The 72,089-nt window shown below is 40.0% G+C and overlaps 2 protein-coding genes across 3 annotated transcripts; both read right to left on the reverse strand.

Moving 5' to 3' along the window:
- Nucleotides 1-8,931: 8,931 nt before the first annotated feature.
- crppa (CDP-L-ribitol pyrophosphorylase A) lies at nt 8,932-55,629 on the reverse strand. Of its 2 annotated transcripts, XM_084557150.1 has the most exons (11): nt 55,298-55,629; nt 51,090-51,372; nt 45,960-46,109; nt 45,537-45,560; nt 40,193-40,297; nt 38,966-39,011; nt 36,825-36,922; nt 32,644-32,721; nt 32,454-32,546; nt 29,988-30,122; nt 8,932-10,848 (listed from the first exon to the last, which is right to left on the reverse strand). In XM_084557150.1, the coding sequence occupies exons 1-11, from the start codon at nt 55,525-55,527 to the stop codon at nt 10,744-10,746; spliced, it is 1,347 nt and encodes a 448-aa protein (XP_084413276.1). In that variant the 5' UTR covers nt 55,528-55,629; the 3' UTR covers nt 8,932-10,743. The 2 variants fall into 2 exon arrangements, with proteins under 2 accessions (XP_084413276.1, XP_084413277.1); XM_084557151.1 differs by lacking the exon at nt 45,537-45,560.
- Nucleotides 55,630-56,656: 1,027 nt separating this feature from the next.
- On the reverse strand, nt 56,657-59,359 carry sostdc1a (sclerostin domain containing 1a). Its single transcript, XM_084556472.1, has 2 exons — nt 58,875-59,359; nt 56,657-57,648 (listed from the first exon to the last, which is right to left on the reverse strand). The coding sequence occupies exons 1-2, from the start codon at nt 59,083-59,085 to the stop codon at nt 57,203-57,205; spliced, it is 657 nt and encodes a 218-aa protein (XP_084412598.1). The 5' UTR covers nt 59,086-59,359; the 3' UTR covers nt 56,657-57,202.
- Nucleotides 59,360-72,089: the final 12,730 nt, after the last annotated feature.

Genomic DNA, 72,089 nt, shown 5'->3' on the forward strand with positions numbered 1-72,089 from the left:
CAATTTCTTAAAAGAATTTGAGTCTGGTAACACATTTGGATTTCATTATGGGCCATGTTTCCACCGATGAGGTGTGTGATTATGGTGCAGTTATTTGCAAAGCCGACCCAATAGATCGGCTTTACGCATATCTTTGGTGGAGCATAATCAGTTCCTAACAGAGAGACTCCAGATCAAAGAGGAAGTTCTTCGGGCTTACAGGCTACAATTTTTGGAGATGAGTCTGATCAGAGGCTCCAGCTTAACTGTTTACATGGAGGCTAGATAAAATGCTCACGTAAGATATATGTATTTACATGCCCGAAAACATCATTCACAATAGAATTAGTTTGACCTGAGTCAGGCAAAAGAGAACCAGATTAACAATAAAAAATAAATTATCTGACCGGGATAAAATAAGTTATGGAAAGCTTGAAAATCAAGCAAAGTGCACAAAGGCAAAATGGTGGGCAGTGAGTAAATCGGCAGTAAACTGGGGGAACTAATGAGAGAAGGGGATGCAGGTGAAGAGAGAGGTGGAAAAGATCAGATTCTAATTGCAGTAATGGTCATAACTGTTTCCCCCTGCTTTTATTAAAACACAAGAAAAGGCAAGTGTGATCCCTCTCAGTGAGATGAGAAATTGGCAATCTTTGAAGTGTTAAGATAGCTGGATGGGAAAGGTCTCATTGTATTCCAGCGTCCCTGGTATAAGATCACTGTTTACGTCAATGCACATCAAAAGTGAAGTAAGCGAAACTGTCTGGAGTTCTACTGCAATAAACACCATTTTGATTCACAAGTGCAGAGTGCAAGACTGTTTTGCTATCACAGTCCTCAATGCCCCGTTCTTGCAAATCATCTCGTGATTCGTCATAATTTCAAATTTCAAGATATCCGAAAATTAGCAGCGTGTCGGAACTGTCATTTATTGTTATTACCACCAGTGTTCTGTTTATGAACAACATGATATGTTCGATCAAGCATACATCATACATACGACGCCTCGTAGCCTCTCAGCCAATTATCAGGATAATAAACTCCGAGCCCAGTGTCAGGTTTATGTAAAAACCATATATACTTAAATACTTTAAGTATTTATGGTAACATAACTTCCTTTGCTCTCGACATAATTACTATACCCACACGGGGACAGTGTACATGAACATAACATAATTTGTTTGGGCCGCATTTGCTTAATTTCTAAATTACTTTTTCACAGAACCACTAAAAGTCACTCAATAATAAAGGGTAAGTATGGTTCACAATAATCTGCTTGTACAGTTATTACTTTGTGTTATAAATGAGGGCCAGTCTGGTCAACATGTGACAACTCAGACCAATGTGTGTTCATATGTCTATGTATGTGGGTGTAATCTGGAATGGATGGATGTCTTGTCCCGCTTACTGGAGGTGGGCTTGATTGAATGGCGTCGGAGGAATTAAGGGGCAAAGAAAGCAGCCGGGAGATGGATGCAGAGAGGAGACGCTGAGCCCTGCTGGTAATTCATCGTCTGAATCATGAACAGAGCTCCAACATGGCTATCAGCATGATGTTGAGCTCGGAGCAGCAACGGTCAAACACACAGCTGCTTCCAACTAACACGGCTCTCCTTCACGTTCAGCTCAATTCGCTGAATTTTATTGGCATCAAAGTAAAAATAAATATTTCTTAATTTAAGTCAAGACATCTTTCTGGTTAACTCATTTTAATGTTCTATCAACAAGTGGTTACTTCTTTTGCTTTTATTTTTTCCTCCTTTCATTTTGTCTTTTTGTCCCTCCGTTTTGTCATTGTCTTCTATTCCCTCATCTTTCTTTTTTCTGTTCTTTAGTTGGTTGCTCCATTAAAACCTCAAACTTTTTTCCATTGTTTATCACCCTCCTCTTCTTTCCATTTCTGTTTTCTTTCTCTTTTCTTTTTGTTTTTTTTCTTCCTTTTCTTTATATTTTTGCATTACACTTTCTTTTTACATATATTTGCTTCCTAACATTTTTTCTTTTGTGAGCAAAGAACTATTTTGTCTTTTTCTTATTTCACATCTTCCGTCCTCTCTCTTTGTTCCATCCTCACCCCTTGCCTCACTTGAATGAATCCCTCCTCCGTTCTCCCATGTCTGTTTTCACTGCATTTACTGGAAATAAACCTTTTTTTACATTTCACCTGCTCGCCATTTTCGACATCCTCGTTTACAACATTTATACACATCCACAGAACATGACTCATTCCATCCTGTTCTCCACCTCTGACCATTAACCCACAGCACCGAGCTGCCTCCAAACACAAATAATCAGCACTGATGTGCCATCTCGTTCCTCCCACTGGCCATAATTGTACAGAATTGTAATTGGTGGACCTAATTTGGACCAATTCAGCCTATTGCTAAAGTCTCTTACATCTAAACCTTTTTGGCATTGGTAATGTAGACAGCATTTGAATGTCCTGCTGTCTGATAACACTGAACCAGAAATACTAGAAACGAAGCTTTATTCAGGTTGTCTTGTTGTACTTGTCTTTGATATTAATAGTGACTCAAGTAACTATCAGTATGTGCAATGGAAATGGGGTTAGCAAACAGAAATGCATATAATGACCGCTACTAAGGAACATTTTAGCCTATTTTCACTCATTGTTTTGAATTTATTATTTATTTACAGTTTTTTGTTCAGGCTTAGTAGTCTTATCATCATAAATTCCTGTGGTCAAGCATTGGTAGGCTCACTGTGTGTTACTGTATAGGTGTATCATCCTACTAATGAGGCAGACTTTTCCCTCAGAGCTGGTGGAGACCAATAACAGAGCAAAAAGGAGAGGAGTTATATAAGTGTGTGATAATGTTGCTCTCAGCTTTTGTGGCATATTTCTGTCCTCTAGTGGTCAGAGAATGTGTGTAATACATCTTTAAGTACAGACTTGAGGTACAGTTTCATTTCAGTATTTCCATTTTGAGAGACTTTCTGCTGCACTTTTCCTGCAGCACATGCTAAAGAAAATGTTTCACTCATTTATCATATTCTGACTAATTTACAGATTAGGATTTTACATTCATAACAAAAACCCTAACCCTAACCCTAACCTGTACATTTTTGCCAATATCTTCTTTTGATTTTATTGTTTCTTTTAATTCAGTTCACTTTTATTTATATAGCATCAATGACGATACAAATCGTCTCAAGACGCTTTACAAAACCCGGCCTGAAACCCCCAGAGCAAGCCTGAAGGCGACGGTGGCAAGGAAAAACTCCCTTTTAACAGGAAGAAACCTTGAGCAGAACCCAGCTCATATGGAGGGACCCATCTGCCTAAGGCCAGACGGGTTAGAAGTAAACTAGTCCTATTCCATTTTGACATTCCTACATGTATTTATGTACAGGCTTTAAGTGATTTCTCTTTCTTTGCTGTATTGGATCTGACTTTGGCTGCTGCTTACAGGCATTACCTCTGTGGGGAAGAAAAATCTTGATTTTAGGCTACTGAATAAAATCCTTTATCCGCAATGAGCTGTGGCAGATCTTCACAACATTGCCACTCAGCACCAGGTTGCTCACCGCAAAATTGTCGCTCACCACAGCCCCACCATGGGGCCCCAGGGCCTGCACACACTTGCACACCGTGGGCAGCTGGTCTAGGCAGAGCATCAGTTGAAGCCTCACACCAACTGCCTGAATCTCCATTTGTTGCAGACGAAGCTGTCAGCGACTGCATGGAGAAGTGACAGCTCAGAGGGGGAGAAATATGGAATTCATTTTGCTCTCAGGAGCAGTCAGCACAGAGGGATGCAGGGAAATATGGTGGGTACAGGGGCCAGAGCAGAAAGCACAATAAAAGATATACAGCAGAGTTGAATCTGCCAATTTCTACCGTTGTAGTGTAATTGCACACCAACACGTGATAGTGAATACATTCCCCTAGAGTGTTGAGCCCTGTCATCAGTTTTTAATAATGCAGCGTTGGCCCGGTTATTTTCCAACATGATAGTTTGTATGTTGTTGTCTGTGGTAAATCACATATTTATGATCCACATCAAAAATACAGTGCTGCTTAAAAGTGTTTGCACCCCCTAAATTTCTGCGAAAATTGAAAGATCAGCAGAATTTCACACAAGTCCTGAAAGTAGACAAAGAGAATTTAATAAAAAAAAAAGAAACAGAAATATTATTCTTGTGCATTTGTTTATTTAGGAAAATAAACCGATATCACAAATCTGTGAGGTACAAAAGTAAGTGCACTTTTACAAGTTCATTTTAAATATCATCTGTTCAGAAGTGTTTCCAAACAATGTAATGACACTTGGGGTCATTTGGTTTTTTGTGTTGTGAAGATCGACCTTTTTAACAAAAATGGGGATCTTCACAACACATGTTTGTAGAAGTGTATGATGGCACGGACAAAGGAGATTTCGGAGGACCTCAGTTGCTGTTGCTCATCAGGCTGGAAAAGGTTACAAAACCATCTCTAAAGTGAGGAGATTTAAGATGACTGTTACCCTCCACAGGAGTGGTCGACCAATGTAGTAATAGTAGAATAGAATATAGTAATAATTTCTGTTTTGGTAAATATTTCTAGACCAGTTTCAACAAAGCTCCTGACTATTATAGCCTTCGCAAAGGTAATATTTTGTTATATTTAATAGTTAAATTTTAGCTAGCTACAAAGTGGGTACACAAGTACAGGTAATTTGCACACAATCTAATATAGCCTGATAATTAAATTTGCATGCAGTGTTTAATTGTTTCTGAGCACACAGCGGGATGCTGAGGATCACTTGAAGGCAGCATTAAAACTCATAAACTATAATCAGTAAACTCATCCGTTCATCACAGAGCTCTGAGGTTCGGTACTATTTCCTGTACTTTAGGTTCTTCTCTCATCAAATTGTTTAATGCCTAGTAAGAGAAGCATGAATTTCTCACTTTTGGATTTTCCCTAGATGGCTCTGTGATCTCTTTAAACCTCCTCCAGACCACCAAAATCACGACTTAACCCTGCAATTTCTGTATAAACTAATTTCTCTGCAGGCCAACATCACTCCAGACATGTTTACATTGCAGCTTCTTGACACTGTGCTTGTTTAAACAGTCATCTCTTACTGTGGCTTAATGACTCTTTAAGAGAAACCTAATCTGAATTTTATGGCACTTTCTATTGCAGTAATTGTGGTTGTATGTGAGACAGCAAACTTGCATACAGTTGCTTAGATTCTGTGGTTATATTTCTGCGTATATGTTTCAGGAGCCAAAATGAAATTACAAAGTAATCTCCACCAGATGGCACTATTGCCCGCAGATGTTCCTCAGTTCAGGTGCTCTAATCTAAAGTGACTTCAAATGCTACAAACATTAAGTTGCGTTTACATCGTTAGAACTGGCAGGAAGATATCAAAGCCAAAGCCATGATTTTTAATGACGGCAACACAAACAGACACAGAATCCAAATGATGTCCAACAAATCGGAATGAGTTTCATACTCCAGGATATCAGATGCTGTAGTTTAGCAGTGACTTTACAAGGTTAAATTCCTTTGCCTCCTGTGTTCATGCCTACATTATTGTAGTTGACATCCCAACCTAATGAGGCTTCCTGACAAGTCCAAGCCTCTCATATTCTTAGTCTGCTCGTTTGTCCCCCTCGCTCTGTTTGTTTCTTAGTCTCCAGGAAGAAGAGCTTTTTTGTGGTTTCATTCAGTGCGCCTTGCATTAGGGCGTTGCAGCCCTGGAGCTAAAGCTTTTATTGTGATCCAGTTTTGGGAATCTTTTGGCCAGGATGAACTCAGACGCTTGGAACCTGAAATTAGGGTTGCCGCATTCATTGTCAAACACTGGAAGACATGTACACAAAACCTGTAGTTAATGTGCTCATACAACACACATAGGTCTATAAAATACCAAGGTTGTAATCAGAGCTGTGGTTGGTTGGTCTGGGCGACAGCATGGCCCACAGACCTAGAGACAGTCAATCTGTGGAATCTGGCTTTGGTCTTCCTCTCTGCTATCTAAATAGCATCAGCCAAGGTCCATGGCTCTGTTTAAACTCACGACTCGGCTCGCACAATGCATTACAGCAGCTACGATGAGCTGGACTGAACCATCTGGCAGCAAATACAACCACGGCATTACATAGAGATTCTTCTCAGCTTTAAAATAGAATTATTCCTTCATTATCTAAGTTGGAGCTTATTCCGGCTGTCACTAGGCAAGAAGCGCCGTACAATATGGCCAATTTAGAATCACGTCTTTGGACTTTGAGCGGAAGATGCACCATCCAGAGAGAACCCAGGCAGCCACACAGAGGACACGCAAACGTTCTAGCTTGTTAGGTATTGTACTGACCACTGCACCTCCATGTTGTGTTGTGATGTCTTTCCTTTAAAAATTGAAATGTTTGTCTACAAAGAAGGACCATCTCAGGTTTGTTTTCTTAGGCATTTAGAGAGATGTCTTTCTCTCTTTGGAAAACAACTTCACAAGGTTTAGTTGGAAAAGCTGCATTACAAAAGGACATAAATAAACCAATCAACGCAAAACACCACTGAGATTTAGTTTATTCCCTGTTAAAATGGAACTCTGTGATTTTTTTCCCTCGTTTACAGCCTTATATTTATATACATACACTTGTATTATATTTGACTGTATTGACACGGACAGCTACCTGACATCACTTCCAGGAGAACTACTTAATCAGAGATGATGATGATAAATCGCCAGAAAAAAATAATTGTAACCGAGCCTTAAAATGTTTAATTTCCATCCAATGTTAAAAAGTAAGCCTCAATTCAAAATATAATCACATATCTTGTGAAACTCATGTCACACATACTAAAACAGTACACATCCACCTAGCGAACAGCGCCACAACATAATACAGAAATGCATATGTTAATAGTTTGGACCCGAGAAATCATCTGTAGACTAACCCTAACCCCTAACCCATAACCCTAACCCTTTCCTGTATATCATAAAAGCAGAATAAAATCGTTTTATAGCAGTTTAACCTAAGCATGCTGTTCAGAACTCCTCAAACAAGCAGGTCCACTTGCACAGTGTTTGAGGCCGGATAACTAAATCTAATATGGCCCCCTAGCGAAGGAAGAATATCTTGGCATCCACACTGAAACAAAGTAAACCAGTCTGTCCACCAGGTGTCACCATATTCAAAGGAATTAAGGATGTACGCCTCTTCTGAAAGTCTTTCTTTACAACTCGTTGTACTTCCTGTGACCCCGTCTTTCACAGCAACCTGAAAACCCTTCCTTTCCAGAGTTGAAGTCCTACTCATTGCACATGGATCAATTGGACCTCCCTCATATTTTCCTACTGCGGTTTTCCTGTTTGTAGAGGAGAAACATCCACATCTGTTGTTGCCAAGACAACAGCCAAAGATGAGACATGCGGGACAACATAAATGTATCATGTCTATGTGTATGAAAGGGAAGACTGTTTAACATTACTTTGGGTATTATTAGGAGCTTGCAACCCTCATTGCTCATCACAGCAGGTCACAATCTCCATTGAAATCCCTGAAATATACACCGATCAGACATAACATTATGACCACCTTCCTTATACTGTGTAGATATCCCTTGTGCCTCTAAAACAGTTGTGACTCATCAGAGAATGGACATGGGCCTTCTGAGGGTGTCCTGTCTGTAACATTCTGTTACCAGACACCACACCAGGCCCTTCCCCTCAACCCTATCATCCCACAGATACTTGATCAGTTTGGGATCTAGTGAAATTGGAGGCCAGGTCAACACCTTGTGCTGTTCTTCATGTTTTTTTGAGTTTTTGTCTGTGTGCGCCTGTGTCAGGCTGCATCATGCTGGGGATGGCTGCTGCCATCAAGGAGTGTCATTGCTATGGGGTGGGGGTGCCTGGTCTGGTCTTGGTGGGTGCTACATGTCTAAGTAACATCCACATGAATGCCAGGTCCAAAGGTTTCCCAGCAGAACACTGAATTGCCACAAGATGGTCAATGTTATTTATTTCTCCTGTCAGTGGTTTTAATGTTGTGCCTAATTGGTGTAAATGTATGTTTTGAGGAGTTCATCACAGGAATCTGAACATGAAGAAGGAGCTCCTCTCGCTTCAGGGAACTCTCTATCAACAGCTGGAATTCCACCGAGCTGTAGAGGACAGAGAAATACGGGAAACCGGAGATGTCCCGGAAGTGAGAGGTATACGACAAGGCCTTGGTGATGATCTCAGGAATGTTTCGGCATCAACACTTTTAGAAACTCTTTGATGTCCAAGGCTGTTTTTCCTCCTCACAACTCCTGTGGTAATTACGTGAGCTTAAGGACGTCTGCATTCACATATAAGAACACACACATAAAGTCAAATGAGTCTAAACTATAACTTTGACATCTTGCTATCCAGAATTTGAAGGTTTTATGCAATTTACTCCAGACTTTCTTCTTTGGTCCAGCTTATCACTCAACTGATCTTTCCAACAGCTCTTATTCTTCAAATTATTGTTTTACAATCAGCATAATATTAATTAAATTCAGTTCAATTTTATATATTCTGTAACGCTGAAGACGCTTTTGCTTTACAGAACCCAGCCTGAAATCCCCACAGCAAGTGCTAATGCCTCCAGAGTTCATTTCAAGTGGATTTAAACTAAAACAAAACAGAAAACAGAACAAAATCCAGAAAGATGTTTACCCAGACAGGTACTGGAACAGCATGAATGCTGCAGTGCTACAACAGCTTGGCACTACAAGGCAAACAATCTGGCCAAGATGGATGGAACAATGCCTTCTGTTTACATGCAGAGAGACTGGGGAAATCAGACCAGACTGAAGTTCCCTCACTACAATTTTGTGAACGGGGGGGGGGGGGACTTCTGGTTGGCTTGCAGGCTAGAGGAGTACTGAATTATATAAAAAGAACATAAGAACATCAAGTGTTTACATGGTTATTTGTAGCAGATTATCAAAAGATTATACCTCCTCTCTTAATGTGATTGACAACTCCTTCCAGTTGGGCCAGTCTGCTCGACTGAATGAAACTTTATCTGAAATGAGCACAAGTACAGCAGAATATGAAAAGGTTATTTATTATTTAACTTGTTTCAGTAGAAAAATATAAGCAGCCTCATATTCATGTTGCAGCCATGAACAGCTTCCTCCAATGGTAAAAGCAGTGGTTTTGACATTCAGTTTTCTGGCATACATGCCAAATTTCCTCAGTAATACGTCAGTGTGATGTGACCTGTTGATGCAGGTCTGGGACAAACATGGCAATAATCACCTTTAAAACTATTACTGATTAAATGATGAAAATTGAAACGAAAGAATCGCCTGTGCATCCAGTGCTTGACATATGTTATTTGTCAGTGCTGCAGAGCTCTCTACTGTGTTCGTCCAGCTGCTATTAAAAACACATCAGTGATTCTCATAGTTTTGCTGGGTGATGAAATGTTCCTTCATTACCCTGAACACACACACACACACACACACACACACTGTAGTTTATTTTTATTCACTCCCACACACACTAGCCCTGCCACTGTAAATACACACAAAGATGTGTTTTAATCAGCTGCTGAAAATAGTCATTTTAAACATCTTCATTAGAAGCAAATGGATTTAGGCCTCTGTGCCACAGACAAGGTACACACTAAAACACTGTTGGTGCATGTTTTTTCTTTCTAGTGAATCTGACAGTCGCTGTGAAATCATTAACAGCTATTGTATTCCACATATTTTGTGCTTCCTGTAAAAAACGGAGCAAAGAGGAGGCGTTCCGAAAAGCCCAGTCTGCATCGACTGGTCATTTACCAAAGGCCTGAGAAGGCATCATCCAAACATGCTCAAGCTTACGGCTGACCGTGTTTCATTGGATGGAAAACTAGTATACGCCTCAGAGTGCAGCACGAGTCATCAACATTTTAAAATGGAAAAACTCTACAATACCCACAAAATGACTTCAAGGTTAATGTTGGGCAACATACTGGTGACAGATAGTTCAAGACATATACCAAAGCACATTGCCATTTTGAAAGTATAAGGAGTATTTATGATAAAGGCCTATGTTGCCAAGTCTATGGAATAAGAATACACTGTAAAAAATACTCATTACTGGTATCCTCAAGCAGGTGTTACTTAATTTTTTTAGATATTTTTCCCCTCTTTCTCTTGTGTTTTACAGATGATGACAATCATACTGGGAGTTATTTTTTACTGGGAGTTTTAGATTGTTCAACAGTGTCTCTTTAGTCCAGCAGTTATCATTTTCCTTTTTTTTTTTTTTTTTTTTTTTTTAAAAGTATTTTAAAGCCCTCTGTATGTTCTAGACGTTTTGCTGACAGTACTGAGTGAAATTAATTGTAAGACTAAACTAGAGACTGGCTTCAGCTTTTTTTTTCATCACTGTGATTTGAAATACTTTTTGAGAGAACTGTAGTTTGACATCTAACAATTTCGTGGCCAACGACAAAAGATATACGGACTTAGCATGCAGGGAGAATCCAACAAAAGTTGCCACGAAGGAGTATTTATGGGATACGTAGGACTCTTGCACATACGTAGTCACAATGTCATTCCCAGTGCTGTTTTGAGTTAGACAGTTCTTCTTTTGCACCCTTCTTCAGAAAGCCTCCGATACTTGATTGTGGGAATTTCTTTTTAGCCTTGTAGTAACTCATGCAAGTTCAAAGAGAGTTTTAAGAAGTTTTGAAAACTAAATAACTGTGTCAAACCGTGTTGTCCCAGCAGTATTTATGAATCATAGTTTGGGGACTTTCTGGTAGTGCTGCTTCCCTTCATGCCTGCAGGAGTTGTCCCACCAGGACAGGGTTCCGCTCTCGGATCAAGGCTGACGCAATTTCAGCAACCCTCAACACTGACCTCTGCCAATGGTTGGTGTCCTGAGAGAAAAAGGGGGAGGGGGGGGGGGGGGGGAGTCATTGGTTAGAGAACATAAAATTCACAGACGCAAATAAATTCTTTAGTTGTTCCATTTCTAATATTTGCAACAGTAAGAAAAAGACCTGTTAGTTACACTCTGGCTTCACTTTGCACAAACACATGAGACAGCACACTGACAAAATGTAATGTCTTAAACGTAAATTTACTCTTGCCACAAGGATGCTCCCGATGACAGAAACATCCCGGTTTGTGTCAACAGAACAATCAGTTAAACACAGCATGAGTTGAATAGCAATGTGATCTCACCTCATTAAATTGGATTGGAAGAATCACATATTCTACTGGAGGATTTTCCTGACTCCCGCGTTATTTTATAGATTGTTTACTCTGCAGACGGAAGCAATTTTCCAAAGGCTTTAGACTTGAACTTAAACTGTGACTTTTTTTTTTCCACAAATGTGAGTTCATTTTAAGTCATCTGAAGTTTATGAAGAAATATGGGCTACTTTGACACATATGGTGCATTCCTTATACTGACTCAGTACTTTGATTTAATGATGAGGCCTAAGAGCAGGTTTCCAGTTTTTCAAAGGCAGTTTAAGGAGCTTTACTTTGCTCACTTTGCTTTAGAATTAGAACCTGAGAAAACAGCGTTATCTACACATTTGACGGCAACTTATAGAATTCAATATTGTGCAAAAGGCTAAAGCTAACAGGTAATGGAAAAAAACGTCTGTAAAGAAGACATCATAGTCATTCGGGGGGGGGGGTACAACAGTGTAATATGGAATTGTCCTTTACAGCAGGACTGAGCTGACTTGCATTATGTCACAAGAAGAACATCAACCAGTTCTAGCTCTGCAGCTGTTATCAGCCAACTCTCAGAAGGCAGGTTTTCTTGGAGCTTTTCACAAAGCTTTTATTGTTATAACGTTAATAGAGTAGCACGTAAATATATATAAAAATTATATCCAACAAATTGACAAAATATCTGTGATATGTGAACATCAACATCAAATTTAACACATTCCTGGCTTCCAAATGAATAATGCGCAACAGCTTGGAGTCAGAAGTTTAACACATCTGGAGCCGAAAATAAACTTTCTTCCACTCTGTTCTTTCTCAACCTTAAAGCCTAACTCCACAGCCCGCCTCCTCACAGCCCGTGCACGAATTGGATGGGAACATGACGAGGTGTGAGAGCAATGAGTGTGGAATCGGGCCTGACCGTGGTTAATGGGAGCAAGCGACCCAGGATCCAGAACCCTTGGAGCACTTGTCCCTAATCAGAACCAGCGGAGGGGGAATCAGATGACACTGATTTTCCACCCACACCAACAGACTGAAGGAGAGGAGGCGAGGGGGGTGGGGTAATCAGTGTCATCAGCACTACAGGCTCATTGATTAGAGCAAAGATGGAATAAAAATATGATGGCATTGAATGGACTCCAGAGCATATACAATTATTTCTTAGACTGTTTTTAGATTGAGCAGACCTTTGTAAGTTCAAAGCAGTTCCAAGTTCCTGTTTTTCTTTATCATGAACCCAAGTAATTGTTGTATGTTTTAATCACTGGCAATAAGGAGATGAGCCAGTACATCTGCAAGCAGTCAACAGAATGCAGTTGATAGCACAGAATTGTCCACATATTCTCAGAAATTCTCAGTGATCAGTCAGGAGCGAGAAAACAAAGCATTCAAGTAAATCTGATTGGATATTTTCATTGTTTATCAGATGAAAGCATTCCTTCGGTTGTTATCTAAAAGCAATTACATCTTCACACGGAACGTTTTTGAGATCTGACATGTGTTTGGAGGAGCTAAAAGGCCGTGGGGAATGATAAATGTGATGGGCACGATCATTGGATGATTACCACCCAAGTGCATTGATGAGGACCGTGGGAAAGTCACGAGAACTTGGGGTGTCTGTAGCCATCAAACCACAGCTAATGATTCTATTACAGAGGTCTGTCTTATTATAGTCAGAATACAAAAAACTTAGATTTGCAATCTATATGAGAAATAGCAATTCAAGATCACCAAGGAGGATCAAAGTCTAAGGCCAAGCGCTGAAGTATTTCCACTCCAGATATGTGGCCTTTGAAATATGAATCATGCTTCATAAAACAGCATGATTAAATCAAGTAGTTGCTTGCACAGTGGAACACCGATATGACTTGTGGCACAGCTTTAAGTAGTCACAACTGCCAATCAGGCTTCAACTGTGGTTGAGAAAAACGCACGACAAAAGTGTAGAATTACTTCACAACAACAAACTCTGAAGCCTCAGAGACATTTACATATCAAACTGCTTTTAGGCTGAAATCTATATGATTGCTCGTCGCTCAGGAAAGAGGCACCGTTAACTTTGGTAAGTAGATGGACTTGACAGACGAGAGTTGGCACCTCTCGTGACCTGGGCTTAACTGCGTTCAGCTCGTGTCTCCTCTTTCCTCTGAGGACCATCCAGGAAGAATAAAGCAGATCTATAATGAGCAGCTCGTTTCCTCATTGTTGTGGGCACGCAAACATTAACGAGATTGAATACTATTGGGGGGACTCACGAAAGAGAAAGAAGGAGAACACATGCACACACTGTGCAGACACTGTAAGCCTTTGCATGCACCCACAAACAAAGTGTTTACAATGTGGAATTAATCCTCATGTGTTCCAATAACAGACATTTCTCATGTGCCTGAGTCTAAGTGCAGTCAGTGGGAGTATTTCATTTTATTTTAAAAGGGCCAGCTTTTACAAGATTCACTTCACTATTATTAGGCTTAGGGGAACCTCACTTTCCACTTGATAATGATTAACTGCCACAAATCCTTACTTAAAGGATTTTCCCAGCCAAAATATCATCATTTATTCACATTAGTGGAAGGACGATCACTAGGAGACTACGCCATATTAAATGGGAAAACGACACATTTAAATTTTGAAACACATTTTTTCCAGTGACAGCACAGAGCCTGCAACATCCATTACCAGCGCATCCAATCCCTTGGTGGCCTATGTGGCATTTATGTAGGCTCTCTTGACAGATTTTATAGTCAAAAATAGAGACTGACAGAAAACAATATATGAACTGGTATTAAAATACCACAGGGTACAAGTCACAAATGGAGAGAGTTCTGGAGACTTCACGGGTGTTAGTTGAATTTTTTTGTATGTGTAATTTGTGGAGCAAAACTCGGAATTTCAGTCCAAGAGAGAAGTCGTTTTACAGACTTAAGTGGCAGTATTGGTGGAGGAGAGCGTCAGGGAACCACACAATAAGCAATCCTCAGACTCTCTACTTTTAAATGCCACAGATGCAATTAACCTTTTTTTGCAATTAACCTAAGAGGCTGGCACAGCAGCAGCAGAAGAGGGGCTGGCTTTGAAGCTGAAAGGTTTCAGGCAATTAGGACCTTTAGCAGTGACAATTTACTAGCCTCTGTCATCCTCAAGAGATTCCCAACTCTGAAGACTGCTGCTGCTGTTGAGAACTTCTACTTTGATGAAATGTCAAGCACAGGGTCCGAATAGAAAAACAGCTTATGGAAAATCTTGGCACAGTGCCCGAGGCAAGAGTACTGGAAAGAGTTGTTAGAGTCACACCAGCTACCATAACTAAAGTGGCCAAGAACGCTTAGAGAGTTTTTATCACCCCTTTTCATCATCCTAAAATTTTACTGTCACTGTATTTTTTTCCTGTGTCTCAAATAATGGTTGTAGCATCCACTTGAGGGCAGTATCATCAATAGCATTAAGGCCAGACAGCATTCTCTATTCTGGGAGGCATAAAAGCTTCAAACCGCCTAACAAGGAATTTCACTGAGCATTACTCTGACATCTGCGCTTCAATAGATGAAGTAATTCTTCAGAAAAACTCTCCCCAAATTACCTGCATGCTACATCCCGGAGATACAACACCGCCAAAAACACCCAATGCTTTTGGTCTGAGGGAGGATAGTGTTTCAGGACTTCTGACAGCTTGTCCCTGAGTGGGTATTGTGGTTCTTCTGCCCTCCCTTCCCTCCTTGTATCACTCAAGATAGGCAGTAGCTAGGGGCTAAAGTGAAGAGAGAGAAGACGATAACAGGTTCAATTACCGGCTAGTCCAAGAGTCTGATTAGGACCCTGAATTTTACACCACCAGAGACTCATTTGCTATACTCAATTGTAGGTAGAATGCAGTGGAAAAATACAAGTAGAGTTCCCAATCTTAACACCCTTCACACCAAGTAGCTATCAATATTTCATTTCTCCTCATGCAGTTTAAAGGTTGTCTTGAGCATCAGTTGACATATTTACTACTTTTGGAAACTGGGATCTTCGTGAGAATTGTTTAATGTTTTGGAGCATATTATGTCCTTGTAATAACCGAACCAACGGGTAGGTAAATGAGATTAAAATGTATAAGTAACATTCCTGGCAACACTTCTTTTTCCTTGGATATGGGATTTTCTTGGTTTTAGATCAGTGCAAGAAAGAATGAGGTCAACAACAGAAATACGCCTGTTTCCCAAAGAGTAATTCCTTTCTTTAAAGCATTAAAAGTACTTTTATAACTAAATATCAATATTAAAACATAGTTTGCTGATGAGTGAAATGTTTGTTTGTAATCTCATTTTAGAGACATTGACATTTTAATTGCTTGTTTTGTTTGATCCACCCAACTCAAGATGTTGACACCAACCCCCCCAAAAAAAGCTTAAATTTAGTGTCATCATTGACATCTTGTGTTTAAAAATCCAAATTCTGCTGATTGACCAACTAATGAAATGGAAAGCCTTTACTACCATCGTATACAAGACACAACAGAATTACGAGTACACATAAAGAAGAACAAATACAAACATACATAAAATACTCTACAAAACGCGATCATAAACAATCATATTCACAGACCAAATATTATAATTAATATATATATATTGCACAGAATTGTAAATATGAAGAATGGACTGGATGGCTTTGTGTAAGAAACTATTTATCTGCCTGGTGGTGTGAGTTTTTATGGACCTGTATCTCCCTCTAGAGGGCAGGAGGTCGATCAGATGCTGGCTGCAGTGGGATGAGCATTATTTTTTGCTTTTGAGAGGTAGCAGGCGTCTTAAGGACGCTACGGCATGTGCCGAGGATCAAACTGCTAACTCTCGGGTTCGCGGACAACCTACTGAGCCACAGCCGTCCCCAATACAGGTTTCATTGCAAAGCATTACTTTCTACTGGGCTTTTATGAGTGACAACATTGCCGACTAGTTGGCGTCAACACGACTTTCACCCATATTAGTCGACTTTAAAAAAATGCAACTCCTATTGTGGACTGCATTCATTGTTTCATTCTGTTGTTTCAATCATTTCTTGATGTTGGTTTGATATGCATTAAGAGAAAATGGATGGAAGGAATGGAGGAAAGAAAAAGAAAAGTTATTAGGAAACATCTACTTTCGACCCATGATAATGGTCTGTAACAGTATGAGGCAAATGAACAGGAAATATATATTTGATTTGCTGAGATGGAATGAAACAAAGATGAACAATCCTTGTGCCAAACATTAAGCTACATTAAGGCCTCGTCCACACGTACGAAAACAATCTTTTCCCCCTCCATTTTCCCTGGCATCGTTTCAAGAATATCTGCGTCCACACGGATCCGTTTCAACACGACTGAAAACGCTACTTCATATTTCAGGCCTATAGGTGGCGCTGTTTCAGTTTCAGAAATTCACCAAAAACGGAGAAGAAGAGGCGGAGCATGCGCATAAAGCTTGAGCGCTGTTTACAAATCGGCTTTAGAAGAAACCAAACTCAAGGAGAAATTATATTTTGCCCTGGTAACCCTAATAGGCTCAATATCTTCTCCAGCAGGAAAACTAGCATGTAGTCCGCCATTGTTGTTGATGTTGTTATGAGACGTCTCGCGGGATGTAAGAGGTGGAAGGCTGCTTTTTGCCGTCCACACGAAAACGAAAGAGGTCCGTTTGCGAATTTTTCCACCCTGGGACCAGGTTTCAGAAAAGTGCGTTTTAGGGCAATGTGTTTACAGGATTCATGTGGACGATCGACCAAAAAGCGTCTCCGTGTGGACGGGCCCTAAAGTTCAGTTGAATCCAAACTGTTTTATTATTTACTGCTAAGCTTCAGGTCTAAACAAGCTTCAGAGCATACATGAGGCATTCACTGAAAGGACACTCATAAATATGAAAACTGCTTGCGATTCTGAGACCTCAAGCCAACGGAGATGACAGCGACATAAGCAATATTTCCTATGTCTTAGAGATTAAATTTCTCAGAGGAATGTGTTTTATTGAACTGTGCCGAGGTATTTAGTGTTGTTGCCTCTGTGTCTGAGTTGTTCCGACTCTGCCTCACCATCATCTGAAAGGGACTGTAATGTAGGAAAATGAATAAGTCTCTTTCCCACCCTACTTTGGTGGGACTATTGGAAAGTCTAAGGCAGTTGCACATAGCTCACAGCTTTCATAAAAAGAAACATTTGTATTGATAACTGCTTTTCAGAGCCCTTTGAAAAAAACAACTGCTGCCACACAACCCTTTCACGGTACACTGGTAAAGCTGTTTCAACAGAGGTCTCCAAAATATCCTGTCTAGGGCCATCCATCGGGCAAACAAAGCAGTTTGTTAGTCCTGTCTAATGTACGACTTCTCTTTCTGTAAAACCTCTTCAGAGAGGGCTGCTAAGAATGGGACACTGAGGGGGTCTGTATTTCCACAGGATCCCTTCATTGAGAACTTTTTCAACAAGCTCTGCTGAGAGATGACTTTGTTTGAATTTAGCTCACCGAAAGACATACCTCAAAACAGTGCGCAGCACAATGGCTCCTTAGTTGAAGAGGTATGAAAGCATGAAGGCATGGGTGGGATTTATGAACGGGGACATGAAATCCTACATGTGGTGAAAGAGAGCCACAAACACACAGTCTCTGCAGATGCCTCATTTACTTATCACACTGTATCACTTACAGAAACCCAGAGAAGCCAAATACACTGTATCGGAGGCCATCTGAGGTCAGCTGCAGGTGCAGGAACATTTTACAAAACAAGACATTTATTACTACCTGGGCTTTCAGCAGCATCCGTCCTTGCCAAGGCTTAGTGCCTTCACTTCCAGCCCTAATGCAAGCATGAGACTGTAATCACAGAAGCCAAAAATACAAACATAGGTGCAACACTGTGTTTTTGTACTGATGTCAAAATACTGGGGTGCTGCAGACTAAACAGAGATAACAAAAGCCATGTGGCTTGACAGAGTGTGAGAACAAGAAAGGACTGCTGTTAAGGAAAATTAATGAGACACTTAATGAGAAAAGATCCCAGAACTATGAGACTTAAGTTCTCAAGTCCAACCTTTGACTGCATATCCAGTTAGGGTCCCTACCAGAGAAAGACAATTTTAACGTAGTAAAAATCTAATGACTCACCAGCAGTGTTTTCCCAATTACCAGCCATTAATATTTCAGCTGTTACAGGGTATACTTCTAGAAACCTTGTTCAGTCATCACTAGGGATGTCCCGATTGGTATCAAGGCTGGTCCAGGCATTTTTACAATGACAGGATCAAATTGGAGTCCGGCTTCAGCCAAGTCCAGTCTTTTGTTATTTTAGCTGTGCTATGTCCCTGTAGCGTCAAAACATCTTCTGCGTCTTCTGTTTTAATGGCAGCTGGCAAGCATCAAAGTTGCCAAAAATATAAGAAGAAGAATAGCCAAAATCACGTGACTAAACATGTCTGCTGGGTGGAAGAACTTGGAAAATGAAGTCAGACAGAGACGAATTTGAAAATGAGCAAAGTGGATGTTTGGCGAGGGGGTAGTAGGAGATCTTCACCTACAAAAAAAGAACTGAAATACACTGAAACAATAACAAACACTGAAAGAACATAAGTTTCCTCAAGACAGCATCAAGGCAAAAAAATTAAAAATATTAAGAGAGGGTTATGGAGTTTGTGGTGTTAGACGAGCAGCCAATTTCTGTAGTAGAGCACAAAGGTTTTCACCGTAGGACTCACCGCTTCTGGAGCCATGGTACGAACTACCTTCTCCTTGCTACATTAACTACGACAGCACTATTTATTGGACTTAATACAGACATGTGAGGAGAGAATACAAGGAAGATAAGAAAAGCCTTTATAAACCTCCAAGGGAGGACATTTTGTTAATTGGAGAATCGATCAAGACTCGGATTGGCAGATACTGAATATTAAAAGATCGGGTCCATATCGGTAGTTTGGTTTCGTCCTGTTCACTTTCCTAACTTTTGTGGCACTTTTGTTGAGCCAAGTAGTAAGTTATTGTAGCAGATGTAGTCATACTACAGTCTAGCTAGAGTATAGCTATGCCATTCATACAGAAAGCCCAGCAAGAGGTTCCTTAGTTCAAGCCCTAGCAGCAAGCATATTTTGGCACATAACATATTTTAGGTTCTAAAAAAGTGATTCTATTGTTTTTGAATGTAACCAAAATGTGTGCAGATATGTATGTAGAAGTATAGGAAAATTTCATTGAACTCATCCCAAGTCATGACAGCACTGTGGATAAAGATGCAGTTTTAATATTTCTATTTTGGCAAAAGTGCGAGTGAAGGATCAAAACACTTGGTCTGATTTTACTGTGTGCTATTCTGCAGTTTCCACCACACCCAACAAGAAATGCATGTGTACAGAGAGGTCCCTGCAAATAAAGGCACTTGCAGAGCAGGAAGGTGAGTGGTACATAAACAATCTCTGATGAAGCTTGTTAAACGAAAGTATAATCCGTGCACAGCCGTGCTTCCCTGCAACATAACAAGAAGGAAACCCGAACCAGCACCAACTGTGGGTGGTCAGAAACAACTCGAAACCAAGTGGCAAAACAAACACACACATATGTTTTGCCCTTACTCAGTATGATTGCCTGTTTACAAACTAATTCTCCATAAGAACATACCGTCTGTTTAAAACAGACAGTATGTTCTCCCTTGTCATTTCCAAATTGACTCCAGAGTGTGAGTCAAGTCACATCAACACAACCAGAGCACTTGCAGGTCTTTTTAATCTATGAAATCAAAGCCGAGTAAACAGCACTGGTATGTCTAATTCGTTGAGCCTAACTCTAGTGGTCAAGTTTCACACATACATCTGGAGCACTCTCAGCATTGAAGGCTTGACATCTTGCACATGTCAAGTCAGCACGAGTCTTTCCCAAGTGTCTGACCCTAACACAAATACACCGCAAAGGATGGGAGTGATCCCAGGGCTTCAGTTTGTAGGTAGCTGTCAGGATTCCACCAAGGGAGCCAAGCACACTCATCCCTTTTCCAGGGGGATCTTAGATAAAGTTTAAAGACATAATTGTGGGAACAAAGATGAGGCAAACAAAGCGGGAAAACTGTGTGAATGGGCATTTAGGATACTGGACTTTTACACAGATACACAGGAAAACTTGCCAAATCTGTCTTGCTGACATTGTTGTGGTAACCAAACATCTCTGTGACATGCCATGTCATTTCTTATCTGTGTTGTTTTCTACAGTGTTTTGATTAACTTATTTATGTTTCTTCAGTGTTTTTTTAGTTCTCAATTTCTCCCCAGCTATAAATTGATTTAGACAATTTTAGTAATCACATGTGTTTATAATGGAGATAACTTCTCATTTTTACAAACTAGAAAGCACATTAAAGTCTACGACGCCCATTCATTATGGAAAATATAACACCAGTCACTTGTTCATCTGAGGACAACTGCTGGATTTTCTAAGAGAAAGGTTGGGAGTGTGCTGAGACAGCGGAGACAGCAGGCCCTCCCTGATCTCCCTTGACCCCGCCAGGATACAAATACAAAGGTGTCACAGAACTTCATTTGCCTGTGTAGAGTTTCATCTGTCTGCCTCATTGGACCTCAGCAGGATTAGCCAAGAGTCTTGGCTGAGAGATACAGAGTGCAAATAAGTGTGGACAAAGACCTCTGTAGAAATCATTTTCCCATGGTTGCTCAATGTAATTAATGAGTGCAAACTTAGGGATCAAATTACAGTAAGGAAAGTTTGCACTGAAACCTTATTGTTTGTGACATTAAAAACTATTTCTAGGCATGCTAACTAGAGGTATGCCAATCAGTTGGATGGTAAGTCTCAACGACTTCTGCATGTATTACAATGCAATATGGTGCAAGAAATTGGAGCTCGAAGTGGATAAATCCTAATTTCTAGTGATCCTCTGTCTTCTCCACCAGTGCCACCAGCACCACTACCATATCCAAGTCTTTTTGTGGCGCGACCATAAAGATGACATTTGTAGTTTTGAGTAAAATGTGTTGACAACTATTGAACTGGTTACCATGACACTTCCATGGCAGTCATTTTGACCCTTGGAACCCTTGGATGGAGGACCTTTAAAGTACTCATTTGTGACACGACTTGAAAAGTTTGCTCTCTTTTAGGCAATATTCTGCCTCACTATTAAAGACCACTCGTCTATTAGGAAGACGAGAACTGTTGGATTTGGGTTGAGGAAAGTCAGGAGTGTGCTGAAACCACAGAGCCAAAAGCCTTCCCTGATCTCCCTTGACCCCGGTGAGGGTCCAAATCCAAGGGTGTCACAGCAAGATCTTCACTGGGCCGTGTACAGTTTCACCTGTCTGTCTTTCAGACCTAGATCTGAACAGGTAGAGGAGAATAGGCCTATAGATTCCTCTCTTTTTCCTCCTCCTTCCCCTCCCTCTTCTCCTTTCTCTTCCTCTCTTTTCTTCCCGGCTGGCTAATCTCTTCTCAGGTTTAGGATTGCAGGTCCGGGCTCTTTGAGGAGGAGGAAATATGGGGTTGGGTAAACATCAGGGCTCTCACTGTGGGGATTACAACACCCATATATCACTGTGACAACTCCCTTTTCAGCGGATGACAAGTCGCCAGGACTCTGTGCGTGAAGGGATCCAATGACACTTCCTATCGCCACACCAGACACTGATAGCATATACCATCACCGTTTTCACAACATCGTGTCAGTTTATGAGTATCCAGTGTCTGAGTGCTCTCAGCCAACGTCTTTAGATCGGTTTGAGGTTTTAACACATTGCCACACCTGATGTTTGGCTTGTAGGCACCTTCAGAGAGGCAACAACGTTAACGGAAAATTACTCTAGAGAAGTGCTTTGATCACATGCCCTTCAGACAGATTGCTGTTCATTGCCCATGACTCCATTTCACTCTCTCCTCTTGACAAAGCAAAGTGGCATGCAAGGGGACGCACTGCTGGATGCACTGTGCCTCAGTGGCTGGGTGTCACTCCAAAAATGTGAAACCACAGTCAAGACTCATTTAAGAAAATCCAGTTTTTATCCAGAAAGACGTCGCTTAGAGGTCAGTGAGGTGGAACATTTTCCCAACTTCTCTGAGACGCACACAGTTCCATGTGCTCATGCTATTTAACTGTCAAAAGGTTAAAAATCAATTAGCAAAATGGGTTTTCTTTTCCAAAGTGGTGGCTGCGTCCAATAATTCCTCAGAGTTATCCATAATAAGAAACAAGAGACACTTAAATGTCCTAGCCGGTTGTTCTGTTCATGGCTGTGCAATTGACTTCAACTATGTGATGTCAGAGCAGAGGGTGAAATCATTTAGGGAGGAACAAAAGGCACTCAGAATTTTAGGAGGACTATCTAAAAATCCAGAAAGTATACTACTGATTTTTTTCCTATGTGTTCTTACTATCCACAGAAAGCTTAAATGGCAGAAATTCATCAGCTTCTTCTGTGTTTTTGATTTTTGACTTTTGTAAATTGTTGTTCTTGATTTAAAATATTTCTAGTATCTGTTCTTGCAACATGGTAAGCATCGTATACTGGGGACGTATTGATCAATCCTACTCTGAGCTTTGCACAAATATTATTCTCTGTTAAAACTTCACTGATGCCAGGTTAAAATTGAATCCATTTCAACCCATTATAATATTTACTCTGTTGAGTTTTTCTACGAAGGTCGTCAGATAGTTTCCCAATAAATGTTTTAATCAATGTCAGCACCTGCACTTAGAAACAGTGATTATATTAAATGAGATACTCTGAGGTCCCCATTTAAAGTTATTTCAGCAGTAAAATGCAGAGGACTTTGTCGTTGACCATGACCAATCCTTTCTAATGTTAACCAAGGGATTTAAATTGATTAATCTTAGAGGAACTTTTCGACATTCATAGGAAAATTTGATTGAATTAATGAAGTGAAGTAAATCCACAAGTTGTAGCTGTACATTTCGGTTTGGGTATGGATTTAACAAACTACAGTCACACGGTGTTATTTGGTGAAATGCAAAAATTTCAGCTCTAGAGGTTAGGTTTACTTCTAAGCTAAGTTTATCACCTTCTGGCTCTTGCTTCTTTGCATAAGACACAGACATGAGCATGGTTTCAAGGTCGGTTTGTTTGGGCTGTTGTGAACACAGTAATCGCACTCTATACGTAACAATTGTGGTCAGAGAGGGTGTCAAGTCAAGACAAGACAAAGTTTATTTCTAATGCACATTCTAAAACAACCTCAGTTGAACCAAAGTGCTTTACAAGCAGAACAATATAAATAAATCAACAATCCCCGTTAAATATATAAAACATCAAATAAAACACAAGTAAAACTGTCAATTAAAAACTGTCAGTTCAGCCCAATTGCAATCTCTCTCTGGATTGATTTGTTTGCTGTGTGAGCACAAGTTACCCACAGATCGATACGACAAACTATTTAAAAACTTACAATTATATAACCAGGCAATTTACCTGAAACTGAAACAGGTCATTGTATGCCTCCCCTTTGGAGGAACCAGGCCTAGGTGTTTGATCAAATTGAACATGTTGTTCATACACAGATCTTGAACCACAGAACAACAACAAATTCCATTTGATCATGTTCTAATTTCCTGAAATCCAAAACTCAAAATTTTAACCAGTCACAAAACTGTGACTGCTTGCACATAGTGTTGAGGGCATGTCAGAATGTCTCAACTGCACTGTGAACATGAGCCGAAGCAAGATTAATTGCAGCATTGTAACATTTGTATCATATTACTGCTGTAGCCAGACCATAGACTTTATAAAGATGGACGACAGAACAGCACTTTAGGTCATAAGCTCCATCTCCTTCATGTTAGTGGATGGGACTTGGGCCAAAGTAAAGCACTACAGTACACGTCAAATAAATTTTCATGGATGACTTCTGTCATTTTCATTAGTTAATATAATGTTGATGCATGTTCAAGTGGCCATTTTTTCATTGAAATAAGTAATAAGTGTGTATAATCCAACATTTCTTTAACTGGTGAACCGCTCTGTGCAGGCTAACTCGCAAAATGGTGCTGCCATATGTCTATAAGCCAGACTAATTTCTTACCAGAATAAGAAATAGCTCTGTATGGAATTGGATAGTCCTACAACCAATTAAAGCCATTTTGCTGTAAACAAATTTAAGTCCAAGGCACTCTGATGATGTGTATGACTAAAATGCTCCTTTATTGTGCCCAAACATTTTGATTGCTGGAGCCTAATCAGTATGCAACGGAGTGATTCCAGACTTACTTTCCTGGCTACCAGGCTATCATGACATATAGGTGTAAAGGAACGTGCAAACATACAGTTGCCACATTCTGAGTAAATTTGCTCCACACATCCACACTGTGGAAACAATAAATACAGGACCAATACAGTCCCAGTCTGATGGCGATTAGGAGTTGTACAGAACAGTCGACTAGTTGGTTGTTCGTATATATATGTCATGTGTATATGTGATTTCACGCATTTGAAGTATGTGAGAAAGCGTTTGGCGCGTGTTTGTGACAGCTTGACATGTTTATAGAGTGTTGAGTTCGACATGTGTATAAGACAGCGTTTCACATGTGTATATGAGAGCTTTTGACATGTATGTGTGAGAGTGTTTCACATGTGTATGAGTATGTTGCATGTCTGTATGAGAGTTGTTGCATTCCATATGTGTATATGAGAATGTTGGAAATGTACATATGAGAGTGCTGAGTTCGACATGTGTATATGAGAGTGTTGCATTTGACATGTGTATACCTGAGCGTATGAGAGCTTTTGATGTGTATTTGAAAGTGTTGTATTTGACATATGAATGTGCAGGCTGTTTGACATGTGTATATGAGAGCGTTGGGTCCGACGTGTATATGAGAGCTGAGACATATTTGTGAGAGCATTTCACATACAGTATGTATGTGAGTGTTACATTTGACATGTCTGTATGAGAGTATTGTATTTCATAAGACGGTTTGACATTGGTATGTGAGAGGCTGATTCTGAATAATGTCCATAACGGCCCCTCATACCATATTACTGCGAATTGCAAAATAAAGTCAGTCCCTGCAATGTTCATCTGAAAAGGCATTCGCTAACGGTCCAAACCTCTCAACAGCAGTCAATTAACGACTTCACCAAACGCCCTGTGGTAACAGAGAGAAGGAGGCCGCAAATCAACAATTTGCTTGTGAATTTCGTTGTTAAAGTTATTAGACCGTTAGCTGCAATAGCATAGCTGAAGGCTTCAGAGAAATACTGCATTTATTTTGCCCACCTACACTATCCCATCTTACAGCATGCTGTGGAGTACTATTAAATGCTATTGACTGTGCCTATCTATAAAGGCAATATCTGCAGTGCACAGTATGTAGCACATGAACAATTCTCAGCATATGTATTTAGGCCAAGAATACAGACTTCATTGTTGCAAAGCATTGCTTTCTATTGTGTTTTATTAGTGTGTTTTTATTAGCGGAGCTGAAAATAGCAAAATACTAATTATACAAGCAAACAAACAATGTTTAATAGTACCAAATGAACTGTCACGTGCCTCTGGAAAGATCAACATAACTAAATGGTTTCATTCTGTACTGGATTCCCTCCCAGAGATACTTTGAGATTTCTAAACTTGACCTTTCTTTGCTAGGAACACAAAATATGATCCAGACTGTTATGTCATGGAAAAATATCAGCTTTCACTTGGCCAAGCTGAAAATATCATAATACACTGAGTGCGAAATGCAAATCACAAAGAAATGCAAAGATACTGCACCGCATGACTGTATTCACGTGTGCCTGCTGTGTTGTTGTATGTAAATACAGCTCCATCTTAGATTCTTCAATTTATTATGTTTTTATGAATAAAATTAAGCTAATGCATCTGAGGATCTTTCAGAACAGTCAGAACATGAAAACATTACTTCCTGCTGTCAGACATTTCTTTAGGTCTGCGAGCAATATTCATATCCACGGTAGGGCTGATGGAGGAAGTGTTGGCAGGCATCCGAACAAGTATGAGTAAGGCCATCTGGCAAGAATTATCCTCATTATAACAAAGAGGTGATTTATACAAGGCTGCAGTCTGTTGTTCCACTATCTCATAACGATAAGCATTTTATCTTGGTGAAACGTGCATTGTCTCCGGCCACTCCCTTCCCCTTTTCTTTATTCTCTCAGAGGAGTTGAATAGGATGACTAATTAGCAGCATTAGTCTCCATAATTCTCAGGAAAGCCATGTTGTCCAACATCCGATACTCGAATCAAACTCACATGCGGTGTATCGCATGCCTCGCCACAAAACACAACACCATGTTTTAATTAGAGGACACAGTGACGTCAAGGACTGATGCAGCACACCGTCTCACTGACTGCAGACAAAACCAGGTCTCCTTCAGCTCATCATTCATGCCATTTGATATATTTTTCTTAATGCGAGTTAATAAAGTCGACCTGCTCAAACATCCGTGAAGGGACGTGGCTGCCAAGAAACCTCGTTTATCACACAGTCAAGAGCATACACTGCCTGGCCAAAAAAAAAGTCGCCACCAAAAAAAAGATCACACATATTTCATTGGATTGCCTTTAGCTTTAATTACAGCATGCATTTGCTGTGGTATTGTTTTGATAAGATTTATTACCATCCAGTGTTGCATTCATTTTTCACCAAGATCTTGTATTGCTGATGGGAGAGTCTGACCACTGCGCAAAGCCTTCTCCAGCACATCCCAGACATTCTCAATGGGGTTAAGATCTGGACTCTGTGGTGGCCAATCCATGTGTGAAAATTATGTCTCATGCTCCCTGAACCACTCTTTCACTATTTGAGCCCCATGAATCCTGGCATTGTCATCTTGGAATATGCCCGTGCCATCAGGGAAGAAAAAATCCATTGATGGAATAACCTGGTCATTCAGTATATTCAGGTAGTCAGCTGACCTCATTCTTTGGACACATAATGTTGCTGAACCTAGACCTGAGCAACTGCAGCAACCCCAGATCATAGCACTGCCCCCACAGGCTTGTACAGTAGGCAATAGGCATGAGGCAAAGCCTTCTCCAGCATATCCCAAAGATTCTCAGTGGGGTAAAGGTCTGGACTCTGTGGTGGCCAAGGGTAAGAAGAGAGGCAGATGAAGTGATGCATCCATCAGACCACATGACCTTCTTCCATTGCTCCAGAGTCCAATCTTTATGCTTCATGCTTTATGCTTTAGCAAACTGAAGCCTTTTTTTCCAGTTAGCCTCACTGACTAGTGGTTTTCTTAAGGCTACACAGCTGTTCAGTCCCAATCCCTTGAGTTCCCCCTTACATTGTACGTGTGGAAATGCTCTCACTATCACTATTAAACATAGCCCTGAGTTCTACTGTTGTTTATCTTTGATTTGATTTCACCAAACATTTAAGTGATTGCCGAACACAATCAATCAGGATTTTTTTTCCAAACCATGAGATGTGTCTTTTGACGTGGTTGTTTAAGAAATGAGAAGCTACTCATTGCATCATTTGGAGTAAAACAACTTGTTGCCAACTGAAAGATAATTACCCATACAGTAATTACCAATAGGAGGCTCATACCTATTTGCTTAGTTAATGCAGGTGGCGACTTTTTTTTTTGGCCAGGCAGTGTATATCATGATGGATGTCATATTTAAGACCAACAAAACTATGAATATGCAACATTTGTCTTAGGTTTGCTTTATTTGTCCGGCCCACCAAAAAATCATGATTTGGTTTGACAGCTTTGGTAGCCTGAATCCATTCCTAACTGTCTAAGATGAATAATTCCACTTTATATAATCCTGTAATTACTGAGCAGTCAGTTGTGGATTTCAGGTCAACCACATCCACCCCACTGACTACAGCACACATTTAGCAGGCTTCACAGAGGATTCCGAAGACACACAGCTGTGACTGCAGCATCCCGGCCTAGTCATGTTTTGACCGTGCAGCGATTTAAAAATAAAACACCTCTGCGTCCTTTTCATCTCTCTGGCATTCTGTTCACACAGTACTGCACAACACATATAGTGGAAGGTTAACCGTTACTATCTTCTCCTCTTAGGGTTCAGACCTTGCATTAAGATCCTATCTGGGCCATCCAATCACAAGTGGCCAGCTTTCGGTATGTGTGCAGACCTGGCATTAACATGTGTCTCTAAATGCGTCTCCAGAGCCAATCTCAGTTTTGTGCTCTGTATGCAAATAAAGATCTACATCATCGGGTGCCCAGTAGAATATTTTAACAGCTGCTGTCTCTAATGGATCTCTACCGCAGCTCCAGAACCGAAAACAGCACATGTGTGTGCGTCATGACTCTGGCAAACATGTTAAGTTATTATTTATTGATCTCCGCCATGACGTTAGTTAGACCTTCACAAAGCTCAGATTATAACTCCAACCCTGGAAGTTTCCATATGCACCATAATCTCAGGTAATAAAGGTAAATAGAGATATTAAGTTAACCACACATGACTCTTCATCAGCGATGGGATTAACGGCGTTAAAATAAATGGTGTTAATAACGGCGTTATTTTTTTCAGTAACGAGTAATTTAACTAATTACTATTTCCTCCGTTACAACGCCATTACCGTTACTGACAGTTAAATGTGGTGCGTTACTTGCACTGTCAGACAGCCACAAGAGCTGCGAAGGTGTTTTTTTTTTTTTCCCCCCTCTGGGTGGGGTGGGGTGGGGGCGGTAGCCGCATAAGTGGGGATGATTGGCGAAGGTAGGGTAAGCTGGTAAGCCAATCAGCGGCAGGGCAGTGTTCAGCTGGGCGGGTGTTGTCTACACACAAACGCGTGCATAGCAGTATCACACAAGATAGCCTGCAGCGATGGAGAGATCGGAGCATTCAGAGGTAAAGTTGCCGTTTTCAAGGTGGAAGTATAGGCCATTTAACCTCATTGAGGTAAAAGGCAAGGACGTACACATGAAGTGTACATTACGCTCAGAAAAAAAAAATCTAATTCTTAGACGTATTTAAAAAAAAAAATCTTTTTAAAGTAACACAATAGTTACTTTCCCTGGTAACTAGTTACTTTTATAGTGGAGTAATTCAGTTACTAACTCAGTTACTTTTTGGGAGAAGTAACTAATAACTATAACTAATTACTTTTTAAAAGTAACGTGCCGAACACTGCTCTTCATACATCAACATGACCGCATTAATAATTAACACAGAATCATGCTGTGTACTCTTATTAAATTACTTATTTGTAATTTCTTTGTTTGTTAACAACTATTAGGACAGAATATTTTAAAAGGCTCTCATTACTAATGAACAAACATCACTGACGTTGTTTTTTCCTTTTATTAGGTCAGCAGCCATATGTTTTTTTCTGAATGAATGAGGCAAAACACTGCTGATGCAGGAGCACCCCTCTTGAGTATAGGTGGTGTTTAATGTGACCCTGGGTGTGCTGCGTTCACACTACCAAAGTAATATGGACACATGCGGACACAAGCGACTCAGACCACCTCCAAATGTGATCAGATATCAGACCACCTCCAAATGTGATCAGAGATCAGATCTCTTAAATGCTCAATGTGTCCTAGGGGTGTTCACATCTGTCTTTTATGTGATCAGATCGCCCAGATCGGATCTTAATACAAGATATTAACAGGCCCTTCATGGCACTAAAAGGCACATTTTCATTCCAGTGTGCACACAAACAAGTTGATGTGCACACTGCAACATATAAACGTGATAACAGAAGGTAAACATGCCTGGAGGACAAAAAGCCTGACACATAAAAGACACATAAAAGACATTTCCAATTGTGTTTTGCTTGGCTTCTCTTAAATCCATATTCCTCAGCTCACTTCAAGTAAAACTAAAAGAAAGGCCAAAGACATTACCTTTGATGACTCATGAAGTTGGATGCCATAGAGGAGAATATTTCGGAGCTTGACTGTTGAGGCCAGGTCCATGATTGCCTCTGGCTCCGCCACTCTCCTGCTGATAGACATCTCATCCGTATGGCTCAAAAGAACCTATCAAAGCAAAGGCCGCCATGCACAATCAGAAAACACTTGTCAATAACGAGGATCTGTTTTTTTTCCAAAATGGCAATTATGACCCTTTTTGGAGAAATTACAGAACATTGTTCAAGCACTCGTTTAAACATGTTGCAGCTCAGTAGGCCTGTTTATTTAAGCCTGTGTTCAGGGAAGCTGAGGGAAGTGTTAGCTCTTCTATGTTAAGAGTAAACAGAGAGTTTGGTTGATGCACAGCCCTGTCTGAGGATATAATGACTCTGTAATTCAGTTATAAATCTTTGAAGCCTCTGGGGCTTATTTTCTCTAATTAGAGCGGCATAATCCAGACAGCGGTTCAGGTTTCTGTGTCACCTCTACATGTATCAAAAGCTTCAGTTGATTCCCATAACCATAGCACTGACGGAAACTTTAACTGAGATTTATTCATTACAATTATTCTGTCATAAACTGTGGCAGTGAGACATCAAGAGAATTGTTTCAGATGTGTCAAGACTTCTGCTCTAAACCTACAGTTATTATACTTCAGTTGAATATCGATCAAACGTCAGATGAAGCTCCACTTGAAGACTGATTATCCAGCACACTAGCAGGTGTTAAACCTTGAGTATTGATGTAAACCAGAGTGGCTTGTTCAGACCAATACTGCACAAGAATGAGTGCGAATGGAACAGACATTTTTTTTTCTCTGAAATATTGGGATGCAGAATTGTAAGAACTTATCTTTTGAATAAACATATATATAAACATATATTTATTATGTGAAACCATCAACATTATTTCCACAAGAAATGCAAAAATGTTGTGAAAAATGAAAAGACCTGCTTTCGAATCCATAATAAAATTGAAAGAGAAAAATCTAAACTACTTTCCAAATTTCACAGTATGGTGTGTTTTTAGTAAAAACAGAGTGATGTTCAAAAATTTGACTTATAGCATCTGTAAAAGTTGCTATAAGTCAAATTTTTGAACATCACTCTGTTGTACATGGTACAACATTAAAAACTAATTCTTCCACAAAGTTACATATTTCAGATATGAGAAAACCTTGAAGACTTTGATCATATTTATACCACTGCTCCCTACTGAGTAAGCTGTTATTTCTTTTGTATTATTCATTTTAGTTACAATTAGTGGAACCCATGTTAAGATTAGTTTCACCAGAGATTGAAATGGAAACATATTATGCTAATTGCACAGTGATTCTAAGAGGTTTCTCAGCTGCTGATTGGATATATGCTTGAGGAGTTCGAGCGAGTGATTTTAACCTGATAGTCATTCAAAAACGTTTTTTTGTGGTGATTATAATAGCACAGAATCAATTATAAATTGAGATGGAAGATGGTAAATTCAAGGAATGTCACGTTTACTAAGTATAATAGAATAGAATAGTAGAATAGAATAGAATAGTATAGACATGCAACAGCAGGCATTTTGTGGGAACCTGGTAGGCAGCTGATGTCCCTAAATTCTGTGTTTTTATGTCTTTAATGAAAACTAACACAAATATAAGCCAATGCTGTGTAACGTCTGCAGAGAATCACGCTTGTTTTGTCACAGAAATTGGCCTCTGCAAGTTTATATGGTTCTTATAACCTTGTATTGTTGAGAGACCGGCTCTGTGTGTTAGATAAAGAGGTACATTTTCCAAATTATGCAGCACTCTTAAATGTTTGCAGGGACTGAGGTGGACTACGGGAGACGTTTTTTACAAGCATTTTGGCTCGCCATGTTGTCTAAGAACTTTGACAAAACAAAATCTGTGCGGCAGCTTCATAAACTTCACTATTAAAAAAATGTTGATACTTGCAGTAGCTGTTTCACTTATTTGGAGATTTTCAAGGAGACACAAGCTCTGATAAAACCAGATGGAGCCTGTGCAACCATAACTGCTGCTTTGTGTGGACTTAACAGTTTTATTGAAACACAACACACAAATCAAAGCTTGAATTAGTGAATGTAAAAATGATGGTTACTCACACAGTTCAACCCTGTGGTTGTGTCTAAATGATTTAACAACTCTCTGATTAATTGTCCAAAACGTTTGTCCATAGTTTCATGGTCTCCAGAGAATGAATCCTACTGACTCTTCCTTTAGTGACAAGAATTCACTTTTGTATTTTTTGTCAAAAACATTTGGATGAATTGGCATTAGATTTGGTGCATTAATGACACCATTAGGTTCAGTTTTAACAGGTTGGAGTCAATTTTAACTTGTCCAACACTTTACAAATTCAAGCTGTTCTGTGCATTTAGTCCTAACCGTAGCATGTCAACACTATGAACTAAGATGGAAAACAAGTGTGTAGGATTTACATCTAAACTCACCCAAATGACGACCATCGGGTGGAGAAACGCTCGATTTGTCGCCTCTAAAGCCACCAGTATGGACTCCACTTCAGACAGGCAAGAATGATTGACCTGAAAATCAAAGAAATCAAATACAATGATTTATGTTGGCCAGAACTGATTGTGCCTACTTACACCAACGTATTTATTAATTTTAAAAGGAACTTACAGAAACATGGATGAAGTTCCACTCCTTTAACAGACAGCTAGCATTGTCTCCTTTTAGATCTGGGATGATGTCCAGCTTCTGTAACAGAGAGAGACATACCTTGATGTCAATGATTTAGCTGAAATATCTTCTATGAGTGATAACATTTAAGGCAAGTGCTACGGTGCCAGGGTCCTAATGCATCTACGGTGGAGTGAGTGATCGACTGCAGCATTCAAAGGTCAAGAGCCTTCTGGTTTTTGTTTCAGCCACTTCTTCCATCATTTAGTGTGTAAGTACACCCACCTGCTTTCCTGCCATGAATCATAGTATGATTAGAGAAAATTTTTAGCTCGTTGCTTCAAGAGCACATACTAAACAAATGGCTTATTTCCATCAACTGTAGTCAGAAACTTATTAGAACAAATGGGAGGGTGTTTAAAAAAAGAAGCAATTTCTGGGCTCCTTTATACTTCTGAACTGGCAAGAAAATTCTGTCATATGCAAAAGAAGGGATCAGCAATCATACATAAGCCAAGTTAAATTTCATTACACTGCAAACTGAGAGGACAAAACATACAGCCAAGAACTGTAAAAGCTATTTTGCTTAAAGGCTTTAATCGTTCTGTTTAGTTTTGGGCTTGACACACAAATGACACAAGGCAACTCAATAGCACCATAGTGTCCAAATCGTCCATTCTACATTCACCTTCTTTTGATTCCAATTACCAAGAATTATATTGTTACACATGCAGGCGTTAAACACAGACATAAGCATCCAGAGTCTGCGTTTGGCACAGGAATGCAGTTTGTTCTCCCCATTAAGATAACAGAAAGTAATTGAAAAATGTGAAATGGTTATGGGAAACATATGTTGGAGGCCTAAATGATCTTGAAAGATAACTGCCCTATGTCATTGTGTGGAAAATAATTTCAATCCATGATGAAGATTTGCAGGGTTTACAAAAAAGAGACATGATCTAAACCAGGTTGGCCATGAAATCCCAGAGCAGAAGTGTTTATTTAAGTTTAGGCATGGCCTGGAGAGCCAAGAAACCACAGACGCTCACCAAGCTAATTACTCAGAGGACAACAGGGAGGTACCTGCTGGTATGAATTTTAAATGTGTTATGAAGAATTTGAGGCATTCTAGTTTCAGCATTTATAAAAAGCTAGCTGAAGCAGAAATAATAATCTTGTTTGTTGGTAGCAGACGACTCAAACTGGCACACAAAACTAACATAAAGTTGTAATGGTTGCCTCTTGTTTTACCTCCGGTTTGGTCTCCACCAATTCCCTGGAATTATTTTTTTTTTTTTTATGTATTCATTGAAAGATGAATACTATTTTCCAAATGATTTCATATAAAATAAAAAGTATTATTCAAAGACAATAAAACCGAGTCTTGCTCTCTCCAGTTGATGGTTTTGCTACAGGATACAGGAACGTAGAGCTAATGTGATTTAGCTTCAGGTATAACTCTCTGTCACTAACATTACGGATTGATTATTGACTGATTAAAGAACTGAATTTACTTTATAAAGCTTTTGTTCTACTGTTTTAGCATTTACCTTTGTCATTTATCGTGTGTAAGTTTTGAGGATTTAATGCCAAATTCAAACATGTATGGAGATGATTATATCTGATGCACAAACTTCCTTTCTTATTTGAGCCAGCGTGATGTAAATGTTTGTCAGTGCTATCGGATATTTCGACCTTCAAACCACATTCAAAGATCAAGTATCTGCTCTGACAAAACATGGTTAGTAAATTTAGCAAAACTTATAATCCATTATTTATCACTTATCACTGGTTGACAACCAAAAAAGGCAGTTTTCTGGTGTGGTGTCTGTTCAGCAACACTTCTTGCTTTCTCTCTAACGGATTAATCTTTTTAAAGGTTGAGTTTAGGTATTAAAAACCAGCTGATTTATGAGTCTGACGAGTCTCTTTGATGTGGACTGTATGTAGGAATATATCAAGATAAAAGGACAAGTGAGAGGAGGAAGAGATTTGGCTTAAAAAAATTTGTCTTTTGGTTCTGATAAAATATCTAATTAACTTAGATTAACTTACTTTTTTTTACCTCTCAAGTTTTACAATAAACTTATTCAAGCCAAGATAAATATTAAAATCTGCTGGGGGAGTTAACATGACAGATACATTTTTCTATCAATTTTACATCACCTGTGTAAGCCTAGATTTAAACTAGATAAAAATGTATTTTTCAAATATCCTGTTCAAAGAATTCCTGGTCGTATTCTTATTGCATGTCTCACAGACTCCTGCACACACATGCTGCCAAATCCTCCATCAGCACACTCACACACACACACACTTTATCCTTGTATTAGATTCATGCAATGGCACAGGAACAAAAGTAATTCTTCATCATCCGTTCCTTCCATTTGCCTTTCATCTCCCCTATTATTCTTCGTCCCTCACAAACTCCCTGAAAGGATGTATCTGGTTCTGAACACGTGCACCAGAAAAAGGCAGCACCGGTGGCCACCTGAGCACAGACGGGAATGGCTCCAATCAGCCGATCCAAGGAGGCTGACATGGACCCCAATCCTGCTCTGGGGCCCGGTCCAGCACCAGACAGTGAGATCTGCTTCTTTTTGATGAAGAGCTTGGAGCGAGTTTAAAGGAGGATGAACTGTTTAGATAACTGTGGAACACGGAAACACGAAAGTCGCTGTGCACTGCCGCCGCCCTCCACTGTCAGCGGTAATATATACATAAGAGTTATCAAGGAAACATACGTATATTCTATAGACAAAGTCATGTGTGTGGAATTTGTTGGTCTGGGTATCTGCTCTGCAGATGAGCTATGGAAGATATGGAAGCTATATCTTACAAAAGGAGATAGCTATTACACAGAGAAGGATATCCGGGTACTCCAGCTTCCTCCCACTGTCCAAAGACATGCTCGTTAGGTTAACCGGTGATTCTAAATTGGCCGTAGGTGTACATGTGAGTGTAAATTGTTATCTGTCTCTCTGTGTTAGCCCTGCTATAGACTGGCGACCTGTCCAGGATGTACCCCGCCTCTTGCCCAATGACAGCTGGGATATATTATGTTTTCATAGCTCTGTTCTTATGTCGCATCAGTCTATTTAGTGTTTGTAAAAACACAGAGACACAGAGAGAAGAGGACAAAGATAACAGGTTCTCGTGTAGTGACATTACTGGTCTGCAGAATGACCTGCATTACTGGATTTTATATTTGACAAATATATATTTTGCATTTCCAAAAGCTACACAAGGATGGTATACTGTATGTTGCAAACTGCTACAGTGAAATAAACTCATGGTGACACAATAATTTGTCTCATAACTAATCTTCTTGTTTTAAAATAAGGACAGCTTAAGATAAATTCAGCTATTTCTGATAGACCTTTTCAGGAACTACTCTGCTTATTTAAAAAACCTCAACAAAAACATGTTTTTTTCACAACCATTTTTCCTACTTCTTTTAAAAGAAAGGTTGTTTGAGTTACAGCTTATGGGGCTTGCTTAAGGGAAACACGAAGGTTGTTGTGGTAAAGGAGAGTATTTCACATGTGGAGCCTCTACGTAGAGTGTGCAACCAGATGTAATATTTCAGACTGTCACTCTTTTCTGTTTTACATATGAAGGCTGTTTTCCGTTGTCTATTGGAACAGTTTTGCACATTAAAAGGAGGATGTTTGCAACATGGGTTTGATGTGCCCAAAAAATTATTAAGAATGAAAGGGAGGGATATGAACTGCAGTGGAAACTGCGAGCTTGTCAAATCTGACTGGTGGTAGGAGGAAGATGAGGATAGGGAGGAAAGAAATCATCACTAAATACTCAATTAATCAAGCAAACTCCACGGTACAGGAAATTTGACTGCCATCTGCTCTCCTGTGCACAGGGGAGTGAGAGGTGGAAGCCGGGGATGGAGGGAGAAAATAAGGAGGAGGAAAGTTGAACAGTGTGGACGTCCCAGACAGGCTCCATTAGAGGTCTGACCGCAGATGGCAAGTCTCACCACTGGGCCACCCAAGTGGAGCGCACATTGAGTTTGCAGGCGGAATTAGAGATACAGGACGCAAGCCAGAGATGGGGGAGATAGAGGGAAATAAATGGTAAACTGATCAGGATCTTTAGTCTTTCTTTAATGCTCTTATCAGCAAAAACAGAACTTTAATCAGCTGTTAATGTCACACACATACCATATCCCAAGATCCCACAGCCTTCTGGAGGGCATCAGCCAGTGTCACAGCTTGTGCCAATCCACCTGTGAGGATGCAGGCTGATCGCAACAGAGCCTCTAAAAAAGAAGCAATTGTTAATGTTCATAATTTCGTGTCCATAAACTGTCAAAAGTTAAAAGCTTGTGGTGGTTACTGTGCTAAATATGTCTGTGAAGGTTCTCAGTCATCCAGGTCAACGTATATCCATGTTCAGTTGCCTTTTTTTTTTTTTTTTTTTAACTTTTTTTGATTTACTGCCCTAAACAGAAAGCTGAAGAAGATGCTTGGATGAGCAGCAGACATCTTCAAGAAAGTCCAGCTGCCTTTTTTAATGGTTTTGGACATACCACATGCTTAACAGAGGGTCTCTCCTTCTACTACTCTTCGCGTAAATAGAGCAAACTCAAATGACCGAAACAAGTCAGACACTTTGCATATATATATATATATATATATATATATATATATATATATATATATGGTATGGCAAAATACCAAGAAATCCATAGCCTCAGCTAACTTCTTCTATAAAAAAGAACTCGCATATCAAAGCTGGAAACAACACACTGTGCCATAGTAATCAAATTTCTTTCATTAGTACTATTATTTTCACACTTAGTTCCATCTTTGATAGAGATGAAATAGATAGATCAATTTGAAAAATCTATTCCACCACAACAGGATATTTCTGCAATTCTTCTAAATTAAATGAGACACAATGTGTTCACTAGTGAGTTTTAGACAAGGTGCCTTCCAGTAATGTAACTAGCGTACGCAAAACACAGATGCTGTTGTTTCACTATTATATTAGCAAGGACAGGCTAGCAGCCAGGGTTAACATCTACCTAGCAACTAGTCTACATCAAGCGGCAATCTCTGGGGCTGAAAAATGAAGGCCAATGTGAAGTACGTTTGGTCTCTATAGCTAATTTGTCTATAGAGTGATGTGACAACTGTGTGGGGGAGAATTTTTATTTTATTTAGACTCATGACATTTCTACAATCTTTTCCCTGTAGTTTCACATCTTTCATTTGATCTTTGCTTTTGTCCAGCTCTTCTCTGTTGTCATACTTTTTAAATCCAATCAACTTTCAGGCTGCTCTCTAAGTTGGACGGTGCTCTCTGAGATGGAACTTCTGTCATGTTTGGGATCATGATCAAATGTGGACTAATCTCGTTGCACGGTCTCGCAAGACAAGTAATGCAAAACGAGGACTGCAAGGCTGCAGCAAGATTTCTAAAAAGAGGAATCAAATTCTGATCTTGGAAATGAAAAAAGATTTCTTTTAAACCCAGACAAATAATTCTATTGCAATGATGCAGATGGCTGATACGAAATTGTGGCTAAACTACCTGACACAAACTTAAATTAAAAATGATTAAGATTAGCACATTACACACCGTTTTAAAAAACTCCAGACCTTCCATATACACTATGTCAGCCTCACTTGGGAACCAACTATTGAGAGATCAAAGTTGTAAATCTCACACAAACACATACATCTAGGCAGGATACTCACAAACCACATACAGTACATTTGAGCACCCACAAACTGAAACACTCAACAGTTTCTCAAACTGACAGATGTGAGAACTTTCTTCCAGGTCTTTTCTACAAAAAACATAAATAAATAAAAATCACACAATGAATTCATTCACTTCAGAGGCCCTGGGAATAATCACTGCACACCTCATGTCATCATCAAACAGGTACTTGTTGGTCCAGGTGCTGGTGGGGTGAAATATAGGGCTGTTTATTTCCATTTCTCTGATTGTGATAGTCACCCTTGTCATGACTTGCTCTCCATAGTATTCACTGCTTACACCTGCTGTGTTCATCCCAAGCTAAACAATGCCACAAAGAATGTCTCCCTCTGAGGACAGTGACAGGCCATTTTAGTTCAATGTTACGTATTCATTTCTAACTCTAAACCACACAAAATGAGACAAAACACTCGATCACTGCTTATTTTTGCCCATTTAGTGTGTCTGAGAAGGCCTTCAGCCTTTCATGTATACATGTCTATATACTTCACAATGTAAAAAGTTGAAAAAGTCCACTTCATACAATACATACTTGAAATTGTGCGAAGGCAAACTTACAAAGAAGGCAACTCACCTTTGATAATGAACTCTGCAGCAGCCAAATCCCGTTTGTAGGTCACCTGGAGGACAAAATAACTTCCACTCAACATTTTATTTATGCACATCCATACACATTGTGGTTTTTTTTTTTTTATAAACTGAGTGACACTGTTTTTTTACATGGTCTTGGTCTTGTTCAAGCCTCTAAAAAATTGTTATATTATATAATAGCAATTTATCCCAAGAACCTGAGATAACTCAAAACATTTGCAGATTTTAAAGTCAAGAAAATAGACAAAGAGAACCCAATTAACCAAATGATACAATGTGATACTGGTGTATCCTTGGTGTATACTTGTTTATTCCAGAAAACAAACTAATATTACATATCTGTGGGTTGCAAATTTAAGTGCACTTCTTGGATTACAAGTTAATTTCAAGGCCAAATTAGAGACCATTTGTTCAGAAGTGTTTCCAATCAATGTAATGAGACTCAGTAGTTGTTCAGAGCCACGGGTTGTTTAAAAAAATATTTGTCACAGTCTAATATTCTCAACACATAATTTTCAGAAGTGTACAATGACATGCAGAGCCAAAGAGCTTTACTAGGACCTCAAAAAAGAGTTGTTGATCTCCAAACTCTCTAAAGAGTTTGAAATTCACAAATCCACAGTCAAAGATTATGAACAAATAGAGGAGATTTAAGATGTCTACTGAAGAAGTGGTTAAAATTCTTCCAAGCTGCTGTAGATGACTGTTCCGCAGTTACTGGAACTCTTTCATTGCTCTTGCTGCACAAGGGGGTCACACCAGATACTGAAAACCACAGTTCACATCTTTTACAAATCATTAATTTTCTCAAATAAATAAATACGCAAGTATAATATTTCTGTTTCATTTATTTTAATGGGACTTTTTTTCTACTTTCAGGACTTGTGTGAAAATCTGCTGAAGCTTTGGGTAATTTTTATGGAGATATGCAGATAATTCTAAAGGGCGCAAAAACGGTCCACTGTCAATAACTATCAAAATGTCTGTAGAGGCTTTACAGAAAGCAGAGCCAGAAACCCCTCTGGATTGTCTGGACTCATTGAATAATATAACATGGTCTACTACATTCTAAACCACATTATCAAATAAAAGTTTCTGAACAGAACAATCCATTTTAAACTAACTTTGATAAATAGGCGATAAGCTTACACCTGTGCTAACAACAATGTAAGCAAGTCCAAAATCCAAACCAGGCCCCTGACGAGCTCACCTTCCACAGTGTTGGCGGGCCCTCAATGAGCTTAGCATTGGTGCCACAGTACTGCAGAGCCAGATGGAGACACTCGGTGCCAAACTCTAAGTCTGACTCGCTGCACTGCAGAGGGGACACAACAGAGAAGAGTGGCTATGAACAATTGCTGACAACAATGTATTTCCATCACACTCAATTATGGATCACTATGTTGTTCCACTGCAACAGCAACTCAGACCGAAACAGTCGATGCTCTGTTACACATAAAGTGCGACCTTACTGATGGTTTTGTGTACTGGTCTTTCAGTATTTTACTGTCATTATAATGGACAGTCCATAGAGTAAACTTGCCTTTATAATAGTGAGAATAAGTAATAAGATTATTGACACACTGGCCCTGTTCAGACTTTGCATGAACATCTGTCCTGGGGAATCCAATAACAAGTGACGAGTGTAAAGTACAGGTGTGAACACACCCAGGACACACTAAGGTAGCATTTGATCCAATCAATCTCTGGCCACATTTGGAAATTCCTCACAGTGAGTCAAGAGTCAAATTAAAGACCTCTTATTCAATAGGGCTAGTCTTTTGTCAGCAGAGTTTTGCCTCATTCATTCAGAAAAACGCAAAATCACTATGATAAATGATCACCAAAGGAAAAAGCACCATTAGTAATGTCTGTTTATTAGTAATGGGAGCCTTTAAAAATATTCTGTCCTTATGGCTGTTAACTAACCAAATAAACAAATCTCAACAAGAATTACAAAATTGAATTATTTAATAGGAGTACTGTGTGTGATTGTCATCAAATAATATATCAGCATGTGGTTAATTACTGATGTGGTCATCCTGATGTATAAGGAGTCGTGTCTAGTTAATGGTATTTCCTCATTCACCAATGTCTTTATTTCCCTTTTTACCAGAGATTACAGTGCGAATGTAAGCTTCCAGGGTCTGAGTTATAAGCCGAGTTTAGTGCAGCTCTCTAAAATAACTAATCCCGGGGTGAAGAAGATCAATAAATAAAAACTTAATGTGCATGCCAATGTCATGACGCACACGTTTATTTGCATACAGAACGGGAAACTGAAATGAGATCTGAGAAGCTGGCTTGAGAAGCTTGTTAATGCCAGGTGTGAACACAGGTAAAGCTAGTCACCTGCAATCAGATTGCCCAGGTCGGATGTTAATTTGAGGTCTGAATGGGGCCATTGATATTCTTAGAGGCAGCAAAGGGGCCAATGAGTCAGGGGTAGGGTTTGCATGCTTATCACTGGAGCCTTGATGTCATTACATGGTCTAGTGTTTATCTGCCTCGATAGAAAATAAGGAACTATGTGGACAGTTTTCAACAGACTGCAGTGGGCAGGGCAAGCATAGCGTAGCAAATGTATGTTGAAATCACCACTGGGGGGCTTGATCAATCGTATGTCATACTGTTAATGGTTTCATAGTTAATACAGCGGGAGGTTAATGTGTTTTAAACATCTGTGAAGAGGGATTGAAGGAAATTGTGGTCCTTGGTTTTTGAGATGTCTCAAGGACTAAAGTGTTGAACAAGGGGACATTTTAGTTAGAGTTAGTTAGTTAATTAGAGTTAATACATATTTAATACAAATTCCTTTGCAATTTGGCCACTAGTTGATGACATAGCTCAGGCTGCACCAAATTCTTAGAATAACAAACAAAATTATAACTATTAACATTCTGTTGCTGTGTATAAGGTATACTTTTTGTGTACCTTATTTCCAGAACAACAATTTGACCTGCCATGTACACGTTGTGATGCACCTCTTATTTTGGAAGTCACCCTATATAATAGGCTGGCCTTAGGCAGATGGGTCCTCCATATGAGCTGGGTTCTGCTCAAGGTTTCTTCCTGTTAAAAGGGAGTTTTTCCTTGCCACCGTCGCCTTCAGGCTTGCTCTGGGGGTTTCAGGCCGGGTTTTTGTAAAGTGTCGTGAGACGATTTGTATTGTTATTGACGCTATATAAATAAAATTGAATTGAATTGAATTGAATATTACCAAAGTTTCCTCTGATAATTTGCATCTTTGCATCACAACTTTCATCAGGCACTTCACAAAAATATCTTTGTAGCTTTTCATTTTGCTGGCTTTAATGTGAGCATGGCCAGTGTTTTTATATGAAGAGGCATCTCCACATTTTTCATCAGAAGCTCTAAAGGAGGCTGTTTTCTTTGGCTAATGGACAGTTGGCCTTGTAGCACTCTTATCTCTCCGAATTAAGATTTAAAATGTGCGTGATCAGTGTCATCAGGTTCAGCAGACATTTCCTACATTCTTCTGCATCAGACTCTCATCAGACTATGTTTTGTTGTTTAACTGAAAGGTTCTTCATCGATATTTTTCTTTGGAAAAGATCTGCTAAGACTATCAACTCAATTTGGAGCAGGACAGATACAGAGAGTTTTTGCTGAAAATACTAGGCTCAGGTACAGTAGGTCAGGTGATAATTATCTAGGTTGCTTTTAGATGAGACTCAAAACAAAACAGTGTGCCATTTATCTATCTGAACTCATCCTAATTAAGGTTATTTTGTATGGATTATCGCACAAATAAACATTTTATTTGCAAGTTGAAATACTTATAGGAAATCTCATGAAGATCACCTGGACGTTTGGTCTGAGGCAATGAACTCTTGTTCAGACTACTAGTTGACTTCAGGCTACCTGAGGTTATACCTAGCATTTTAACAAGCTATAAAAGAGAAGGGCCTTTATTCCAGGGATAGTGGAACTGAAGGGAAAAATTACAGCAGAAATATGCTCTTGGCCGTGAGGTAATTTAACCTTTAGCATTTTCTCCAGGTACAAAAGCCCTCAATGGGGACTGGATCAAGTATCTCCTCTTTTGTCTTTTCAGCCCTAAGTTCTTCTACTTTCAATGGATGTCAAGCTACAAATGAGCAGCTCCCAAAGATTCTTCATGAGTATGTCCTACAGTCCTAACCTGACAGACACCTTACACTTTCCCTTCTTTTGAAAGGTTGAAAAGTAGGAGAGGGGAAACATTTTCAATCTACCTCCTCCTTCTCCAGCGACCTCCCCGGTTTGTCTTTTTGCACCTTGACTAGCCTTGACACTGTGGCACAAAATAAGCAAATTTTCTGAAAAGGCCAATGCCAACAGGGCTCTCGAAGCAATCTGTGTATGTGCCAGGAATAAAAATAACTGCACACAACTGCGTTCCAATTGAAGGAATAATACAGTTCTTAGTTCAAATTTTGCTTTTGTCCTTCAACAACATGGCAATCCAAAGGAGCCTTCAAATGAAGCTGGAAATAAACCTCAAAGTGTCTGAAACATAAATAAGGTCAACTTCTATTTTCAGCTATAGGCCCCTTCTCACAGAAAAATCAACACATGTACGTCAGTGGATGAATTCTTTCCATTTTTCAGGTACACGTATTAAAACATACTCAGCTGCTGAGACCATTAATCTAAGCCCACCTAAATGTGCCATGCAATTCAATTTTTCCAACTGAGACTTGTTCACTTTTGTTCCACAGACTAATCTGCAACAGTGTGGCAGACTATATTAACATGTGATTTCTTTCCCAGATGCAGCAGAGGCCAAGGAAAAACGATAGCATTCACGCCACAGGCACTTCAGAAGGAAACCCTGCAGGTTCTGGCACATCAGCCGAACAATAAAGGACTGTAAAGGCCTGTTAAGATGTATGACAAACACAAACCACTTTGTCATCTAAATTGTGTAATTATTAGAACATAAATCACAACCTGTCATTTCAGAAGATTTAAGAGACATTTTTAGTAATTATTTGACACCAGGAGAGAGTAGAAAGTGCCTGTAGGGCTTGGTTTGTCCATCCTGTGAAATTACGTGTTGTCTTTAAAAATGGACACAAGGCATCACACTTTTGGTTGCTTGTGCTCTGGATGAATTTAGCAGTGAATTAGAGTAGAAAACCATTTTGCCACTTTAATGGCATAAAATGGTCTTTTAACAAGTGACAGTTTAGTTGTCCAAAACTCTTGATGATTAGAAGGAATGGACAGAGGAGGGATTTGTAAATAGTTTTTGGAAATATTTTAAACATAATTTAAGCCTTACATTCTGTTCACATTTAATGCCTTCACAGTATGGTCCTGATCAATTTTGACCCAGACGAAGAATTCCCTCATAGTAAGTGTCTGCTCCAAATTTTAAACTACAGATCTACTTAAAAAGTTTAAATAGCCTATGTCCCATCAATAAATGTATGATTAATCCTTGTTGTTGTTTCAGAGAGCAGGGAGAGTGTATTTTTTAAGTTTTACAAGATTCATTTTGAGTGAAAAACATTTACTATTACACATGATCATGTACTGTTTTACATAAAATCCATAAAGATTTAAATATATTTGATTGAATTTGAAAATGGCATGAACATTGTGGAGCTGTTGGAATTCATAATATAGCTATGTTTAATCTTTGAAACCATTAAATGCTGTCCTCACTGCTATATCATAAGAAATTATAACGATCGATAGTCATCTTCATCAGAGGGGCTGTAATCTGCGTTTTCTTCCACATTTGTCATTCTGCTCTGACACATCCTCCTCCAAATCACTATCAACCTCCTCATCTTAGGAGAACAGACCTGTTGCACATTAAATGTTGTTACCAAAAATGGCAGCTCGGGAAACATTACATTGCGGGTGCTTGTGCTTGCAGATGCAGATCTGGTGTCTGTGACAAGGCATCCTCTGGGTCATGTATGACTTAGTATGTTGCGTTTCTGCACCATATATGATCACTCTATGCTGTTATACTATTTTACTGTTTCGAGGTTCCCCCATGCCCCCTCAAAGACCAGCAGGTGTCTGTCTCTGCGGGAACCTGGACAAATATCGTGGGAACACAGCGGGTGGCTGTGGCTCAGTAGGTAGAGCGGGTTGTCCACGAACCAAAGGGTTATCAGTTTGATTGCCAGAATGTGCCACATACCAAACACACACATACAAACATGGCCTGTACAGTTTCACAGCTTGTTCAACATTACCTAAAACCACCATTTTCCTTGATTTGACTCACACTGGTAGATCTCAAAATCCATCCTAATAGATCTGGGTCAGATTTGACCAGAAACTGCTTCAGTGTACAGAAATTTGTAGCACCTGTATAAAAGTATAACATAAAATATTTTAATTTGTGTTTATTTGGGTTACTTTAAGAAAAGTGATCAAATTCCAGGCTGAAAGATGGCATTTAGGGTATTTTTACTGCTGTCAAATGTCAAAATAGGTCAAATTTCACCCGAACAGTATGTAAGGGTTAAACCTTGATAGTAACTACAATGAAATAAGTACAAAATAAAGTTATTCAGCTTGCCTACCTTGTTCTTTTTAGTCCTTTTCGTCTGTTGATACAAAAAGGCAAATGCTTATTTGTGTGTTGAATTGGAGGAATAAAAAGAAAAAGGGAGTATGTGGATGAACATTTGAACTAGCGTATGTACTTACAACCAGACAAAGCTGTGTTATTATTCAAACTTATGGAAACAGCATGAGGACAAAACATCTCACAGTGAGCCACCAGCCTCAGAATGTGCTTTTCTTTCAAAAATAATGGATGGTGCTGAAAGGGGTTACTGTTTTGTACAGTCTTGCAGGGCAGGGTGAGCAGCTGACCGTTACAGTGGAAGAAACAAAATGAGAACCATGAAGACTCAGGAGATTCATTTATCACATTGGTACCCACATCACAACATAATAAAGCCCTCTTGTGTGCAAAAGGTACAGTAACGTGCAGGTCCTACCCTCTGATAGGCCTGATAGATGACATCATATGAAAATCCCTGAGGCATCTCGCTGGCTCTGTACTTGGCTCGCTCCAGAGAATGATCCAGATAGCCCTCTGACGTGGTGGCTATCACTGTGGAAACAAGAGGTCGGATGGCGCCGGATGCCTTCATGACAAAAAGAGAAGGAATGATTTGACATGAATACACAAATGCAGTTTAGAAGGAATTTATGAGAGGAAGGACACTATTAAACAAGCTCTGTAAATAGTGAAATTAGTCTTAAAAGGAGTAAAAATTGACAATCCCTCAGAAAATATAGGAAGTTGGCGTTTTAGTTCCTTAAAACTGGCTCTTGATTGGCTCTTTAAAACTAACGACCAAAAGAACATGTAACAATTTTTTTGCTGTGTTTCACACAGTTGCACACTGCTTTGCTTTGAGACAGAGTTGGTGATGGAATTGGTATAGAGGTGAGCATAGCAATGGACCCTAGTTTGATTAACGGTCAGCGCAAAGCTGTTCACCAGATTTCTCACATGATAAATAAAGCATTTGTCTATCTAGATTCTAGTTTATCTATAATATATATTCTAGATTCTAGAATATAGATAAACTCAGATTTCCCACCAATAGAAAAGAGCCATGAATCCCATCTCTAAATCCTCTGTTTTACAGACAAACTAACGACATAAAACTCGCAATTCCTTAATAGCAATTTGTGCATTTGTTTGTCCTGATTGGGCTATAGGTAGGTTTCACAGTTTCAGACAAGCAAGTGTGCCAGAATCTTAAAGTGGCTGCTCGTTTTGTGGACTATGTGCATATCATACTGTATTATTACTCATGTGAAGTAGTTGCACACAGTACTTTTTTGTTTGACCTTTGTTATGTTGCTAAGCGAAAGATATTAAAGATAAAGGAGCTCTTCTTCTTGAAGTTAAAAGGTTGCCATCAGACCTGTTGAGAACGCAACTGAAGGAGGAGCAGTTGATAGTGATAGTACAAGGGGCATGGGCCCCCTAATACGACCAGTTTGTGTCAATAGACCCATAGTTTCATAGATAGTCCTACGCAATTCCCATATTGAAACATGAAGTGAAGTTAGAAAAATAAGTTAAATTAACTTGTTTGGAAGCAAGCTAATATATTTCTATTGACACATCTACATAAAAGAAATAAAAAATGTCAGGGAAAGAGAAGGATCACATTTCTGGAAAAAAAAAAAAAAAAAAAAAAAACTTTTCCAAACCTCTTAGTTTGGATAAAAACAAAAAACAAAAAATAATAATAAAATAATAATTTTTATGAAGTGACACTTCAAGGTTACATTTACTCAAGGTGAGTTACTGGATATATTAAAACAGAGTTGAAAGCACTGAGATCGACAGAAGGCAGTGTGGAAGGAAATGACAATTTAAAACATGAATTTGTAGTAATTAGTACAGTGCAGACTTCAAAGGAAAATCTGAAAAACTGAAGGCACTGTTTGTTGTCACAGCAAAGGTCTATATAGTCATCTGAAACTTAGCCGCTGGCTGACACCAATATCGATATACTTACATCACTAATTTCTTTCCACTTTAGAAGCATATACAGACAATTTAAAATGATTAAAGTGTTGTTTTTGGGTTCAACTTAACATTTCCTAATTATGCATCAAGAATTAGGACTATGAAAAAGACTGAAAATGTCTAAGTGAGAGCATTTCCTTGATCATCCACATCCATGGTTACACAGTAACAATAATTTCATCTTAACCGGCAGAGCTGGAGCGTGCTCTGCTTATTCTTCCTCCCTTGGAAATTTAAAGTATCCATCTTTTCTCATACATTACTCTCATCTCAACTACATCATGTCTGAATACAGCTTCCAGGAGCATGCACTCAACAAGTGTGTGGGGGGGAAATGCAAACATGTGTTCTGTGTGTTACACATGCTGTTTAAAATTAATCTGCTGCTCTTCAGTTGGAGACAGGCTCTCTGTCATGAGCGTGGATACGAGAAAGATAATGAAGACCAGACTGCCCGCTGTGGAAGCTGTGGAAGTTCATCCCAAAGCACGGACACAGCAAGAAACACACCATAAATGTTGGCCATGGAACTGGGCTTGCGCTTTTATTCGCAGCATGTGTGACCTGCAATCAACAACGTCTTTTCTGGACTTGTGAACCTTGATCATAAATCATTATGAAACGTTTTCTGTCAGTCATTGCTGATACAACATCACCAGGAGTGATGGAGCCGTCAGTTTTATAAACACTTTATGAACACATGGATTCATGTTGTTACAAGTGGGCAAATTTAAGGCGCAGTCACAAGGTGAGAACTTGACTGGAAAACTTGACCTTGTTGTTTTTTAGAATTAGGTTCACACTGCTTGGTGGACACAAACCTCAGGTAAAAAAAAATAAATAAAAAATCTTCTTTAAACTTTAGTTTACCGGTCTTCACACCAGGTGAAACCTTCGACACCAGCTGCATGCTGGATTTGTTTAATGTCTGTGCTGCAACTGAGCTTCTCTGGTTTTCAGCAAAAAGAACTAACAAGAAATTAGGTTAGAGCTACAGACAAGATTTAAAATAGGTATGATTTCCAAGGATGAGGACAGAGCGGCTTTTGGAGTTGCATCTATCATCTATACGTAAAGGGTATCACGATCATTCCCTGAACTACTCGTTTCCTGGAAAAAGATTTCTTGCCATCAAAAGCGACCTAGTATTTCAACGCTGTGACATTTACCAAACTTTGAACACAGAACAGGGACGGGGTGGTTAGCACTGATGCCTCACAGCAAGAAGGTCTCGGGTTCGAATCCATGGGCCGACAGGGTCTTTCTGTGTGGAGTTTGCATGTTCTCCCTGTGTCTGTGTGGGTTCTCTCCAGGTTCCTCCCACCATCCAAAGACATGCTCATTAGGTTAATTGGTGATTCTAAATTACTACTGGAATGCACACTCATCTGAAAAGACATCCGCTAATGCTAACAGAAGAACGGTCCAAATCCTCTCGACGGCAGTCAGTTAACAACATTCTCCTGCAGTAACCCAAAGAAGGAGGGTGCACATCAACATCATGTTCTGATGAATTCCATTGTCTAAAGTTAGTAGATCTTTAGCTGCTTTAGCTGCTATTTTTTGTCGAGTGAGAGCCGCATGTTACGCATGTTATGTTAAGTGTCGGACTGACGGTGTTTATGCAATTTCCCCATCGCGGGACAAATAAAAGTTTTTTCTTATTCTTATTCTTATTCTTGTGATGTTGCTGTGGGCTGCACCATAAGCCATAGCCGACAGTAGCCCCTGTTCTAGCTTCAATACCTTGCAGAAAAGCTTTCGTAACTTTTTACTACATGTTTTCAGGTCAAGAATGTAGATTTCACTGTTGCAAAGCATTACTTTGTACTCTGTTTTTATGTGTGATATCATCGACTAGTCGACTAGACTCGACTTTCACCACATATTAGTCAACTTTAAAATATCCTAAATTGTTCAACCCCTATGAAAATATATGAAGGCTCAGATGAAAAACTTGCCCTTTGAAATTTGTCATTTTGTTTACATTGGTCACAATTGTTTCCGACAGGCCAACAGTGGCCAGCGTCTAACCACTGGTTTGTCATGAGGTTTACATCTTGTACAAAATTGTCATGCAATGTGTGTCCAAAAGCTGAGCCTGATACCTTCCACCCCTTATTGCCGCTTATATCTTATACACACACAGCTATTTTATTCTATTTTTTATAGAATAAAATAAATAAACATGATGCTGATGTAACCCAACAATTTCAAGTACAGGATCAATAAAGTATATCTATCTATCTATAGAAATATTCCAAAGTCTGCAGCTAAAACATGTATAAAATCATAGCAAGCAAAACTAGATGAGAGAGAAGTTGCAGAGATCAGTGACAGGTTGGAGCAAAAGGGAGATATAAAAATAGAGGACTGAACAACCAAGTAAAAGACTGCTCCAGTAAAGGATTCAGATTTGTGATCATATCCTTAAGTCAGAGGGAGGTTGTGGGCTGAGCAGCCACAAGAGTAGGGTTGCAAAGGGGTGGAAAATTCCCGGTAAATTTCCGGTAAATTTCCAGAAACTTTCCATGGGAAGTTAAACTGGGGAATTTTGGAAATATTCCAAATTAGAAACTTTCCATGGGAATTATGGGAATTATTGGGAATTTATGGGAATTTATGGGATGACAATTGATGTATAAATTCTTGTATGGTTACAGAAAACCTACCACCATAATTAGCTAGCCTCTTAAATGGTCAATGAAATGAAAAATAGCTTTCATTTAGCACCTAACTTACCAGATAGTTAGCTACTGTATTAATACATTTTTATTTAATATTTGCAAGTTAAACTTTAATAACGTTATTGATCAAATATATTTACCCCATGATATTATCAAAACTTACTTGACTTTATATAGTCCACGGGCTCAAATGTGTGGCTTCAATAGTCTTGTGCTTTGAGCTCAAAAGTGTGGCCTCAGGCTTCAAGAAATCACCTGTGCATGTGATGGAGGAATGCACAGTGCATGTAGGGGGCGTGGCCTCAATAGCCCTGCAGTAAGCAGTGTGCTGTGTGCATGTGATTGAGGAGTGTACTTGCATTAAATCTGGTTGTTTTAGCCAAGACTATGCTACAATATATTCCCCCCAACTATATTTAAGTTCCCTGTTAAGGGCCAACCTTCAATTTTGTAAATTTCTTATTTATTCCTGTTTATTCCCATATATTCCCGTTAATTCCCATATATTCCCGTTAATTCCCATGGAAAGTTTCCAACTTTGAAAATTCCCGGAATTTTGCAACCCTACACAAGAGTAGTGGAGCAACAATCTCATCGACAGATAACTGTGTCTCTCTGTTGAAAGCACAACATAGAAATTCCTCACTATACTTTAAAGACTGAGTCTGAGAAGATTGTGTTCAGATTCACTAATGATGCTCATTATTGGGTTCAGCTTTGCAAAACCCCAGATTTGGAATGCACACAGAATGGTTTGCTTGAAAATTAACCAAAATACAGGAGAAACTAACTCATGAGAGAAAACAGCAGCTGTAGCATGCAGCTACAATCCATAGGTGGTTTTGAGTTTCAATATTTTTGGTTAACTTAGCTTTAATCGTACTGACCCCTTGTTCCTTTGCAGCCAGTGCTATCTTGTGCAGAAAGTCCTCCTCCACAAAAGGACGCACAGCATCATGTATGATGACGACCTTCGGTCTGTCTACTGCTGGTCTCTCCCTCTCTTCCTCCTCGCCCAGTGCCAGGACTCCATTGCATATCGATCTGTGACGAGTCGAGCCGCCTGGAACCACGCGAACCTTCTTGTGCTGGAAGCGCTGGATAATGTCCGTCATCAGGTCCATCTTTTCTTTGGCAACAACAACCACGATGCTTTGGATCCATGACACCCTGCAAGAACACACCATCCACTCAGGGATTTGGGGCTACAAGTTTGTTTGTTACACTTACAAGGATATAAAAATGAAAAAATCTGAGGTTAAGAGGTGAGAGGTGGCTAGAGATGGTTGTCTTAGCTCAGTATAAAGCATGGAAATGGGGGAAACAGCTAGCTTAGCCCCAGTGAAAAAAATCTTATAAAATCAACTTATAAATTAATATCTCAATAAATCCTTACAAAAACCAAAGTCTAGTTACAGCAAGCTACTACTGGTCTTGCTGCTGTCTTCTTTGAGACTTTATGCTGGCAGTACAGATTTATGCTGTGTTCTAATCTTTCAGGCCAAGTTTTGTAAAGCGTTTTGAGACAATTTGTATCATTGATACAATTTGAGACAATTTGGTTATTGATGCTATATAAATAAAATTGAATTGAAAATTGAATTTAATTAATCTTCTCATTTCTCGGCAAGAAACCAAGAAAAGAAATGTTAAAATATCCCATTAACACTAGAAGTCCCAGCATTTTTTGCTCTACCTAGAAAACCCAGAGGGCAGCCGATCGGCTGGAAGGCTTTTAGCTAATATCCTAATCACCTGTGAACCCTCCTTTTGCTATGTAAACCAGGCAATCACTGGGGCACCACAGGAGGGGACATGCTGAGCCACTTCAAGGAAACTTGTGGGGAGGGGAGGGGGAGTGGGCCCAGAGAGTTTATGGGGGAGAGGGTGGCTGTTCACTTCTAACCTGGCAACACCTTGAGACAGAAACTGGTTCATCCCAAAGACAAAACACCTTGACATAAAATGGGGGAGGGGAGAATCGGAGAGGAGCAGGATTGCTGGGGGTTTGGAGGCCAGAGTGTGTGGGGGAGGGAGGCACACCTGAGGGCTGTGAACTCATTTGCTCTGTCCGGGCTGCTAACTGACTGTCTGTCTTTCACCAGTTTCACCAGGTGGCAGCCTGGGCAGAACAAATGAGCTGAATCAAAATGTAATATATGTAGAAGGATGTAGAAGTTATCAGGACCCTACAACACTGGGCTTCCAACATCCCCACCAGACACATAGGAAAAGTAAAAGAACAGAACCACATCAAAAAAAGCACTCAAAATCTGTGGTTATCCCAACTGGGCCTTCATGATATTTACACATATTTACAAATAATAATAAAAAAAATGCATTATCAGGATACAGTGTAGAGAGTGGAAGTGAGTGAGACTTAGACTTAGAACTTAGACTTAAAACTTTATTGATCCCTTTGGGGTGACTCCCTCAGGGAAATTTGAGTTTTCCGCAGCAGCCAGCACACAGAGCAGTTTGCAGACAAACAACAGCAGTGGTTTGCAAATAGTTATAGAAAAAGTGATTGAATAATAAAATGGTGAACATTAAATAATGAACGGTGAACTTCCTTTGAGTGGGATTAAAATAAGATGTAGTAAAACTCTAGTAGGGAAAAATAAACAGTAAGTAACGGTGAGTGAGGTGAGTACATTTCAATAATCACGCACAATGCTAGCACTGCCAAGCCATTTCCTTTCTGCATTTGCCACATGTGTATTTGTAGCAGTCAATACATCGCACAGTGGCATGGTTGTTGCCGAAGCAATTGTTCCTTTTGTGCCTGCTTTGCACCCACATGAGAGTGAGCCAACTCTCTAGCAAGCTCCACCAGCGATGTAAAGAAATTGTCCGTGGTAACATTTCTGCCCTTGTCCAGGAATGGTTCCATCAGCCTCATAACTAAGTCTCTAAGTCTAAGTCTCACTCACTTCCACTCTCTAACACTGTATCCTGATAATGCATTTTTTTTTATTATTATTTGTAAATATGTGTAAATATCACGAAGGCCCAGTTGGGATAACCACAGATTTTGAGTGCTTTTTTGATGTGGTTCTGCTCTTTTACTTTTCCTATGTGTCTGGTGGGGATGTTGGAAGCCCAGTGTTGTAGGGTCCTGATAACTTCTACATCCTTCTACATATATTACATTTTGATTCAGCTCATTTGTTCTGCCCAGGCTGCCACCTGGTGAAACTGGTGAAAGACAGACAGTTAGGCTGCGTTCAGACTGCCAGCCAAAATCCGATTTTTAGCCCATTCAGATTTGAATCGGATCTCGATTTTGAAGTCTGAACAGTGACAGATCACATGAAATCCGATTTTTGCCAAACGGTTGCAAACCACATCCAGAGGTAGTTTCATATCGCATTCGTATCGGATATGGACAGATGCGTCTCAGTCTGAACAGCTCCCAACACTCAGATGGGTTTTGACTGTCCGTGACGTCACTTACGCGACGCCAGGTCAGAACCAATGCGCCAGACCGCGTGCCTATTTCCGTTGTGGAGGAGCCACGTTACGGCCACGGACAGTGATATTACAGCTATCACAATGGAGGAGGACTTTGAAAACAATTCGCCTTGGACAGAGGAAGAAACTGCATGCCTTATAAATCTTTACACTGACGTGACGTACATCCATCGTGTTGTTTGTTGTTGTTTTGCTTGTCGCTGTCGCAATTATATGACGTCTGACAAATACACGTGCTGAATGACGCTTCCGCTCGTTGCTACAGCAACCTATCAGACCGGTGAAGAATGTGGCCCAGTCTGAACAGAACCATATCCGATTTGGACACTTGCTAAAGGCAGTGTGAACAGTCAGCCCTAAAAATCGGATATGAGAAGGAATCAGATTTGAATCAGATCCGTCTGCAGTCTGAACGCAGCCATAGTTAGCAGCCCAGACAGAGCAAATGAGTTCACAGCCCTCAGGTGTGCCTCCCTCCCCCACACACTCTGGCCTCCAAACCCCCAGCAATCCTGCTCCTCTCCGATTCTCCCCTCCCCCATTTTATGTCAAGGTGTTTTGTCTTTGGGATGAACCAGTTTCTGTCTCAAGGTGTTGCCAGGTTAGAAGTGAACACTGCTCTGTGTGCTTACCCCGTCCCCCATAAGCTCTCTGGGCCCACTCCCCCTCCCCTCCCCACAGGTTTCCTTGAAGTGGCTCAGCATGTCCCCTCCTGTGGTGCCCCAGTGATTGCCTCGTTTTCATAACAAAAGGAGGGTTCACAGGTGATTTAGGATATTAGCTAAAAGCCTTCCAGCCGATCGGCTGCCCTCTGGGTTTTATAGGTAGAAAAGCCAAATGGCTGCTCTCTGGGACTTCTAGTGTTAATAAATAATCAATAAATTATAAAAAGTCACTATGACTCTGCACAACAACACGACACGACACAGCACAGTGCATACTGATTTCAGGATTTCTGGGCTCAACTCAGTTCCTTTTCACCAGGACATCAATGACTTCTGACCTCATATAAACACTGGGCCACACACACAGCGTCTACTGAGCTCTTAAGTGCGGAATTCATATCCTGACACATATAAACACTGACAGCAAGCCAACAGGAGATGCATCTGATTAGAAACACTAGTTGTTGTTGTTGTAGTGTTGTAATGGAGGTCAGGCACTGATCAGAACTCAACATAAGCATCCACCCTTTCATCATTAACAGATTAATTATTGTCTGAAAATGTCATTATTCTCTGAAACATGAATTATATTACTTTGTTCTGTCAAGTAAACAAAAAGCAAACAGAAAGTTTGAGATTAAGATCACAGAAAACCACAAAACATCTGATGCTACCCCCAGAATATATTGTGCAGTTTTACTTTTTCATTAGAATATTTAAAATTATATAATTAATATCATTATTCACTTTCTCCCTATGTCAGCTCTGGCCGATTTGTGGGATAATTGAAACTAATTAGCATAGGGGCCCAGTAGCACTTTTGTGCCCAGGGCCCTTTCAGGAAGTTAATCCGGCCATAGAGGGAGGTATTGAGATATGTTTCTTTCTCCTGTTGTCTCTTTACCTGCAAATGTTAATTGTGACACCACAGTTATTCTGTTTTAATCTCTTCCTACCTCTCGAAGGCCTGGATAGTGTAGCTTATAAGCGGTCTACCCAGAAGCGAGAAGAACTGTTTGGGTGCCTGTAGTCCTGTTCTCTCTCCCGTGCCGCCGGCAGGAAGAACCACCGACACCGGGAAGTCCACGCAGCGTTCAGCCGGGTGATGATCGCTCTTCGGGTCTTCGCAGGCTGGGAAAATCCCTGGATGAGCGGGCCTTTCCGGTTCACAGTTATCACCCTGCATTTTGATTTGACTGGTCGCGATTGATTCATGGGTGGGAGTGTGTGGAGGTGTCAAAGCTGTTTTTTCTCATAAGTGTCCATTCCCGGTTTGTGGGCGGGAGAAAGTAACGGCAACGTGGTAGGGGATTAGGAAACACCGATGTGGAGCTAGCAGAGTCAAGACCGCACATCCGGTGAATTCTTTCATAATAAAACAACACCAAACTCATTTGAACTAAATCAGCGTTGTACTTGTTAAAAGTCAACTGTAACCTCAAGTAAACAGTTTTTTAAAGTCTTCTTCTAAATTATTCTTCCACTTAACTTAAAATAATAGTTATTAATAACCAATAGCTTTTAGATAATCACCTGTCGAATTATACTTAAGTTGTTTTGATTACAAAAACAAAATAGAGATTTAAAAAAATGCAGAAGACTAGACAGTCTTGGAAACAGCATTTTGACACGATTTTTTCCCCCTCTATTTCGTAAAGTCAGCAAATGTTTGGCTAATTGTAATTTGAGACTGTAAAATGTGGTCAATAACTCCAGGAGAGTGCATCTTGGTACTATATGTGAGCTGTGGTCGAAAAAGGTAAGAAAAGGCATTGTAGAAAATAATTTAAACCAGTTTATTAGATCACACAGTCAGCCGTATTTTGAAGTCAGTGCATTCTAATCTACTTTTGTCTTTACTTTTACAACTAGAAATTGTTTAATTTCCTGTCACTCAAGTGAAAACACGCAGCTTGATGCATTTGTAGAGAAGAATGCAGCTGTCACTGTGACACAAATCCAGATTTTAGTGTGATTTTAACATCTTGCACTCTCAAATCTGACGGGAGTTCGTACTATAACTTTGTAATAGAAAACTTATTTGCGGTTTAATAAAAAAAAAGTTATAAAATTCAGCACTATGACATGGTTTTGCTTATGAAGCAGATAATTGAACATTTCAGCTGAAAGGGACATTCTCTTTCAGTATTTGGAAATTCTAAACTTCTAAATGGATTTCAATTTGTGCCGATTATTTGCTAAGATTGGGATGTAATGTCTTTGATTTATGTTTCAAGGTCAGGAAAACTGTCATCTCTGTTATCCAGTTTCCAACAACACGTGATAAAAAATGAGATGAAAACAACACACGTGATAAAAGTGATATTTATTTTATACAAAATTATAACAAGACTGATCGATCTCAAAGCTTTTCCAGAGTTCACCCACAGGCTGACGTCACGTTAGCAAAATTTACCAGGTATGTTGTTACAGAAAATATATTACATCATACATCATAAATCTTACATAGTAGAATTTTATACACATGGCGGCATACTTCAAAAGGCAAGTAAGAATCTGATATATGTACAAGTATTTACATGTATTTTAAATGTCTGGTGTTTACTGGTGTTGGCTACAGATCGCTGCCTGCATATAAAATGAATATAGGAAAGCATGCACAGGACTACAGCTGGGAGAATGTGTTTCCAGAGAGCTCAGCAGACTGTATACCTCGGTCCAGTTCACATTATCTTTAACCACATGGATGGAAAATACCAAAAGGAGTCCTTCGTGTTCCCTGGATCTCTCTACCAGAGTGAGGAACCGGCTTCACATAAGTCCCAGATAATCCACAGTCAATGAATGTTCAGAGACAAAACTCCTGAAGATTTCCAGTCAGTCTGCATATCCACCGGCACTCAGGGTTCAGTCTCGTGCCAGTTCTCGCTCAGTCGGCTCTTCCCCAACCTCCTCTTGCTCTTGGATTTGTGTTTGTGCAGCAGCTGCGGCGGCGACACAACTGGCACCTCGAACTTGCTACCTGACTCGTTGTGCTGCCTCGAGTACCTCTTGCACTTGCAGGAGGTAACCACGGTGATTTTGTATGTTCTCGTGCTGCCGTCCTGGCACTGAAGCTGGATGCGCTGGGTGCGCGTCTTGTCGTTGACGCACCGCCAGTCCTGGTTGCTGCCCCGGCGACCCCAGAACTTCCTGCCATTGGCTCCACCGATCCAGTTTTCAAGCATCTGAGCCGGGAGACACTCGCCCGCACAAACCAGCTCCTTTATGGGGTTGATGCTGGTGCAGTGGCCATCAGAGATATACTTAGTGGACCTCAGCTCTCTGCATCCGATCTGACTCCGTTCTGTGTGCAGACACGAGGTGTGAGAAATGAGAGACAGAAAAGATATGCATGAAATAAAGTGAATTATATTACACAGGCAGGACTACAATTACCAGTATCAATGCATCTGCAGATTGAAACTGAAAAATATTCAGTTAACTAAAAGAAAACTGGAGAAGCAGAAATACTTCAAAAAGATGCAGAGTGACTAATTGTTGCAACTCGGTTTTTAGGTTTTATCCTATTGTTACTTTTAGCAATGATGAAGGCAACATAGGGGCACATTACACCCTCTTGATATTTGAAGATAAAGCTTCATAATTGAGTATTATTACTATTTTATGGATCATGATACTCTTTGCAGCCTACAGCAAGTCACAGGAACACAAGAGAAGAGCACAATAGCATCTTGACCGTTCTACTTCAAAAAGCTAAGTAATTAAAAAGAAAATATCTAGTTTTTTTAATCATTGTAGTAGGGATTTAGCAGGAGGATTATTTTGTGAAGCAGCGTTACTCTCCTGCAGGCTAAACACTGTCCATACGTCACTGTAACCCAAGCCCAGCTCCATTCACGCAGCTCCATACACTTCAGGGACAATATCCTCCTCTCTCTGTGACAGTGTTGATGAATGAACAAGAGCCAGGCTCCGTCTCGCTGTCCCTCTCTCCTGCTACCCAAACGCCTTCTTTGCAGTTGCCTTCTGAGAGAGCTCCGAGCACAGCTTCACTGACGGTCGGAGCCTCTATTCCATGGACCACAGCCAGGTACATGTGTCTTAAACTGGGTGTCGCTGCAGCTCAGTGTGGTGATGGATCCCATGAGCGGACTGAGAGGATTACATTTTGTAGTTTTTCCTTTCAAAGATATCTGTAAAGTTATGTCTGTCCAAGTTTTACATGCAGCAAGGGATTATTATCTGTGAAGGTTCTCAGTCATCCAGCTCATGGTACATCCAACAAACAAGGACTGAAGAAGCTACCTGGACGAGTAAAAAACCCACCCAAGTCCCAAAGTGAATGTTATTCATGGTCCTTAAATTGCAAAATTGGGCCATGGCATCCATTATTAGCCCGATATATTCAAGACTGTGTCTTGCTAACTACCCACGGACACCAGCGCATAGAGGACAATATAATAAACTAGTTTTACAATAAAGCAGAAGACAATGTCCCATTAAATGGTGAATGACAAAGCAGGAGAGCATCCTGATTTGCTCTGCAGCAGGATGTTTCCTCTCACTCACCGTGTCTGTCGTGCGCCACGCTGCCGTCTCCGGCTCCTCTCCCGCCGGTTCGTGCGCGGTTCAGAGACACGTTGCTCTGAACCTCCGGCACCGGTACGCTCGGATGCGACAACAGGAGCTCTGTGGCGTCGTTCTTGAATGCTTGGCAACTCCTCAAGAGGATGCAGAACAAGAGGAGGGAATGGCACGACTCGTGCGCGTTGAGATGCATGGTTTGTTCTGGGGACAGGGTCCGGGACAGCGGTTGGAAAAGTGTTGCAGACGTTCACAGCCTGCAAGTTGCTGGGTGAACTATGTGAAAGCAGTGCGTTTTATACACCCGGTCCGCCTCTCGCGTTTACAGCTACTCAGGTGTGTCTCCGTTGGGAGGTTCTGATTGGTCGCTAGTAAAATAAGCCCGCCTAGTGCTTTTATTTTGAGTTCAAACATGTTCTTGGATGCTGGAGAGAATGCCTCTCATCTCCATGATGACAAAATGGGATTAGGTGCACCCATGTACTAAAGGCAGGCATTGATGACCTAATTGGCACATCAATGCCTGCGTTTTGGACTATGAGAAAATGGAAGCACATGATCAATTAAGTTTTTCTGGAGACTGTGAATTCAGCTTTGGTTCAGATATTGTAATTTGCTCTTGTCATCAGATAAAATAATAGCCGAACATATGATCAGTTCCTGATTTGCTCCAGGTTTTCCTGCTTTCTTATTGTGAAAAAAATAAAAGGGTATGATATTTTTACAAAGCGTGGCCTGTCATTTTGTTGTAGCTAACACAAAACTATTTTTCACTGACATTTTTGGTAATTTAGGACATAGTTTTGTTACATTTCAAAAAGAAAATTTGACACTTGATACAGATTTCTTGTTTTTTCAGAAATGTACACATGTTCACATTTATGTAATATGATGTAAAAACCTACTATGATGCGTTATGAAAGCGAAATGTATTATAAGCTGAACAGTCTAATACCATCAGTTTCTCCCTGTTTTTCCCTTCCACTCTCTCCCATAGTCTGGTTGCCTGTTTCCTGGGTGTCATTGTGCAAAATGTCTTAAATTCATCATGAATAGGGTTAAACGGATTAAAACAAAGTGGTCAAGGATCCTGCAGGTTACACTTGTTTCAGGAGGATTGGCTGTTCTTAATAGACTAGTTCATACATTTTAAATAAGCCAGAAATAATGTTTTGCAGTCCTTAAGTCAAATCAAATAAAATCACAAATTGTTGAGTGCCATACAAAAAGACGTTTATTTTATGACAGATCATTGCTTTTTATTTTATGATTTTGATGCAGCTGGGGAGGCCACAACATGTTGGTGAAAGTAGTTATTTTTTTGCAGTGAGCGGTTTTCTTCAGGGCTTGGATGCTGCTGTGGTGCTGCACCAAACACACTTAGCTATCAGTGACTCCTGCTGCTGTTGGATTGTATCTGGGCTCTCTCATAGTAGTGATTCTGAAACCTTGGACACTCAGATAGATTTAAAGGTTGCTCAAATTAAATTTAGGCTCTTCGAGATAGAATCTATCTGCATTAAAAATCTCATCTCAAAATTGAGGCACACATATAATTCCGTAACCTGTCTGGTCTTAAGTGAGCAGTGAAAACCTGATTTGGCTCACTATTCTGTAATTTCAGCTGCACTGCATAAATTGTAAAATATGTAGGCTATAAATCACATGTCATGCTTGAAAGTAATGCTGCATTTTTTCTTAAAGTTCTCAAGTGTCTCATTAAAGAAAAAGTACCCACTGTGAGGGGAGTTAATTTAGAGGTGAAAACATTATACCTCAAAGTCTGAAAGATGAATAGGAAAGAAAGAATTTACAAATAACAAAATATTCCACAGAAAGGTGGAAGGAAGAAACAAGATTAACAATCCAGCCGCTCTCTGTGCTTTGAGCTTAATACAGAAATTGACAATGTTTTTCTATAGTAGCCTACAGTGTTAAGCTTGCTAACATTTTATAATATCACTAAATACAAACTATATATGATGGTGGTTGTTTTGCAGAGATTTAGTCATAACCCAGGACTTGGTGGGGACACTTGAGACAAACATTTTGGGTGATCAAAGTTCTGAGAACAATGCAGATGTCTGTATCGAAATTCACAACAGTTCAACCAATAGATGTCGAGATGAAGCGGCAACCTCGGGCTGAAAAATGAAGCTAATGTGGTAGTGCTGTTTCTCATATGGCAACTACAGGCATGCTTCAAAAATTAGATAATCCCTGTAGATTTCCATATTAAAATGTCCAATTTTACAGCAGAAATAATAAACATGTTTCGAGCCAAAACTTGTTAAAAATGATGTTGGTTTCTATATCTGAGTTCTCAATTCATGGCAAGGTGGAGTGGTGGTTAGCACTGATGCCTCACAGCAAAGGGTTTCCGGGTTCGAATTCAGGCCTTTCTGTGTGGAGTTTGCATCTTCTCCCTGTGTCTGTGTGGGTTCTCTCCAGGTGTGCATGTGAGTGTGAATGGTTGTCTGTCTCTCTGTGTTAGCCCTGCGATAGACTGGAGACCTGTCCAGGGTGTACCCTACCTCTTGCCTGAGGCTCCAGCCCACCCACTTCACAGGACATGGCGATACAGAAGCTGAATGAATGAATGAGTTTTCAATTCTTGACAACTGTATGAGGATACAATTTTATATAACATACCTGTAATTAAAGCTTAAAGTTATGCATAATTAAGGTCACTGCATTGTTGCAAGCTGTCTGCCTCTGCGTCACCTGCCCACCTGAGCAGGTGGAGTCAGCCACAGCCAAGATGTCAGCGTCCTTTGGGTGACAGCATTAAGGGCCCTCGTCCATATTTCTAGAGTCATACTCTAAACCACAAAAGTGAATCAGTGGTGAAGTGGATCAGTGGAAAAGTTAGCAGACCTTAGGAGTCAAAGGAGTTAAATCAGCAATGTGGTCATCCGCGTCATCTGAGTGCTGTTAGGTAGATTCTGCTAACAATTTAATGACTAAATGAAAAGTGAGTGGTTTAGACTCGGCAATTGTGTCTGTTGTAAAAGATATTGACAGCAAAATAACTTAACAACAGAGAACCTCCTGAGACCCAGGAAAAGAAGTATTTGATTTAGGTAAAAGCGCTGGGTGTTTTGTTTTTTTTCTCCATATAAATCAAATGTCGTGGTGGTAAAAAAAACACATCGCAAAGACTATTTAGTTTTTACCTGATTTCATTTAAACTTTATAACATGTGCACATCAGCACTTCACTGATCGTGGGTGTGAAACACAAAAAAATTCAAGAACTTATTATAAAAATTGAAAGCTGCATGGAAATCTTTGTAATCACTTTATCAAAACATTTTGAACAAATTTACATAAAAACAGCAGAGAAAAGTAGGTCATGGGTCAACTTGGATTTTACTGACTTTCCGCTAGCCTTAGGCCACTGGTCTAGGAACAACTGATTACACTGGGCTTTCTAGATAGATAGATAGATAGATAGATGTTATATTCCTCAACCACTGCCTCTTTTCCTTCTTTGATCATCTGAAACAGATATCCTGGAGCTCAATTCCATGGGCAGTCGAGTCCATGACAACAAGCTTGTTGTCCACCCACTTGGTGACTGCTATTTCATCAGGTCTCCGTACAATCATTTCTGATGACCCTCTTGGCTTTCTGCTCAGGAGGTTGTCAGCAGTGAAGTGGCACTCTTTTCTAGAAGAGCATCCAGAAGTAAAATACTGGTCAAAGTAGACAAGTGATCCTCTGGGAAGTGCCTCAATCAAACGCAGGACTGCATTTCCACCTATACCCATCTGTTGGAATTGAGTGAAGGTGTTCTTTCCCATGTAGGTTTCAAAATCCTGTACTAAGCCACCTGGAGTTGCAAGAAAGAACACCTTTAATCCCGTTGGATTCAGCTTCCCAGGCACAAACTGACGAACTGAACAACAGCCAGTGACTGGAACAGTCTGCTCATCAATACAGACCTTTGTTGGCCTAGGTCGGTCGAGGCAACCATGGAGGACTCTCTTCAGAACAGGTGTGACTTTCCACAGGGGATCTTTTATCTTTCTGTCTTCTGGCACATCCAGATCAGGTCTTTCAGCAAAGAGCTGATCTTGTAGAAATGATCACGTGTCGTGTAATCAGCTATAACTGGGACTTGTTTTGGCTGCCCAATAAATTTTGATTCTCGGATATCCAGGGCATGCCATGTGCACAGAGATTCCTAAAAATCATATTTGTAGTGCCAACATGAAGTGATTCATTGGAACTAGAACTAAAATGAAAACTCAAAATCTAAACTACGTCATAAATCATTCAATTCAATTCAATTTTATTTATATAGCGTCAATAACAATACAAATCGTCTCAAGACGCTTTACAAAAACCCGGCCTGAAACCCCCAGAGCAAGCCTGAAGGCAACGGTGGCAAGGAAAAACTCCCTTTTAACAGGAAGAAACCTCAAGCAGAACCCAGCTCATATGGAGGGACCCATCTGCCTAAGGCCAGCCGGGTACAGACAGAAGAAAGAGAGAAGAGAACAGCAAAGAGAGAAGAGAAGAGAACAGCAAGATAAACATACATCTGTCATAGATACACATATCTGACTAAAGTGTACATGTGGAATCTTATGATACAAACTGATGATGTTACATGACAGTTTGAAAATGTAATGTAAATCATGAACATTTTAAAATGATGAGACGAATTTCTGAATAAGCGGTCGCTGAACATTGTGGCAGAATGTTCTCAGAATGGATGGAATCGCAGAAATGATTCCGAACAACTGCTCATCTCCACAGAGCACTAATTATGTATCATGTACCCTGCTGACAATTTGCGACTTTACCTTCTGCTGAGCTTGTCATATTGGATTTTCTCCACGTTGTGACTCGCCTTGTTTAATTCAAGAATGAAAGCTGATAGTGACTGTGTGTGATGTGCTGTCTGTCTCTGCCATCCTCCCTCTGCAGACCTCTCAGTCCCTGTCAGTTACACATCTAACAATTCGAGTGCCCAGACTAACTGGAGTCTTTGTGTGTCCTCAGTACAAAACAAGGAGGGATATAATTACTTTTGTGGGGAACACTCAACCCGGGTTTGTCTTACTGATATGAAAGGCGTCATGCAGAGACACTAATTGTTGCTCATTTAGGTGAAAGATGATACGCTGGATCACTTTCCTGTTTGCTTTTGTTATCATGCAAACACTTTTGATGGTTGTGGTCTCTTTTCAGAACGAACAGCCAGAGGATGTCTCTTGAAATATAAATAAAAAGATGGACAGCAGGAAATGAGGTAAATAAACGAAAGAACAATGGTAGAAAGGATTAAGAAAGGGAGCAAAGAAAAGAAGAAAACACAAAAAAGGTGGAAATGATGAAGAAAAGAAGAGGAAAAAAGAGAAGAAGTGGGAAGGATACAAAGAAGAAAGAAAGGTGTATTCAATAATTGTTTTCCCAGTTTAATGTGAAATATCTTGATTGGCATGCAGAGTGCTCTGACCGGAAGCCAGGTCTCATTGATTGAGTTCAGTTCAGTTCAGAGTGGAGAATATATAGTTCATATCATATTCGTATTAAGGAAAAGAAACCTGTGAGTCTGGCTATACCCTTGTTTTGACTCATTCATTTGTTAAAAAAATTAACGCATTTAATCGCAGTTTGCATTCCAAACAACACTTTTTGCAAGTGCACAATTTCCTGGTACACCAATTACACTGATGCACACTGATGGAAGGCAATTTTTTTTTTTTTTTTTAAAAACTACCTGATGGAAGCCTTGATAAAAGTAGGGTTTTGTGCAAATTGTGCAAAAATAAAGCTTGCATACCACCAAAGAACTTCAACCCTGCAGTGCCATCTAAATGCAAAGCATGTTGCAGTGAGCACAGATTAATCAAGATTAATTAATTACAAAGCCTCTGATTAATTAGATTAATTTTTCAATCGAACCCCACCCCTAGTACTAAGTAAAGCATCTATAGGTAGTCTACACTTAAAACAGTAAATTAATTTCCTTCATGACTTTATCTCCTCAGCAGGTGAACCCAGTCACTCATTAACCTTCATACTCAGCTTCTGTTATCGTTTCCTGTCTCTTTTGTTCTTCCTCAGACAGAAACACCAGAGGCCCATTTACTCCACTTCCGAGAGAAAATAAAGGACAACATGAGCACCTCTTCTCAGAAGACTATTTACCCTTTGACGCACCTCTGAGCTTCTTATGGGACCAGGCTAAATGAATGCCAAAGAGTAAACATGATAGGTTTTGTGTTTTCACAATGTAAAGAAAGAGAAAGCTGAGATGTGACTCCCTCTGTGGGCGTTCTGCACAAGCAACTTGTCACCCCCAACCCTCATGGGAAATGAAAGGTGGCTGGGTTAACAGCATATTGACAAGCAGCATGGCAGGAGTGTGTACATGATCAGGAAGCGCCCGTATGGAGTTTGTGAAGGTGTGGCAAGGGCAACCGGAGGGGGACAAAAGGTATGCACAACACCTGGAACAAAGCCAAGAGAGAAGCATCACCGTGGCAACACTGTTTGAAAAGGTTCCCAGTAGAAGGCAACAATGGACGATTGATTTTGCTTCATTAGATGCTGTTATTCCTTGAGTTTATCAACGTCTGATTTTTATATTATTAGTATTGTAATAAAATACTTTAGAGGGCTTTTTACAGTTATTATCAGCTTGTCTATGTACTGTACTATGTACTATGCACACAAATTTAAATACCTTAAAATAGCAAAAACATAAATTTCACTCTATAGCCCACTTAGAGTTTGAATACACCTTCTGGTGCTACTTGGACACTTCATCAGTCCTTGTTTGGACATGCTGGCTATCAGTGTTTTTCCCCTACCTCTGCTCGTATCTCGTCCTTGATCAGTCTGCGCTTCTCCTTTCCACAGGCCAGATCGTAACGTGGCCTCGGAAAGGAACCAAGACCTGCTCGTCCCGTCGCAACAGAGCCTGCCAGCATTTTAAGCCTTCGTCGCACCTCAGCTTTAGGGCCTGTCCACACAGAAACGCAAAAACGCAGAAACGCAGAAGTTTTGCATCGTTTTGGCCTTTCGTCCACACGTATCCTGTAAACGCATTGCCCTAAAACGCACTTTTCTGAAAACGGGTCCCAGGGTGGAGAAATTCTCAAACGCACCTCTTGCGTTTCTGTGTAGACAGACAGAAACGGAGAAAACGATGATGTCATCGCCACACCCCCGAGCAGCCTTCCACCTCCCGCGAGACGTCTCATAACACCATCAACAACAATGGCGGACTACATGCTCGTGTTCCTGCTGGAGAAGATATTGAGCCTATTAGGGTTACCAGGGCAAAATATAATTTCTCCTTGAGTTTGGTTTCTTCTAAAGCCGATTTGTAAACAGCGCTCAAGCTTTGTGCGCATGCTCCGCCTCTTCCTCTCTGTTTTTGGTGAATTTCTGAAACTGAAACAGCGCCACCTATAGGCCTGGAATATGAAGTAGCGTTTTCGGTCGTGCTGAAACGGATCTGTGTGGACGCGGATATTTCTTGAAACGATGCCATCGAAAACGGAGAGGGAAAAGATTGTTTTCGTACGTGTGGACGAGGCCTTAGTGACAGCTTCTTGCGCCTGCCACTTCCTCCCAGTATTCACGAGGATTCGACAGCTACACAGCTGTTCGGCCCCAATCCCTTGAGTTCCCTTTGCACTGTGTGGAAATGCTCTTAATTTCACTATTAAACATAGCCCTGATCGCCAGTCACGATCAGTCAGGATTTTTTTCCCACCACATTTCTTCCTGGAAGACAATGGTTCCCCACTATCCTTCCAGTTTTTAATAATGCACTGGACAGTTCTTTACTCAATTTTAGTAGTTTCTTCAGTCTCCTTAGATGTTTTCTCTGCTTGATGCATGCCAATGATTTGACCCTTCTCAAACACACTAACATCTTTTCCACAACCATGGGATGTGTCTTTTGACATGGTTGTTTAAGAAATGAGAAGCTACTCATTGCATCAGTTGGGGTTAAATAACTTGTTGCTGGCTGAAAGATAATCACCCATGCAGTAATTATCCAATAGGAGGCTCGTACCTTGCTTAGTTAAATCCAGGTGGCAACTTTATTTTTGGCCAGGCAGTGTATCAATAATGTCCAAAAAAACAAGCTAAAGCAAAGGCACCTGCACGGCAGAAAGCTGTGTATGAGTGTGGATGAGAAAATATAAGACATAAGACATAAGACGTTTATTTAATCCCACGTGTGGGAAATTTCCTTGTTCCAGTAGCAGAGAATTTGGCAAAAAAAATATTTATACATAAAGACAGTGACGACAGGGAAAAGGCTATCAAAAAAAGCACAAAAAACACAAATACAAAAATTAAAAAAATATATATCAAAAAATATACAAAAGAATAACCATACTCTGAGAAAATATAGGGAGGAGAAATAACTAGAAAATATAAGACATTCTGTATGTACAGTGTGGAGAATGGTGGAATAAACTTTACAAATAAATAATTGCTTAACCTTTGAGAAAAACATTTTTACTTTTATTTACTACTCAGATTGTGAGTAGTAGCCCTGGTTTCAGTTTCTCTGAATTGGATTGAATTAATTCACCATTTCTGGTGATCAGGTTGAATGAAATGGAATCTAAGAAGCATCCAACAGAGATTTCTGATGTTCCAGATAAAAAAGAAAGCATTCAAAGGAAAGATGACAGTCTAAAAAAGAAAGAGATCAACAACTAAGAGAATGAAGGGTAATGACAATATGTGTAATTACTCTTGCTGTAAGTAGGGAGAGCTTTAAACACTGAAATACATTCTGCCCTATCCCTGCCCCATCCACACCTATATCCTACTGATTTGTGTTTTCTCACTGCAAAGAAGTCCAAAGTTACAGCAAGTTTTTCTCCTTTTGCGTTGACTGGCAGTTTTGCAAACCCAGCCTGCAGGTGTACCCCTGCAACGCGTTGGATAAGAGAGGAGATCGGTCTATTTGCAGGAAACTGATGTACCATGGTCTCTGTTTTCGTTTACGCTGGATTTTCATGATGAACATACAGTATAAACTAAACAGATTCTACTTGTAAATTCTGGTGAAACATTGCCCCCTGCTGCATATCAACCTCACCTGCAGATTAATCACTGAGATTTTAGCCTAAGCCTACAACAATGAACAGCGAATTTAAAGTACAAATGATTTAGTTTTGTTTTACTGTAATTTTAGGCAGAACAGGAGTTTCCAGGCAACGGGCGTGGCATTTTCAAACTAAGATAAATAAAGATAATCCTTTATTCATCCCACAGTTGGGCATATGAGTTTATAAATGTATGTTACTGAAGATTTCTCCTTCTTGTTGAATACAGGACATCAGAGAAACTCCAGAAGTGCAGAATAAGGAGAGATATGATGTTTAAATCTTCATGTATTTCAGTAGCAGGGAGTTTTTAAGCTTTGTACTGAGCAGAGGATTCATTTATTTCTCCTCTTTCATTTATTTCAAGTGCCATAACCCTTAAGAAAGGGAGAAGATGATGGTGGCAGGAGAGACTTTCTAAGTGAACACTCAAGATTTTATTTAATAACACGCACTCGACCCAATACAGATGTCACAGATTTTGAGAGGTAGAAGGTAAGGCTGTAGCCCTGCGATAGACTGGAGACCTGTCCAGGGTGTACCCCCGCCTCTCGCCCGATGACAGCTGGGATAGGCTCCAGCAGACCCCCCGCGACCCTTAACAGGAATAAGAGGTTACAGAAGATGAAAGAATGAAGGTAAGGCCGTGCTTAGTGGACTTGGAGTGGTCTCTGATGAACATGAAAATAACATCTGAAAGCTGCAGTGGAGAAATCTATTTAAATTTGACAGTAAGGACACAATTGGCTGATTGAGATTTTGAGTTTTCTTGAAGGAGTTTTACCGCTCCTGCAAGTTTTTAAGGTTTTTATCAGGGATATCTTCAGTGGTTCCCACCTGAATCTTAGGATAGGGTCTGTTAACTATGCCCAGGAACCAGGGAAGCAAGGTGCAAGGGGTGCTTTAAGAGGAAATTTGTTCCACCCTATTAAAAATCCTTCCTCTACTGTAGTGCCATAGACTGTCCACAAATATCTGTACTCTCATATTGGGCAGGGTTCTACCATCTGAACTTCTGCCAGTGACACTGAAGTAGGGTATGTACAAGATACTGACTTGGTGAGAAAGTGAGCTAAAAAATATTTTATCTAACGGTAATGAAAGTAAATTATCTTATATATCTTTTATAGAGTTTGTATCTGTTCGACCTTTCGGTTTTGTGGTTTTACTGTGTTTTCCCTTATTACTGAAGTGAAAATGAATGAGATGTGACACTGGCAAATATAGAGGCCACTGGAGAAAGGAAGACACAGTGGTGGACTATCAAGGCTCAGAGTTTCTGCTTTAGGAAGAAATTCCAGGAATTCTCAAGCTCATTATGTTAAATTCTTAGTTAATGCTAAAAAGGTAGCTCTGTTTAAACTTGAACAACATACTTAAAGTTGTTGTTTCTTAGTGTTTTTTTTGGCATTTCACGTACACCTGGCACTAGACAAGCTGGTCATCTCAGAAAGCATCTCATTTAGCTGCTCTGGCAATCAAGCTGGCATAGACTGACCGAATCATCCAGGTGGAGAGGTGAATCTTGTGATAGATCATTAGCATAAGATATTATTCTAAATGAATATAAGGAGCATTATGCTCACTGGAGATACGATGTATAATCTCAGTCAGTGATCGCTCCCTATCACTTTGGGGCAGTGCTGAGAGGATGCACTAATACAATTAAACCTAAAGTGAAAACAAAACTAGTTTTTTGTTATTTTATTGTAACTGAGGCCATAATGTTACATACACTACATAAAAATTCTCCAAATTGTTGATTATACAGTATAACTCTATAACTTATTTGTTAACTTTGTTGTACATTCCCAAGCAACTTCAACCATTTGTGCATGGGATATAAATGCTCTGTAACACAATAAAATCGTTTAACTGCATTAGACTGGTTTGAATCCTATCTGTCTGACAGATTCCAGTTTGTTCATGTCAACAATGATTCCTCTACTTATACAAAAGTAAGTTACGGAGTTCCTCAGGGTTCTGTGCTAGGACCAATACTCTTCACGTTATACATGTTGCCATTAGGCAAGATTATTAGAAAACATGGCATAAACTTTCATTGCTATGCAGACGACACCCAGCTATATTTATCTATGAAACCAGATGAAACTAATCAGTTGGTTAAACTCCAAGCATGCCTTAAAGACATAAAGGCTTGGATGACCTGTAATTTCCTTCTCTTAAACTCAGACAAAACAGAAGTTATTGTATTTGGTCCTAAGCATCTCAGAGATTTATTATCTAATCACGTGGTTTCTTTGGATGGCATTACCTTGGCCTCCAGTACTACTGTGAAAAACCTTGGTGTTATATTTGACGAGGATATGTCCTTTAAATGTCACATAAAGCAAGTGACCAGGACTGCCTTCTTTCACCTGCGTAATATCGTTAAAATTAGGAACATCCTGTCTCAGAGTGATGCTGAAAAACTAGTTCATGCATTTGTGTCGTCCAGACTGGATTATTGTAATTCATTACTGTCTGGCTGTCCAAATAGCTCTTTAAAAAGCCTCCAGTTGATTCAAAATGCCGCAGCAAGAGCATTGACAGGAATTAGCAAGAGAGATCATATTACTCCAGTTTTAGCTTCTCTTCATTGGCTCCCTTTAAAATCTAGAATAGAATTTAAAATCCTCTTCCTTACATACAAGGCCCTTAAAGGCCTAGCTCCATCGTATCTTAAAGACCTCATTGTACCATATCATCCCAACAGATCACTTCGGTCTGAAAGTGCAGGCCTACTTGTGGTTCCTAGAATTTCAAAAAGTAGAATGGGAGGGAGAGCTTTCAGCTATCAGGCTCCTCTCCTGTGGAACCAGCTCCCAGTTTGGGTTCGGGAGGCAGACACTCTCTCTATTTTTAAGGTCAGGCTTAAGACTTTCCTTTTTGATCAAGCTTATAGTTAGGGCTGGACTAAACCATCCCTTAGTTATGCTGCTATAGGCCTAGGCTGCTGGGGGACGATGCACCAAACACATGTCCTCCTTCTTTCTTCTCTCTCCTTTCTCGCATCCTCCACTTTCTTTTCTCTGGCACAGAGCTCTTGCCCTCTAATATCCTATCTACTACTAGTCATGCAATTCTGTGCTATTACTATGTAGAATGTTTACTGCTGTGTGTGTGTGTGTGTGTGTGTGTGCCCCTCCTCCTCCTTCTTCTTGTGAGTATCTCTGGCCTGGAGTTGTGCGTTTCCTGTGGAGCTCTATACTACATCTGTTGTCGTGGTCTCATCAGCCTGCCCAGTCTTCATGGAATCCTGCAGTTATCCACTCCTACCTGAATGAACAATTCTCCAACCTGCCTATGATTCCTCTTACATTTTCAAACTGTCATGTAACATCATCAGTTTGTATCATAAGATTCCACATGTACGCTTTAGTCAGATATGTGTATCTATGACAGATGTATGTTTATCTTGCTGTTCTCTTCTCTCTTTCTTCTGTCTGTACCCGGCTGGCCTTAGGCAGATGGGTCCCTCCATATGAGCTGGGTTCTGCTCGAGGTTTCTTCCTGTTAAAAGGGAGTTTTTCCTTGCCACCGTCGCCTTCAGGCTTGCTCTGGGGGTTTCAGGCCGGGTTTTGTAAAGCGTCTTGAGACGATTTGAATTGTTATTGATGCTATATAAATAAAATTGAATTGAATTGAATTGAATTTTAATTATAAACACACTTTTTTTCTGTGGATATTTCCATTGGTTATTCAAGCACCAAATATGCAAGAGTGCACATATGCTAACAGGTTATTAGTCTTTGCTTCCATCCAGTGGTCATTCTGTGTAACTACAACTTCACATCCATTTAAAGTAGAGAGGGTGTCTGCCTCCCGAACCCAAAATGGGAGCTGGTTCCACAGGAGAGGACCCCTGATAGCTTAGAGCTTTATCTCCCATTCTACTTTTTAAAAGTCCAGGAACCACAAGTAAGCCTCCACTTTGAGATCAAAGTATTCCATCATACTGTAAGTCTGAGAGATATGATGTACCAATGGCGTATGTTAAGGAGAAGCAGTTTAAATTCTAGTCTGAATTTCAAAGGGAGCCAATGAAGTGCAGCTAAACTGGATGCATTTAATATGTCTTGCTAATTCCCGCTCTGATTGCA

The sequence above is a fragment of the Chelon labrosus genome (assembly GCF_963514085.1).
Source record: "Chelon labrosus genome assembly, chromosome: 12".
In the NCBI taxonomy this organism is placed as follows: Eukaryota; Metazoa; Chordata; class Actinopteri; order Mugiliformes; family Mugilidae; genus Chelon; species Chelon labrosus.

Bases quoted from the DNA above. Each gene is read 5' to 3' on its own strand.
- crppa (XM_084557150.1), bottom strand. From the start codon at position 55,527: ATGCAGGGTGATAACTGTGAACCGGAAAGGCCCGCTCATCCAGGGATT. The intron at 39,012-40,192 runs GTGAGCTCGTCA...TTTGTCCTCCAG, and splicing joins GCCCGCCAACACTGTGGAAG to GTGACCTACAAACGGGATTT. The intron at 36,923-38,965 runs GTGAGTTGCCTT...CTTCTTTTTTAG, and splicing joins TGCAGAGTTCATTATCAAAG to AGGCTCTGTTGCGATCAGCC.
- sostdc1a (XM_084556472.1), bottom strand. From the start codon at position 59,085: ATGCATCTCAACGCGCACGAGTCGTGCCATTCCCTCCTCTTGTTCTGC. The intron at 57,649-58,874 runs GTGAGTGAGAGG...GTCTGCACACAG, and splicing joins CGTGGCGCACGACAGACACG to AACGGAGTCAGATCGGATGC.